A 72,089-nucleotide genomic window follows, 5' to 3' on the forward strand; every position below is an offset into this window, starting at 1 on the left:
CTCATTATGCTGCTACAGGCCTGATGACATAGATTTCATTGCTGAGTGATATTGCATTGTACGTAAGTACCACAAATTCTTTATTCATTTTTCGCTTTCTGTGATATTGAACTTGTACCATAAACGAGGTTCTTGTAAACACAGCCGTCCCAAACTTTCGGGTGGCTGTGTCTTTTTGATTTGAATTTCCCTAAGCTATAGGAGCATAAGTGGAAGTGCCCTAGGCTCTGTTGCTTTGTTTTTTAGATGTTTCAGGAAACACCATACATTTCTCCAGAGTGGCTGTTGGCAATTTACATCCCGCCCATCAGCATAACAAGGCTCCCCGTTTTCCATGGCCTGTCCTGCCTTTCTGGATTTTACACTTTTTTCAGATGGCCCTTTTGCCCGTGGGGCAGTGAGACTTCATTGTAGTGCAGATTTCCTTTGCAAGCTTGCTTGGTTGGCCAAAAAGGGCGTATGCGTTTTTTCCTGAATATATTCAGGAAAAAACGCATACGCCCTTTTTGGCCAAGTGCATCATTGTGGACGTTCTGCCTCTTTTCCTATGCTTTTCATGCAATTCCAGTCTACCTCCTGAAATAGGTTTCCGGCAATTCTGCCCCGCTTTCAAGTCCTCTTGGTACCCTTACTTCAATATATTTTTGGACGATAGCTGTCATTTATAACCCTGCATGTTTGTGAATGACAGTGCCCCTGAGCTCCTTTCTTCAACTCTCTTTATTGTGAGCTGGCCACAACACCGCAGGATTGCTTCAGGCCCTAGTGTGGTTTTGGCACGGCAAGCTGAGCCTTTGGTTAATTCCTCTTCCTGGTGGGAAATGAGAGTTAAATTTGCCCGTCCAGACACCTCCAGCTAGTCTCTCATTGGTTCTCCCTATTCCTGTTCATTTCCCGCAGAAATTGCAAACTGGGCCAAACAGGAGGTTAAAGGCACTGACTCTCCAAGTGGGGAGAGTGTTAGTAAAGCGTCTGGAATGTTGCACCCGAGTACCAGGGGACGAAAACTGAGACACATTTGAACACGTTTCCTGATCACACGGTGGATCATACTCTGGGTTCCGTATGGATGTTTTAGCTGAAGGAAGAATCCCTTAAACCTGGAGAGTTGAGACCCATGGAATGGGTACCATGCAATATGACTTCAAAGGGTCTGCATTTGCTCACCGAACCTCAACAATCCTATCACTGCTGCGTTTATGCTGCTGTACACACACTTGATTCTCTTTCGGAGACATGTAAATCCATAGGTTTTAAGATTCTTACTAGTCAGCTATATTCTTAGGCGTTTAATATGGGGTGTTGAGTCCACTTCGTTGAGCAAGGAGTAGCTCTTGTCTATTACATATTTGGCTTATGGAACGGTATCTGTGCTAATTTCAATCTCGGGTTTTATTCAGCACCCCAACTCACCTTTCCCCTTAAGCAAGCATAAGTTGGTTTTCTACATTTGAGACCCTGTTCTGTTTTGTAATTCAGTTCCTGGGTAGCCAAGTTTACATTCCGTGTATTAGTGATACCTTATGATATTTCTTTTTCTGTGTGACTTATTTCTCTTAGAATCATCGTACCTGAGGCCACTCATTATGCTGCTACAGGCCTGATGACATAGATTTCATTGCTGAGTGATATTGCATTGTACGTAAGTACCACAAATTCTTTATTCATTTTTCGCTTTCTGTGATATTGAACTTGTACCATAAACGAGGTTCTTGTAAACAGAGCCGTCCCAAACTTTGGGGTGGCTGTGTCTTTTTGATTTGAATTTCCCTAAGCTATAGGAGCATAAGTGGAAGTGCCCTAGGCTCTGTTGCTTTGTTTTTTAGATGTTTCAGGAAACACCATACACTTCTCCAGAGTGGCTGTTGGCAATTTACATCCCGCCCATCAGCATAACAAGGCTCCCAGTTCTCCATGGCCTGTCCTGCCTTTCTGGATTTTACACTTTTTTCAGATGACACTTTTGCCCGGGGGGCAGTGAGACTTCATTGTAGTGCAGATTTCCTTTGCAAGCTTGCTTGGTTGGCCAAAAAGGGCGTATGCGTTTTTTCCTGAATATATTCAGGAAAAAACGCATACGCCCTTTTTGGCCAAGTGCATCATTGTGGACTTTCTGCCTCTTTTCCTATGCTTTTCATGCAATTCCAGTCTACCTCCTGAAATCTGTGTCCTGCAATTCTGCCCCGCTTTCAAGTGCTCTTGGCAGCCTTACTTCAATATATTTTTGGACGATAGCTGTCATTTATAACTCTGCAGGTTTGTGAATGACAGTGCCCCTGAGCTCCTTTCTTCAACTCTCTTTATTGTGAGCTGGCCGCAACACCGCAGGATTGCTTCAGGCCCTAGTGTGGTTCCGGCACGGCAAGCTGAGCCTTTGGTTAATTCCTCTTCCTGGTGGGAAATGAGAGTTAAATTTGCCCGTCCAGATACCTCCAGCTAGTCTCTCATTGGTTCTCCCTATTCCTGTTCATTTCCCGCAGTAATTGCTAACTGGGCCAAACAGGAGGTTAAAGGCACTGACTCTCCAAGTAGGGAGAGTGTTAGTAAAGCGTCTGGAATGTTGCACCCGAGTACCAGGGGACTTAAACTGAGACATATTTGAACACGTTTCCCGATCACACGGTGGATCATACTCTGGGTTCCACATGCATGTTTTAGCTGAAGGAAGAATCCCTTAAACCTGGAGACTTGAGACCCATGGAATGGGTACCATGCAATATGACTTCAAAGGGTCTGCATTTGCTCACCGAACCTCAACAATCCTATCACTGCTGCGTATATGCTGCTGTACACACGCTTGATTCTCTTTCGGAGACATGTAAATCCATAGGTTTTAAGATTCTTACTAGTCAGGTATATTCTTAGGCGTTTAATATGGGGTGTTGAGTCCACTTCGTTGAGCAAGGAGTAGCTCTTGTCTATTACATATTTGGCTTATGGAACGGTATCTGTGCTAATTTCAATCTCTGGTTTTATGCAGCACCCCAACTCACCTTTCCCCTTAAGCAAGCATAAGTTGGTTTTCTACATTTGAGACCCTGTTCTGATTTGTAATTCAGTTCCTGGGTAGCCAAGTTTTCATTCCGTGTATTAGTGATACCTTATGATATTTCTTTTTCTGTGTGACTTATTTCTCTTAGAATCATCGTACCTGAGTCCACTCATTATGCTGCTACGGGCCTGATGACATAGATTTCATTGCTGAGTGATATTGCATTGTACGTAAGTACCACAAATTCTTTATTCATTTTTCGCTTTCTGTGATATTGAACTTGTACCATAAACGAGGTTCTTGTAAACAGAGCCGTCCCAAACTTTGGGGTGGCTGTGTCTTTTTGATTTGAATTTCCCTAAGCTATAGGAGCATAAGTGGAAGTGCCCTAGGCTCTGTTGCTTTGTTTTTTAGATGTTTCAGGAAACACCATACACTTCTCCAGAGTGGCTGTTGGCAATTTACATCCCACCCATCAGCATAACAAGGCTCCCAGTTCTCCATGGCCTTTCCTGCCTTTCTGGATTTTACACTTTTTTCAGATGGCCCTTTTGCCCGGGGGGCAGTGAGACTTCATTGTAGTGCAGATTTCCTTTGCAAGCTTGCTTGGTTGGCCAAAAAGGGCGTATGCGTTTTTTCCTGAATATATTCAGGAAAAAACGCATACGCCCTTTTTGGCCAAGTGCATCATTGTGGACGTTCTGCCTCTTTTCCTATGCTTTTCATGCAATTCCAGTCTACCTCCTGAAATCGGTTTCCTGCAATTCTGCCCCGCTTTCAAGTGCTCTTGGCAGCCTTACTTCAATATATTTTTGGACGATAGGTGTCATTTACAACTCTGCAGGTTTGTGAATGACAGTGCCCCTGAGATCCTTTCTTCAACTCTCTTTATTGTGAGCTGGCCGCAACACCGCAGGATTGCTTCAGGCCCTAGAGTGGTTCCGGCATGGCAAGCTGAGCCTTTGGTTAATTCCTCTTCCTGGTGGGAAATGAGAGTTAAATTTGCCCGTCCAGACACCTCCAGCTAGTCTCTCATTGGTTCTCCCTATTCCTGTTCATTTCCCGCAGAAATTGCAAACTGGGCCAAACAGGAGGTTAAAGGCACTGACTCTCCAAGTGGGGAGAGTGTTAGTAAAGCGTCTGGAATGTGGCACCCGTGTACCAGGGGACAAAAACTGAGATACATTTGAACACGTTTCCCGATCACACGGTGGATCATACTCTGGGTTCCACATGCATGTTTTAGCTGAAGGAGGAATCCCTTAAACCTGGAGAGTTGTGACCCATGGAATGGGTACCATGCAATATGACTTCAAAGGGTCTGCATTTGCTCACCGAACCTCACCAATCCTATCACTGCTGCGTTTATGCTGCTGTACACACGCTTGATTCTCTTTTGGAGACATGTAACTCCATAGGTTTTAAGATTCTTACTAGTCAGGTATATTCGTAGGCGTTTAATATGGGGTGTTGAGTCCACTTCGTTGAGGCAGGAGTAGCTCTAGTTTATTACATATTTGGCTTATGGAATGGTATCTGTGCTAATTTCAATCTCTTGTTTTATGCAGCACCCCAACTCACCTTTCCCCTTAAGCAAGCATAAGTTGGTTTTCTACATTTGAGACCCTGTTCTGTTTTGTAATTCAGTTCCTGGGTAGCCAAGTTTACATTCCGTGTATTAGTGATATCTTATGATGTTTCTTTTTCTGTGTGACTTATTTCACTTACAATCATCGTATCTGAATCCACTCATTATGGTGCTACGGGCCTGATGACATAGATTTCATTGCTGAGTGATATTGCATTGTACGTAAATACCACAAATTCTTTATTCATTTTTCGCTTTCTGTGATATTGAACTTGTACCATAAACGAGGATCTTGTAAACAGAGCCGTCCCAAACTTTGGGGTGGCTGTGTCTTTTTGATTTGAATTTCCCTAAGCTATAGGAGCATAAGTGGAAGTGCCCTAGGCTCCGTTGCTTTTTTTTTTTTAGATGTTTCAGGAAACACCATACACTTCTCCAGAGTGGCTGTTGGCAATTTACATCCCGCCCATCAGCATAACAAGGCTCCCAGTTCTCCATGGCCTGTCCTGCCTTTCTGGATTTTACACTTTTTTCAGATGGCCCTTTTGCCCGGGGGGCAGTGAGACTTCATTGTAGTGCAGATTTCCTTTGCAAGCTTGCTTGGTTGGCCAAAAAGGGCGTATGCGTTTTTTCCTGAATATATTCAGGAAAAAACGCATACGCCCTTTTTGGCCAAGTGCATCATTGTGGACGTTCTGCCTCGTTTCCTATGCTTTTCATGCAATTCCAGTCTACCTCCTGAAATCGGTTTCCTGCAATTCTGCCCCGCTTTCAAGTGCTCTTGGCAGCCTTACTTCAATATATTTTTGGACGATAGCTGTCATTTATAACTCTGCATGTTTGTGAATGACAGTGCCCCTGAGCTCCTTTCTTCAACTCTCTTTATTGTGAGCTGGCCGCAAAACCGCAGGATTGCTTCATGCCCTAGGGTGGTTCCGGCACAGCAAGCTGAGCCTTTGGTTAATTCCTCTTCCTGGTGGGAAATGAGAGTTAAATTTGCCCGTCCAGACACCTCCAGCTAGTCTCTCATTGGTTCTCCCTATTCCTGTTCATTTCCCGCAGAAATTGCAAACTGGGCCAAACAGGAGGTTAAAGGCACTGACTCTCCAAGTGGGGAGAGTGTTAGTAAAGCGTCTGGAATGTTGCACCCGAGTACCAGGGGACGAAAACTGAGACACATTTGAACACGTTTCCCGATCACACGGTGGATCATACTCTGGGTTCCACATGCATGTTTTAGCTGAAGGAAGAATCCCTTAAACCTGGAGAGTTGAGACCCATGGAATGGGTACCATGCAATATGACTTCAAAGGGTCTGCATTTGCTCACCGAACCTCAACAATCCTATCACTGCTGCATTTATGCTGCTGTACACACGCTTGATTCTCTTTTGGAGACATGTAAATCCATAGGTTTTAAGATTCTTACTAGTCAGCTATATTCTTAGGCGTTTAATATGGGGTGTTGAGTGCACTTCGTTGAGCAAGGAGTAGCTCTTGTCTATTACATATTTGGCTTATGGAACGGTATCTGTGCTAATTTCAATCTCTGGTTTTATGCAGCACCCCAACTCACCTTTCCCCTTAAGCAAGCATAAGTTGGTTTTCTACATTTGAGACCCTGTTCTGTTTTGTAATTCAGTTCCTGGGTAGCCAAGTTTACATTCCGTGTATTAGTGATACCTTATGAAATTTCTTTTTCTGTGTGACTTATTTCTCTTAGAATCATCGTACCTGAGTCCACTCATTATGCTGCTACAGGCCTGATGACATAGATTTCATTGCTGAATGATATTGCATTGTACGTAAGTACCACAAATTCTTTATTCATTTTTCGCTTTCTGTGATATTGAACTTGTACCATAAACGAGGTTCTTGTAAACAGAGCCGTCCCAAACTTTGGGGTGGCTGTGTCTTTTTGATTTGAATTTCCCTAAGCTATAGGAGCATAAGTGGAAGTGCCCTAGGCTCTGTTGCTTTGTTTTTTAGATGTTTCAGGAAACACCATACACTTCTCCAGAGTGGCTGTTGGCAATTTACATCCCGCCCATCAGCATAACAAGGCTCCCAGTTCTCCATGGCCTGTCCTGCCTTTCTGGATTTTACACTTTTTTCAGATGGCCCTTTTGCCCGGGGGGCAGTGAGACTTCATTGTAGTGCAGATATCCTTTGCAAGCTTGCTTGGTTGGCCAAAAAGTGCGTATGCGTTTTTTCCTGAATATATTCAGGAAAAAACGCATACGCACTTTTTGGCCAAGTGCATCATTGTGGACGTTCTGCCTCTTTTCCTATGCTTTTCATGCAATTCCAGTCTACCTCCTGAAATCGGTTTCCTGCAATTCTGCCCCACTTTCAAGTGCTCTTGGCAGCCTTACTTCAATATATTTTTGGACGATAGCTGTCATTTATAACTCTGCAGGTTTGTGAATGACAGTGCCCCTGAGGTCCTTTCTTCAACTCTCTTTATTGTGAGCTGGCCGCAACACCGCAGGATTGCTTCAGGCCCTAGAGTGGTTCCGGCATGGCAAGCTGAGCCTTTGGTTAATTCCTCTTCCTGGTGGGAAATGAGAGTTAAATTTGCCCGTCCAGACACCTCCAGCTAGTCTCTCATTGGTTCTCCCTATTCCTGTTCATTTCCCGCAGAAATTGCAAACTGGGCCAAACAGGAGGTTAAAGGCACTGACTCTCCAAGTGGGGAGAGGGTTACTAAAGCGTCTGGAATGTGGCACCCGAGTACCAGGGGACAAAAACTGAGATACATTTGAACACGTTTCCCGATCACACGGTGGATCATACTCTGGGTTCCACATGCATGTTTTAGCTGAAGGAGGAATCCCTTAAACCTGGAGAGTTGAGACCCATGGAATGGGTACCATGCAATATGACTTCAAAAGGTCTGCATTTGCTCACCGAACCTCACCAATCCTATCACTGCTGCGTTTATGCTGCTGTACACACGCTTGATTCTCTTTTGGAGACATGTAACTACATAGGTTTTAAGATTCTTACTAGACAGGTATATTCTTAGGCGTTTAATATGGGGTGTTGAGTCCACTTCGTTGAGGCAGGAGTAGCTCTTGTTTATTACATATTTGGCTTATGGAACGGTATCTGTGCTAATTTCAATCTCTGGTTTTATGCAGCACCCCAACTCACCTTTCCCCTTAAGCAAGCATAAGTTGGTTTTCTACATTTGAGACCCTGTTCTGTTTTGTAATTCAGTTCCTGGGTAGCCAAGTTTACATTCCGTGTATTAGTGATATCTTATGATGTTTCTTTTTCTGTGTGACTTATTTCACTTACAATCATCGTAACTGAATCCACTCATTATGGTGCTACGGGCCTGATGACATAGATTTCATTGCTGAGTGATATTGCATTGTACGTAAATACCACAAATTCTTTATTCATTTTTCGCTTTCTGTGATATTGAACTTGTACCATAAACGAGGATCTTGTAAACAGAGCCGTCCCAAACTTTGGGGTGGCTATGTATTTTTGATTTGAATTTCCCTAAGCTATAGGAGCATAAGTGGAAGTGCCCTAGGCTCTGTTGCTTTTTTTTTTTTAGATGTTTCAGGAAACACCATACACTTCTCCAGAGTGGCTGTTGGCAGTTTACATCCCGCCCATCAGCATAACAAGGCTCCCAGTTCTCCATGGCCTGTCCTGCCTTTCTGGATTTTACACTTTTTTCAGATGGCCCTTTTGCCCGTGGGGCAGTGAGACTTCAGTGTAGTGCAGATTTCCTTTGCAAGCTTGCTTGGTTGGCCAAAAAGGGCGTATGCGTTTTTTCCTGAATATATTCAGGAAAAAACGCATACGCCCTTTTTGGCCAAGTGCATCATTGTGGACGTTCTGCCTCTTTTCCTATGCTTTTCATGCAATTCCAGTCTACCTCCTGAAATCAGTTTCCTGCAATTCTGCCCCGCTTTCAAGTCCTCTTGGCAGCCTTACTTCAGTATATTTTTAGACGATAGCTGTCATTTATAACTCTGCATGTTTGTGAATGACAGTGCCCCTGAGCTCCTTTCTTCAACTCTCTTTATTGTGAGCTGGCCGCAACACCGCAGGATTGCTTCACGCCCTAGTGTGGTTTTGGCATGGCAAGCTGAGCCTTTGGTTAATTCCTCTTCCTGGTGGGAAATGAGAGTTAAATTTGCCCGTCCAGACACCTCCAGCTAGTCTCTCATTGGTTCTCCCTATTCCTGTTCATTTCCCGCAGAAATTGCAAACTGGGCCAAACAGGAGGTTAAAGGCACTGACTCTCCAAGTGGGGAGAGTGTTAGTAAAGCGTCTGGAATGTTGCACCCGAGTACCAGGGGACGAAAACTGAGACACATTTGAACACGTTTCCCGATCACACGGTGGATCATACTCTGGGTTCCACATGCATGTTTTAGCTGAAGGAAGAATCCCTTAAACCTGGAGAGTTGAGACCCATGGAATGGGTACCATGCAATATGACTTCAAAGGGTCTGCATTTGCTCACCGAACCTCACCAATCCTATCACTGCTGCGTTTATGCTGCTGTACACACGCTTGATTCTCTTTTGGAGACATGTAAATCCATAGGTTTTAAGATTCTTACTAGTCAGCTATATTCTTAGGCGTTTAATATGGGGTGTTGAGTCCACTTCGTTGAGCAAGGAGTAGCTCTTGTCTATTACATATTTGGCTTATGGAACGGTATCTGTGCTAATTTCAATCTCTGGTTTTATGCAGCACCCCAACTCACCTTTCCCCTTAAGCAAGCATAAGTTGGTTTTCTACATTTGAGACCCTGTTCTGTTTTGTAATTCAGTTCCTGGGTAGCCAAGTTTACATTCCGTGTATTAGTGATACCTTATGATATTTCTTTTTCTGTGTGACTTATTTCTCTTAGAATCATCGTACCTGAGTCCACTCATTATGCTGCTACAGGCCTGATGACATAGATTTCATTGCTGAGTGATATTGCATTGTACGTAAGTACCACAAATTCTTTATTCATTTTTCGCTTTCTGTGATATTGAACTTGTACCATAAACGAGGTTCTTGTAAACAGAGCCGTCCCAAACTTTGGGGTGGCTGTGTCTTTTTGATTTGAATTTCCCTAAGCTATAGGAGCATAAGTGGAAGTGCCCTAGGCTCTGTTGCTTTGTTTTTTAGATGTTTCAGGAAACACCATACACTTCTCCAGAGTGGCTGTTGGCAATTTACATCCCGCCCATCAGCATAACAAGGCTCCCAGTTCTCCATGGCCTGTCCTGCCTTTCTGGATTTTACACTTTTTTCAGATGGCCCTTTTGCCCGGGGGGCAGTGAGACTTCATTGTAGTGCAGATTTCCTTTGCAAGCTTGCTTGGTTGGCCAAAAAGGACGTATGCGTTTTTTCCTGAATATATTCAGGAAAAAAACGCATACGCCCTTTTTGGCCAAGTGCATCATTGTGGACGTTCTGCCTCTTTTCCTATGCTTTTCATGCAATTCCAGTCTACCTCCTGAAATCGGTTTCCTGCAATTCTGCCCCGCTTTCAAGTCCTCTTGGCAGCCTTACTTCAATATATTTTTAGACGATAGCTGTCATTTATAACTCTGCATGTTTGTGAATGACAGTGCCCCTGAGCTCCTTTCTTCAACTCTCTTTATTGTGAGCTGGCCGCAACAGCGCAGGATTGCTTCAGGCCCTAGTGTGGTTTTGGCATGGCAAGCTGAGCCTTTGGTTAATTCCTCTTCCTGGTGGGAAATGAGAGTTAAATTTGCCCGTCCAGACACCTCCAGCTAGTCTCTCATTGGTTCTCCCTATTCCTGTTCATTTCCCGCAGAAATTGCAAACTGGGCCAAACAGGAGGTTAAAGGCACTGACTCTCCAAGTGGGGAGAGTGTTAGTAAAGCGTCTGGAATGTTGCACCCGAGTACCAGGGGACGAAAACTGAGACACATTTGAAAACGTTTCCCGATCACACGGTGGATCATACTCTGGGTTCCACATGCATGTTTTAGCTGAAGGAAGAATCCCTTAAACCTGGAGAGTTGAGACCCATGGAATGGGTACCATGCAATATGACTTCAAAGGGTCTGCATTTGCTCACCGAACCTCACCAATCCTATCACTGCTGCGTTTATGCTGCTGTACACACGCTTGATTCTCTTTTGGAGACATGTAAATCCATAGGTTTTAAGATTCTTACTAGTCAGCTATATTCTTAGGCGTTTAATATGGGGTGTTGAGTCCACTTCGTTGAGCAAGGAGTAGCTCTTGTCTATTACATATTTGGCTTATGGAACGGTATCTGTGCTAATTTCAATCTCTGGTTTTATGCAGCACCCCAACTCACCTTTCCCCTTAAGCAAGCATAAGTTGGTTTTCTACATTTGAGACCCTGTTCTGTTTTGTAATTCAGTTCCTGGGTAGCCAAGTTTACATTCCGTGTATTAGTGATACCTTATGATATTTCTTTTTCTGTGTGACTTATTTCTCTTAGAATCATCGTACCTGAGTCCACTCATTATGCTGCTACAGGCCTGATGACATAGATTTCATTGCTGAGTGATATTGCATTGTACGTAAGTACCACAAATTCTTTATTCATTTATCGCTTTCTGTGATATTGAACTTGTACGATAAACGAGGTTCTTGTAAACAGAGCCGTCCCAAACTTTGGGGTGGCTGTGTCTTTTTGATTTGAATTTCCCTAAGCTATAGGAGCATAAGTGGAAGTGCCCTAGGCTCTGTTGCTTTGTTTTTTAGATGTTTCAGGAAACACCATACACTTCTCCAGAGTGGCTGTTGGCAATTTACATCCCGCCCATCAGCATAACAAGGCTCCCAGTTCTCCATGGCCTGTCCTGCCTTTCTGGATTTTACACTTTTTTCAGATGGCCCTTTTGCCCGGGGGGCAGTGAGACTTCATTGTAGTGCAGATTTCCTTTGAAGCTTGCTTGGTTGGCCAAAAAGGGCGTATGCGTTTTTTCCTGAATATATTCAGGAAAAAAACGCATACGCCCTTTTTGGCCAAGTGCATCATTGTGGACGTTCTGCCTCTTTTCCTATGCTTTTCATGCAATTCCAGTCTACCTCCTGAAATCGGTTTCCTGCAATTCTGCCCCGCTTTCAAGTCCTCTTGGCAGCCTTACTTCAATATATTTTTAGACGATAGCTGTCATTTATAACTCTGCATGTTTGTGAATGACAGTGCCCCTGAGCTCCTTTCTTCAACTCTCTTTATTGTGAGCTGGCCGCAACAGCGCAGGATTGCTTCAGGCCCTAGTGTGGTTTTGGCATGGCAAGCTGAGCCTTTGGTTAATTCCTCTTCCTGGTGGGAAATGAGAGTTAAATTTGCCCGTCCAGACACCTCCAGCTAGTCTCTCATTGGTTCTCCCTATTCCTGTTCATTTCCCGCAGAAATTGCAAACTGGGCCAAACAGGAGGTTAAAGGCACTGACTCTCCAAGTGGGGAGAGTGTTAGTAAAGCGTCTGGAATGTTGCACCCGAGTACCAGGGGACGAAAACTGAGACACATTTGAACACGTTTCCCGATCACACGGTGGATCATACTCTGGGTTCCACATGCATGTTTTAGCTGAAGGAAGAATCCCTTAAACCTGGAGAGTTGAGACCCATGGAATGGGTACCATGCAATATGACTTCAAAGGGTCTGCATTTGCTCACCGAACCTCAACAATCCTATCACTGCTGCATTTATGCTGCTGTACACACGCTTGATTCTCTTTTGGAGACATGTAAATCCATAGGTTTTAAGATTCTTACTAGTCAGCTATATTCTTAGGCGTTTAATATGGGGTGTTGAGTGCACTTCGTTGAGCAAGGAGTAGCTCTTGTCTATTACATATTTGGCTTATGGAACGGTATCTGTGCTAATTTCAATCTCTGGTTTTATGCAGCACCCCAACTCACCTTTCCCCTTAAGCAAGCATAAGTTGGTTTTCTACATTTGAGACCCTGTTCTGTTTTGTAATTCAGTTCCTGGGTAGCCAAGTTTACATTCCGTGTATTAGTGATACCTTATGAAATTTCTTTTTCTGTGTGACTTATTTCTCTTAGAATCATCGTACCTGAGTCCACTCATTATGCTGCTACAGGCCTGATGACATAGATTTCATTGCTGAGTGATATTGCATTGTACGTAAGTACCACAAATTCTTTATTCATTTTTCGCTTTCTGTGATATTGAACTTGTACCATAAACGAGGTTCTTGTAAACAGAGCCGTCCCAAACTTTGGGGTGGCTGTGTCTTTTTGATTTGAATTTCCCTAAGCTATAGGAGCATAAGTGGAAGTGCCCTAGGCTCTGTTGCTTTGTTTTTTAGATGTTTCAGGAAACACCATACACTTATCCAGAGTGGCTGTTGGCAATTTACATCCCGCCCATCAGCATAACAAGGCTCCCAGTTCTCCATGGCCTGTCCTGCCTTTCTGGATTTTACACTTTTTTCAGATGTCCCTTTTGCCCGGGGGGCAGTGAGACTTCATTGTAGTGCAGATATCCTTTGCAAGCTTGCTTGGTTGGCCAAAAAGGGCGTATGCGTTTTTTCCTGAATATATTCAGGAAAAAACGCATACGCCCTTTTTGGCCAAGTGCATCATTGTGGACGTTCTGCCTCTTTTCCTATGCTTTTCATGCAATTCCAGTCTACCTCCTGAAATCGGTTTCCTGCAATTCTGCCCCGCTTTCAAGTGCTCTTGGCAGCCTTACTTCAATATATTTTTGGACGATAGCTGTCATTTATAACTCTGCAGGTTTGTGAATGACAGTGCCCCTGAGGTCCTTTCTTCAACTCTCTTTATTGTGAGCTGGCCGCAACACTGCAGGATTGCTTCAGGCCCTAGAGTGGTTCCGGCATGGCAAGCTGAGCCTTTGGTTAATTCCTCTTCCTGGTGGGAAATGAGAGTTAAATTTGCCCGTCCAGACACCTCCAGCTAGTCTCTCATTGGTTCTCCCTATTCCTGTTCATTTCCCGCAGAAATTGCAAACTGGGCCAAACAGGAGGTTAAAGGCACTGACTCTCCAAGTGGGGAGAGTGTTACTAAAGCGTCTGGAATGTGGCACCCGAGTACCAGGGGACAAAAACTGAGATACATTTGAACACGTTTCCCGATCACACGGTGGATCATACTCTGGGTTCCACATGCATGTTTTAGCTGAAGGAGGAATCCCTTAAACCTGGAGAGTTGTGACCCATGGAATGGGTACCATGCAATATGACTTCAAAGGGTCTGCATTTGCTCACCGAACCTCACCAATCCTATCACTGCTGCGTTTATGCTGCTGTACACACGCTTGATTCTCTTTTGGAGACATGTAACTCCATAGGTTTTAAGATTCTTACTAGACAGGTATATTCTTAGGCGTTTAATATGGGGTGTTGAGTCCACTTCGTTGAGGCAGGAGTAGCTCTTGTTTATTACATATTTGGCTTATGGAACGGTATCTGTGCTAATTTCAATCTCTTGTTTTATGCAGCACCCCAACTCACCTTTCCCCTTAAGCAAGCATAAGTTGGTTTTCTACATTTGAGACCCTGTTCTGTTTTGTAATTCAGTTCCTGGGTAGCCAAGTTTACATTCCGTGTATTAGTGATATCTTATGATGTTTCTTTTTCTGTGTGACATATTTCACTTACAATCATCGTATCTGAATCCACTCATTATGGTGCTACGGGCCTGATGACATAGATTTCATTGCTGAGTGATATTGCATTGTACGTAAATACCACAAATTCTTTATTCATTTTTCGCTTTCTGTGATATTGAACTTGTACCATAAACGAGGATCTTGTAAACAGAGCCGTCCCAAACTTTGGGGTGGCTCTGTCTTTTTGATTTGACTTTCCCTAAGCTATAGGAGCATAAGTGGAAGTGCCCTAGGCTCTGTTGCTTTTTTTTTTTTAGATGTTTCAGGAAACACCATACACTTCTCCAGAGTGGCTGTTGGCAGTTTACATCCCGCCCATCAGCATAACAAGGCTGCCAGTTCTCCATGGGCTGTCCTGCCTTTCTGGATTTTACACTTTTTTCAGATGGCCCTTTTGCCCGGGGGGCAGTGAGACTTCATTGTAGTGCAGATTTCCTTTGCAAGCTTGCTTGGTTGGCCAAAAAGGGCGTATGCGTTTTTTCCTGAATATATTCAGGAAAAAACGCATACGCCCTTTTTGGCCAAGTGCATCATTGTGGACGTTCTGCCTCTTTTCCTATGCTTTTCATGCAATTCCAGTCTACCTCCTGAAATCGGTTTCCTGCAATTCTGCCCCGCTTTCAAGTCCTCTTGGCAGCCTTCCTTCAATATATTTTTGGACGATAGCTGTCATTTATAACTCTGCATGTTTGTGAATGACAGTGCCCCTGAGCTCCTTTCTTCAACTCTCTTTATTGTGAGCTGGCCGCAACAGCGCAGGATTGCTTCAGGCCCTAGTGTGGTTTTGGCATGGCAAGCTGAGCCTTTGGTTAATTCCTCTTCCTGGTGGGAAATGAGAGTTAAATTTGCCCGTCCAGACACCTCCAGCTAGTCTCTCATTGGTTCTCCCTATTCCTGTTCATTTCCCGCAGAAATTGCAAACTGGGCCAAACAGGAGGTTAAAGGCACTGACTCTCCAAGTGGGGAGAGTGTTAGTAAAGCGTCTGGAATGTTGCACCCGAGTACCAGGGGACGAAAACTGAGACACATTTGAAAACGTTTCCCGATCACACGGTGGATCATACTCTGGGTTCCACATGCATGTTTTAGCTGAAGGAAGAATCCCTTAAACCTGGAGAGTTGAGACCCATGGAATGGGTACCATGCAATATGACTTCAAAGGGTCTGCATTTGCTCACCGAACCTCACCAATCCTATCACTGCTGCGTTTATGCTGCTGTACACACGCTTGATTCTCTTTTGGAGACATGTAAATCCATAGGTTTTAAGATTCTTACTAGTCAGCTATATTCTTAGGCGTTTAATATGGGGTGTTGAGTCCACTTCGTTGAGCAAGGAGTAGCTCTTGTCTATTACATATTTGGCTTATGGAACGGTATCTGTGCTAATTTCAATCTCTGGTTTTATGCAGCACCCCAACTCACCTTTCCCCTTAAGCAAGCATAAGTTGGTTTTCTACATTTGAGACCCTGTTCTGTTTTGTAATTCAGTTCCTGGGTAGCCAAGTTTACATTCCGTGTATTAGTGATACCTTATGATATTTCTTTTTCTGTGTGACTTATTTCTCTTAGAATCATCGTACCTGAGTCCACTCATTATGCTGCTACAGGCCTGATGACATAGATTTCATTGCTGAGTGATATTGCATTGTACGTAAGTACCACAAATTCTTTATTCATTTTTCGCTTTCTGTGATATTGAACTTGTACCATAAACGAGGTTCTTGTAAACAGAGCCGTCCCAAACTTTGGGGTGGCTGTGTCTTTTTGATTTGAATTTCCCTAAGCTATAGGAGCATAAGTGGAAGTGCCCTAGGCTCTGTTGCTTTGTTTTTTAGATGTTTCAGGAAACACCATACACTTCTCCAGAGTGGCTGTTGGCAATTTACATCCCGCCCATCAGCATAACAAGGCTCCCAGTTCTCCATGGCCTGTCCTGCCTTTCTGGATTTTACACTTTTTTCAGATGGCCCTTTTGCCCGGGGGGCAGTGAGACTTCATTGTAGTGCAGATTTCCTTTGCAAGCTTGCTTGGTTGGCCAAAAAGGGCGTATGCGTTTTTTCCTGAATATATTCAGGAAAAAAACGCATACGCACTTTTTGGCCAAGTGCATCATTGTGGACGTTCTGCCTCTTTTCCTATGCTTTTCATGCAATTCCAGTCTACCTCCTGAAATCGGTGTCCTGAAATTCTGCCCCGCTTTCAAGTGCTCTTGGCAGCATTACTTCAATATATTTTTGGACGATAGCTGTCATTTATAACTCTGCATGTTTGTGAATGACAGTGCCCCTGAGCTCCTTTCTTCAACTCTCTTTATTGTGAGCTGGCCGCAACAGCGCAGGATTGCTTCAGGCCCTAGTGTGGTTTTGGCATGGCAAGCTGAGCCTTTGGTTAATTCCTCTTCCTGGTGGGAAATGAGAGTTAAATTTGCCCGTCCAGACACCTCCAGCTAGTCTCTCATTGGTTCTCCCTATTCCTGTTCATTTCCCGCAGAAATTGCAAACTGGGCCAAACAGGAGGTTAAAGGCACTGACTCTCCAAGTGGGGAGAGTGTTAGTAAAGCGTCTGGAATGTTGCACCCGAGTACCAGGGGACGAAAACTGAGACACATTTGAACACGTTTCCCGATCACACGGTGGATCATACTCTGGGTTCCACATGCATGTTTTAGCTGAAGGAAGAATCCCTTAAACCTGGAGAGTTGAGACCCATGGAATGGGTACCATGCAATATGACTTCAAAGGGTCTGCATTTGCTCACCGAACCTCAACAATCCTATCACTGCTGCGTTTATGCTGCTGTACACACGCTTGATTCTCTTTTGGAGACATGTAACTCCATAGGTTTTAAGATTCTTACTAGTCAGCTATATTCTTAGGCGTTTAATATGGGGTGTTGAGTCCACTTCGTTGAGCAAGGAGTAGCTCTTGTCTATTACATATTTGGCTTATGGAACGGTATCTGTGCTAATTTCAATCTCTGGTTTTATGCAGCACCCCAACTCACCTTTCCCCTTAAGCAAGCATAAGTTGGTTTTCTACATTTGAGACCCTGTTCTGTTTTGTAATTCAGTTCCTGGGTAGCCAAGTTTACATTCCGTGTATTAGTGATACCTTATGATATTTCTTTTTCTGTGTGACTTATTTCTCTTAGAATCATCGTACCTGAGTCCACTCATTATGCTGCTACAGGCCTGATGACATAGATTTCATTGCTGAGTGATATTGCATTGTACGTAAGTACCACAAATTCTTTATTCATTTATCGCTTTCTGTGATATTGAACTTGTACGATAAACGAGGTTCTTGTAAACAGAGCCGTCCCAAACTTTGGGGTGGCTGTGTCTTTTTGATTTGAATTTCCCTAAGCTATAGGAGCATAAGTGGAAGTGCCCTAGGCTCTGTTGCTTTGTTTTTTAGATGTTTCAGGAAACACCATACACTTCTCCAGAGTGGCTGTTGGCAATTTACATCCCGCCCATCAGCATAACAAGGCTCCCAGTTCTCCATGGCCTGTCCTGCCTTTCTGGATTTTACACTTTTTTCAGATGGCCCTTTTGCCCGGGGGGCAGTGAGACTTCATTGTAGTGCAGATTTCCTTTGAAGCTTGCTTGGTTGGCCAAAAAGGGCGTATGCGTTTTTTCCTGAATATATTCAGGAAAAAAACGCATACGCTCTTTTTGGCCAAGTGCATCATTGTGGACGTTCTGCCTCTTTTCCTATGCTTTTCATGCAATTCCAGTCTACCTCCTGAAATCGGTTTCCTGCAATTCTGCCCCGCTTTCAAGTGCTCTTGGCAGCCTTACTTCAATATATTTTTAGACGATAGCTGTCATTTATAACTCTGCATGTTTGTGAATGACAGTGCCCCTGAGCTCCTTTCTTCAACTCTCTTTATTGTGAGCTGGCCGCAACAGCGCAGGATTGCTTCAGGCCCTAGGGTGGTTTTGGCATGGCAAGCTGAGCCTTTGGTTAATTCCTCTTCCTGGTGGGAAATGAGAGTTAAATTTGCCCGTCCAGACACCTCCAGCTAGTCTCTCATTGGTTCTCCCTATTCCTGTTCATTTCCCGCAGAAATTGCAAACTGGGCCAAACAGGAGGTTAAAGGCACTGACTCTCCAAGTGGGGAGAGTGTTAGTAAAGCGTCTGGAATGTTGCACCCGAGTACCAGGGGACGAAAACTGAGACACATTTGAACACGTTTCCCGATCACACGGTGGATCATACTCTGGGTTCCACATGCATGTTTTAGCTGAAGGAAGAATCCCTTAAACCTGGAGAGTTGAGACCCATGGAATGGGTACCATGCAATATGACTTCAAAGGGTCTGCATTTGCTCACCGAACCTCAACAATCCTATCACTGCTGCGTTTATGCTGCTGTACACACGCTTGATTCCCTTTCGGAGACATGTAAATCCATAGGTTTTAAGATTCTTACTAGTCAGGTATATTCTTAGGCGTTTAATATGGGGTGCTGCGTCCACTTCGTTGAGCAAGGAGTAGCTCTTGTCTATTACTTATTTGGCTTATGGAACGGTATCTGTGCTAATTTCAATCTCTGGTTTCATGCAGCAACCCAACTCACCTTTCCCCTTAAGCAAGCATAAGTTGGTTTTCTACATTTGAGACCCTGTTCTGTTTTGTAATTCAGTTCCTGGGTAGCCAAGTTTACATTCCGTGTATTAGTGATACCTTATGATATTTCTTTTTCTGTGTGACTTATTTCTCTTAGAATCATCGTACCTGAGTCCACTCATTATGCTGCTACGGACCTGATGACATAGATTTCATTGCTGACTGATATTGCATTGTACGTAAGTACCACAAATTCTTTATTCATTTTTCGCTTTCTGTGATATTGAACTTGTACCATAAATGAGGTTCTTGTAAACAGAGCCGTCCCAAACTTTGGGGTGGCTGTGTCTTTTTGATTTGAATTTCCCTAAGCTATAGGAGCATAAGTGGAAGTGCCCTAGGCTCTGTTGCTTTGTTTTTTAGATGTTTCAGGAAACACCATACACTTCTCCAGAGTGGCTGTTGGCAATTTACATCCCGCCCATCAGCATAACAAGGCTCCCAGTTCTCCATGGCCTGTCCTGCCTTTCTGGATTTTACACTTTTTTCAGATGGCCCTTTTGCCCCGGGGGCAGTGAGACTTCATTGTAGTGCAGATTTCCTTTGCAAGCTTGCTTGGTTGGCCAAAAAGGGCGTATGCGTTTTTTCCTGAATATATTCAGGAAAAAACGCATACGCCCTTTTTGGCCAAGTGCATCATTGTGGACGTTCTGCCTCTTTTCCTATGCTTTTCATGCAATTCCAGTCTACCTCCTGAAATCGGTTTCCTGCAATTCTGCCCCACTTTCAAGTCCTCTTGGCAGCCTTACTTCAATATATTTTTGGACGATAGCTGTCATTTATAACTCTGCAGGTTTGTGAATGACAGTGCCCCTGAGCTCCTTTGTTCAACTCGCTTTCTTGTGAGCAGGCCGCAACACAGCAAGATTGCTTCAGGCCCTAGTGTGGTTCCGGCACGGCAAGCTGAGCCTTTGGTTAATTCCTCTTCCTGGTGGGAAATGAGAGTTAAATTTGCCCGTCCAGACACCTCCAGCTAGTCTCTCATTGGTTCTCCCTATTCCTGTTCATTTCCCGCAGAAATTGCAAACTGGGCCAAACAGGACGTTAAAGGCACTGACTCTCCAAGTGGGGAGAGTGTTAGTAAAGCGTCTGGAATGTTGCACCCGAGTACCAGGGGACAAAAACTGAGACACATTTGAACACGTTTCCCGATCACACGGTGGATCATACTCTGGGTTCCACATGCATGTTTTAGCTGAAGGAAGAATCCCTTAAACCTGGAGAGTTGAGACCCATGGAATGGGTACCATGCAATATGACTTCAAAGGGTCTGCATTTGCTCACCGAACCTCACTAATCCTATCACTGCTGCGTTTATGCTGCTGTACACACTCTTGATTCTCTTTCGGAGACATGTAAATCCATAGGTTTTAAGATTCTTACTAGTCAGGTATATTCTTACGCGTTTAATATGGGGTGTTGAGTCCACTTCGTTGAGGAAGGAGTAGCTCTTGTCTATTACATATTTGGCTTATGGAACGGTATCTGTGCTAATTTCAATCTCGGGTTTTATGCAGCACCCCAACTCACCTTTCCCCTTAAGCAAGCATAAGTTGGTTTTCTACATTTGAGACCCTGTTCTGTTTTGTAATTCAGTTCCTGGGTAGCCAAGTTTACATTCGGTGTATTAGTGATACCTTATGATATTTCTTTTTCTGTGTGACTTATTTCTCTTAGAATCATCGTACCTGAGTCCACTCATTATGCTGCTACGGGCCTGATGACATAGATTTCATTGCTGAGTGATATTGCATTGTACGTAAGTACCACAAATTCTTTATTCATTTTTCGCTTTCTGTGATATTGAACTTGTACCATAAACGAGGTTCTTGTAAACAAAGCCGTCCCAAACTTTGGGGTGGCTGTGTCTTTTTGATTTTAATTTCCCTAAGCTATAGGAGCATAAGTGGAAGTGCCCTAGGCTCTGTTGCTTTGTTTTTTAGATGTTTCAGGAAACACCATACACTTCTCCAGAGTGGCTGTTGGCAATTTACATCCCGCCCATCAGCATAACAAGGCTCCCAGTTCTCCATGGCCTGTCCTGCCTTTCTGGATTTTACACTTTTTTCAGATGGCCCTTTTGCCCAGGGGGCAGTGAGACTTCATTGTAGTGCAGATTTCCTTTGCAAGCTTGCTTGGTTGGCCAAAAAGGGCGTATGCGTTTTTCCTGAATATATTCAGGAAAAAACGCATACGCCCTTTTTGGCCAAGTGCATCATTGTGGACTTCTGCCTCTTTTCCTATGCTTTTCATGCAATTCCAGTCTACCTCCTGAAATCGGTTTCCTGCAATTCTGCCCCGCTTTCAAGTCCTCTTGGCAGCCTTACTTCAATATATTTTTGGACGATAGCTGTCATTTATAACTCTGCAGGTTTGTGAATGACAGTGCCCCTGAGCTCCTTTGTTCAACTCGCTTTCTTGTGAGCTGGCCGCAACACCGCAAGATTGCTTCAGGCCCTAGTGTGGTTCCGGCACGGCAAGCTGAGCCTTTGGTTAATTCCTCTTCCTGGTGGGAAATGAGAGTTAAATTTGCCCGTCCAGACACCTCCAGCTAGTCTCTCATTGGTTCTCCCTATTCCTGTTCATTTCCCGCAGAAATTGCAAACTGGGCCAAACAGGAGGTTAAAGGCACTGACTCTCCAAGTGGGGAGAGTGTTAGTAAAGCGTCTGGAATGTTGCACCCGAGTACCAGGGGACGAAAACTGAGACACATTTGTACACGTTTCCCGATCACACGGTGGATCATACTCTGGGTTCCACATGCATGTTTTAGCTGAAGGAGGAATCCCTTAAACCTGCAGATTTGTGACCCATGGAATGGGTACCATGCAATATGACTGCAAAGGGTCTGCATTTGCTCACCGAACCTCACCAATCCTATCACTGCTGCGTTTATGCTGCTGTACACATGCTTGATTCCCTTTCGGAGACATGTAAATCCATAGGTTTTAAGATTCTTACTAGTCAGGTATATTCTTACGCGTTTAATATGTGGTGTTGAGTCCACTTCGTTGAGGAAGGAGTAGCTCTTGTCTATTACATATTTGGCTTATGGAATGGTATCTGTGCTAATTTCAATCTCTTGTTTTATGCAGCACCCCAACTCACCTTTCCCCTTAAGCAAGCATAAGTTGGTTTTCTACATTTGAGACCCTGTTCTGTTTTGTAATTCAGTTCCTGGGTAGCCAAGTTTACATTCCGTGTATTAGTGATACCTTATGATATTTCTTTTTCTGTGTGACTTATTTCTCTTAGAATCATCGTACGTGAGGCCACTCATTATGCTGCTACGGGCCTGATGACATAGATTTCATTGCTGAGTGATATTGCCTTGTACGTAAGTACCACAAATTCTTTATTCATTTTTCGCTTTCTGTGATATTGAACTTGTACCATAAACGAGGTTCTTGTAAACAGAGCCGTCCCAAACTTTGGGGTGGCTGTTTCTTTTTGATTTGAATTTCCCTAAGCTATAGGAGCATAAGTGGAAGTGCCCTAGGCTCTGTTGCTTTGTTTTTTAGATGTTTCAGGAAACACCATACACTTCTCCAGAGTGGCTGTTGGCAATTTACATCCCGCCCATCAGCATAACAAGGCTCCCAGTTCTCCATGGCCTGTCCTGCCTTTCTGGATTTTACACTTTTTTCAGATGACACTTTTGCCCGGGGGGCAGTGAGACTTCATTGTAGTGCAGATTTCCTTTGCAAGCTTGCTTGGTTGGCCAAAAAGGGCGTATGCGTTTTTTCCTGAATATATTCAGGAAAAAACGCATACGCCCTTTTTGGCCAAGTGCATCATTGTGGACGTTCTGCCTCTTTTCCTATGCTTTTCATGCAATTCCAGTCTACCTCCTGAAATCTGTGTCCTGCAATTCTGCCCCGCTTTCAAGTGCTCTTGGCAGCCTTACTTCAATATATTTTTGGACGATAGCTGTCATTTATAACTCTGCAGGTTTGTGAATGACAGTGCCCCTGAGCTCCTTTCTTCAACTCTCTTTATTGTGAGCTGGCCGCAACACCGCAGGATTGCTTCAGGCCCTAGTGTGGTTCCGGCACGGCAAGCTGAGCCTTTGGTTAATTCCTCTTCCTGGTGGGAAATGAGAGTTAAATTTGCCCGTCCAGATACCTCCAGCTAGTCTCTCATTGGTTCTCCCTATTCCTGTTCATTTCCCGCAGTAATTGCTAACTGGGCCAAACAGGAGGTTAAAGGCACTGACTCTCCAAGTAGGGAGAGTGTTAGTAAAGCGTCTGGAATGTTGCACCCGAGTACCAGGGGACTTAAACTGAGACATATTTGAACACGATTCCCGATCACACGGTGGATCATACTCTGGGTTCCACATGCATGTTTTAGCTGAAGGAAGAATCCCTTAAACCTGGAGACTTGAGACCCATGGAATGGGTACCATGCAATATGACTTCAAAGGGTCTGCATTTGCTCACCGAACCTCAACAATCCTATCACTGCTGCGTTTATGCTGCTGTACACACGCTTGATTCTCTTTCGGAGACATGTAAATCCATAGGTTTTAAGATTCTTACTAGTCAGCTATATTCTTAGGCGTTTAATATGGGGTGTTGAGTCCACTTCGTTGAGCAAGGAGTAGCTCTTGTCTATTACATATTTGGCTTATGGAACGGTATCTGTGCTAATTTCAATCTCTGGTTTTATGCAGCACCCCAACTCACCTTTCCCCTTAAGCAAGCATAAGTTGGTTTTCTACATTTGAGACCCTGTTCTGATTTGTAATTCAGTTCCTGGGTAGCCAAGTTTTCATTCCGTGTATTAGTGATACCTTATGATATTTCTTTTTCTGTGTGACTTATTTCTCTTAGAATCATCATACCTGAGTCCACTCATTATGCTGCTACAGGCCTGATGACATAGATTTCATTGCTGAGTGATATTGCATTGTACGTAAGTACCACAAATTCTTTATTCATTTTTCGCTTTCTGTGATATTGAACTTGTACCATAAACGAGGTTCTTGTAAACAGAGCCGTCCCAAACTTTCGGGTGGCTGTGTCTTTTTGATTTGAATTTCCCTAAGCTATAGGAGCATAAGTGGAAGTGCCCTAGGCTCTGTTGCTTTGTTTTTTAGATGTTTCAGGAAACACCATACATTTCTCCAGAGTGGCTGTTGGCAATTTACATCCCGCCCATCAGCATAACAAGGCTCCCCGTTTTCCATGGCCTGTCCTGCCTTTCTGGATTTTACACTTTTTTCAGATGGCCCTTTTGCCCGTGGGGCAGTGAGACTTCATTGTAGTGCAGATTTCCTTTGCAAGCTTGCTTGGTTGGCCAAAAAGGGCGTATGCGTTTTTTCCTGAATATATTCAGGAAAAAACGCATACGCCCTTTTTGGCCAAGTGCATCATTGTGGACGTTCTGCCTCTTTTCCTATGCTTTTCATGCAATTCCAGTCTACCTCCTGAAATAGGTTTCCGGCAATTCTGCCCCGCTTTCAAGTCCTCTTGGTACCCTTACTTCAATATATTTTTGGACGATAGCTGTCATTTATAACTCTGCATGTTTGTGAATGACAGTGCCCCTGAGCTCCTTTCTTCAACTCTCTTTATTGTGAGCTGGCCACAACACCGCAGGATTGCTTCAGGCCCTAGTGTGGTTTTGGCACGGCAAGCTGAGCCTTTGGTTAATTCCTCTTCCTGGTGGGAAATGAGAGTTAAATTTGCCCGTCCAGACACCTCCAGCTAGTCTCTCATTGGTTCTCCCTATTCCTGTTCATTTCCCGCAGAAATTGCAAACTGGGCCAAACAGGAGGTTAAAGGCACTGACTCTCCAAGTGGGGAGAGTGTTAGTAAAGCGTCTGGAATGTTGCACCCGAGTACCAGGGGACGAAAACTGAGACACATTTGAACACGTTTCCTGATCACACGGTGGATCATACTCTGGGTTCCGTATGGATGTTTTAGCTGAAGGAAGAATCCCTTAAACCTGGAGAGTTGAGACCCATGGAATGGGTACCATGCAATATGACTTCAAAGGGTCTGCATTTGCTCACCGAACCTCAACAATCCTATCACTGCTGCGTTTATGCTGCTGTACACACACTTGATTCTCTTTCGGAGACATGTAAATCCATAGGTTTTAAGATTCTTACTAGTCAGCTATATTCTTAGGCGTTTAATATGGGGTGTTGAGTCCACTTCGTTGAGCAAGGAGTAGCTCTTGTCTATTACATATTTGGCTTATGGAACGGTATCTGTGCTAATTTCAATCTCGGGTTTTATTCAGCACCCCAACTCACCTTTCCCCTTAAGCAAGCATAAGTTGGTTTTCTACATTTGAGACCCTGTTCTGTTTTGTAATTCAGTTCCTGGGTAGCCAAGTTTACATTCCGTGTATTAGTGATACCTTATGATATTTCTTTTTCTGTGTGACTTATTTCTCTTAGAATCATCGTACCTGAGGCCACTCATTATGCTGCTACAGGCCTGATGACATAGATTTCATTGCTGAGTGATATTGCATTGTACGTAAGTACCACAAATTCTTTATTCATTTTTCGCTTTCTGTGATATTGAACTTGTACCATAAACGAGGTTCTTGTAAACAGAGCCGTCCCAAACTTTGGGGTGGCTGTGTCTTTTTGATTTGAATTTCCCTAAGCTATAGGAGCATAAGTGGAAGTGCCCTAGGCTCTGTTGCTTTGTTTTTTAGATGTTTCAGGAAACACCATACACTTCTCCAGAGTGGCTGTTGGCAATTTACATCCCGCCCATCAGCATAACAAGGCTCCCAGTTCTCCATGGCCTGTCCTGCCTTTCTGGATTTTACACTTTTTTCAGATGGCCCTTTTGCCCGGGGGGCAGTGAGACTTTATTGTAGTGCAGATTTCCTTTGCAAGCTTCCTTGGTTGGCCAAAAAGGGCGTATGCGGTTTTCCTGAATATATTCAGGAAAAAACACATACGCCCTTTTTGGCCAAGTGCATCATTGTGGACGTTCTGCCTCTTTTCCTATGCTTTTCATGCAATTCCAGTCTACCTCCTGAAATCGGTTTCCTGCAATTCTCATTGGTTCTCCCTATTCCTGTTCATTTCCCGCAGAAGTTGCAAACTGGGCCAAACAGGAGGTTAAATGCACTGACTCTCCAAGTGGGGAGAGTGTTAGTAAAGCGTCTGGAATGTTGCACCCGAGTACCAGGGGACGAAAACTGAGACACATTTGTACACGTTTCCCGATCACACGGTGGATCATACTCTGGGTTCCACATGCATGTTTTAGCTGAAGGAGGAATCCCTTAAACCTGCAGATTTGTGACCCATGGAATGGGTACCATGCAATATGACTGCAAAGGGTCTGCATTTGCTCACCGAACCTCACCAATCCTATCACTGCTGCGTTTATGCTGCTGTACACATGCTTGATTCCCTTTCGGAGACATGTAAATCCATAGGTTTTAAGATTCTTACTAGTCAGGTATATTCTTACGCGTTTAATATGTGGTGTTGAGTCCACTTCGTTGAGGAAGGAGTAGCTCTTGTCTATTACATATTTGGCTTATGGAATGGTATCTGTGCTAATTTTAATCTCTTGTTTTATGTAGCACCCCAACTCACCTTTCCCCTTAAGCAAGCATAAGTTGGTTTTCTACATTTGAGACCCTGTTCTGTTTTGTAATTCAGTTCCTGGGTAGCCAAGTTTACATTCCGTGTATTAGTGATACCTTATGATATTTCTTTTTCTGTGTGACTTATTTCTCTTAGAATCATCGTACGTGAGGCCACCCATTATGCTGCTACGGGCCTGATGACATAGATTTCATTGCTGAGTGATATTGCCTTGTACGTAAGTACCACAAATTCTTTATTCATTTTTCGCTTTCTGTGATATTGAACTTGTACCATAAACGAGGTTCTTGTAAACAGAGCCGTCCCAAACTTTGGGGTGGCTGTGTCTTTTTGATTTGAATTTCCCTAAGCTATAGGAGCATAAGTGGAAGTGCCCTAGGCTCTGTTGCTTTGTTTTTTAGATGTTTCAGGAAACACCATACACTTCTCCAGAGTGGCTGTTGGCAATTTACATCCCGCCCATCAGCATAACAAGGCTCCCAGTTCTCCATGGCCTGTCCTGCCTTTCTGGATTTTACACTTTTTTCAGATGACACTTTTGCCCGGGGGGCAGTGAGACTTCATTGTAGTGCAGATTTCCTTTGCAAGCTTGCTTGGTTGGCCAAAAAGGGCGTATGCGTTTTTTCCTGAATATATTCAGGAAAAAACGCATACGCCCTTTTTGGCCAAGTGCATCATTGTGGACTTTCTGCCTCTTTTCCTATGCTTTTCATGCAATTCCAGTCTACCTCCTGAAATCTGTGTCCTGCAATTCTGCCCCGCTTTCAAGTGCTCTTGGCAGCCTTACTTCAATATATTTTTGGACGATAGCTGTCATTTATAACTCTGCAGGTTTGTGAATGACAGTGCCCCTGAGCTCCTTTCTTCAACTCTCTTTATTGTGAGCTGGCCGCAACACCGCAGGATTGCTTCAGGCCCTAGTGTGGTTCCGGCACGGCAAGCTGAGCCTTTGGTTAATTCCTCTTCCTGGTGGGAAATGAGAGTTAAATTTGCCCGTCCAGATACCTCCAGCTAGTCTCTCATTGGTTCTCCCTATTCCTGTTCATTTCCCGCAGTAATTGCTAACTGGGCCAAACAGGAGGTTAAAGGCACTGACTCTCCAAGTAGGGAGAGTGTTAGTAAAGCGTCTGGAATGTTGCACCCGAGTACCAGGGGACTTAAACTGAGACATATTTGAACACGTTTCCCGATCACACGGTGGATCATACTCTGGGTTCCACATGCATGTTTTAGCTGAAGGAAGAATCCCTTAAACCTGGAGACTTGAGACCCATGGAATGGGTACCATGCAATATGACTTCAAAGGGTCTGCATTTGCTCACCGAACCTCAACAATCCTATCACTGCTGCGTATATGCTGCTGTACACACGCTTGATTCTCTTTCGGAGACATGTAAATCCATAGGTTTTAAGATTCTTACTAGTCAGGTATATTCTTAGGCGTTTAATATGGGGTGTTGAGTCCACTTCGTTGAGCAAGGAGTAGCTCTTGTCTATTACATATTTGGCTTATGGAACGGTATCTGTGCTAATTTCAATCTCTGGTTTTATGCAGCACCCCAACTCACCTTTCCCCTTAAGCAAGCATAAGTTGGTTTTCTACATTTGAGACCCTGTTCTGATTTGTAATTCAGTTCCTGGGTAGCCAAGTTTTCATTCCGTGTATTAGTGATACCTTATGATATTTCTTTTTCTGTGTGACTTATTTCTCTTAGAATCATCGTACCTGAGTCCACTCATTATGCTGCTACGGGCCTGATGACATAGATTTCATTGCTGAGTGATATTGCATTGTACGTAAGTACCACAAATTCTTTATTCATTTTTCGCTTTCTGTGATATTGAACTTGTACCATAAACGAGGTTCTTGTAAACAGAGCCGTCCCAAACTTTGGGGTGGCTGTGTCTTTTTGATTTGAATTTCCCTAAGCTATAGGAGCATAAGTGGAAGTGCCCTAGGCTCTGTTGCTTTGTTTTTTAGATGTTTCAGGAAACACCATACACTTCTCCAGAGTGGCTGTTGGCAATTTACATCCCACCCATCAGCATAACAAGGCTCCCAGTTCTCCATGGCCTTTCCTGCCTTTCTGGATTTTACACTTTTTTCAGATGGCCCTTTTGCCCGGGGGGCAGTGAGACTTCATTGTAGTGCAGATTTCCTTTGCAAGCTTGCTTGGTTGGCCAAAAAGGGCGTATGCGTTTTTTCCTGAATATATTCAGGAAAAAACGCATACGCCCTTTTTGGCCAAGTGCATCATTGTGGACGTTCTGCCTCTTTTCCTATGCTTTTCATGCAATTCCAGTCTACCTCCTGAAATCGGTTTCCTGCAATTCTGCCCCGCTTTCAAGTGCTCTTGGCAGCCTTACTTCAATATATTTTTGGACGATAGGTGTCATTTACAACTCTGCAGGTTTGTGAATGACAGTGCCCCTGAGATCCTTTCTTCAACTCTCTTTATTGTGAGCTGGCCGCAACACCGCAGGATTGCTTCAGGCCCTAGAGTGGTTCCGGCATGGCAAGCTGAGCCTTTGGTTAATTCCTCTTCCTGGTGGGAAATGAGAGTTAAATTTGCCCGTCCAGACACCTCCAGCTAGTCTCTCATTGGTTCTCCCTATTCCTGTTCATTTCCCGCAGAAATTGCAAACTGGGCCAAACAGGAGGTTAAAGGCACTGACTCTCCAAGTGGGGAGAGTGTTAGTAAAGCGTCTGGAATGTGGCACCCGTGTACCAGGGGACAAAAACTGAGATACATTTGAACACGTTTCCCGATCACACGGTGGATCATACTCTGGGTTCCACATGCATGTTTTAGCTGAAGGAGGAATCCCTTAAACCTGGAGAGTTGTGACCCATGGAATGGGTACCATGCAATATGACTTCAAAGGGTCTGCATTTGCTCACCGAACCTCACCAATCCTATCACTGCTGCGTTTATGCTGCTGTACACACGCTTGATTCTCTTTTGGAGACATGTAACTCCATAGGTTTTAAGATTCTTACTAGTCAGGTATATTCGTAGGCGTTTAATATGGGGTGTTGAGTCCACTTCGTTGAGGCAGGAGTAGCTCTAGTTTATTACATATTTGGCTTATGGAATGGTATCTGTGCTAATTTCAATCTCTTGTTTTATGCAGCACCCCAACTCACCTTTCCCCTTAAGCAAGCATAAGTTGGTTTTCTACATTTGAGACCCTGTTCTGTTTTGTAATTCAGTTCCTGGGTAGCCAAGTTTACATTCCGTGTATTAGTGATATCTTATGATGTTTCTTTTTCTGTGTGACTTATTTCACTTACAATCATCGTATCTGAATCCACTCATTATGGTGCTACGGGCCTGATGACATAGATTTCATTGCTGAGTGATATTGCATTGTACGTAAATACCACAAATTCTTTATTCATTTTTCGCTTTCTGTGATATTGAACTTGTACCATAAACGAGGATCTTGTAAACAGAGCCGTCCCAAACTTTGGGGTGGCTGTGTCTTTTTGATTTGAATTTCCCTAAGCTATAGGAGCATAAGTGGAAGTGCCCTAGGCTCCGTTGCTTTTTTTTTTTTAGATGTTTCAGGAAACACCATACACTTCTCCAGAGTGGCTGTTGGCAATTTACATCCCGCCCATCAGCATAACAAGGCTCCCAGTTCTCCATGGCCTGTCCTGCCTTTCTGGATTTTACACTTTTTTCAGATGGCCCTTTTGCCCGGGGGGCAGTGAGACTTCATTGTAGTGCAGATTTCCTTTGCAAGCTTGCTTGGTTGGCCAAAAAGGGCGTATGCGTTTTTTCCTGAATATATTCAGGAAAAAACGCATACGCCCTTTTTGGCCAAGTGCATCATTGTGGACGTTCTGCCTCGTTTCCTATGCTTTTCATGCAATTCCAGTCTACCTCCTGAAATCGGTTTCCTGCAATTCTGCCCCGCTTTCAAGTGCTCTTGGCAGCCTTACTTCAATATATTTTTGGACGATAGCTGTCATTTATAACTCTGCATGTTTGTGAATGACAGTGCCCCTGAGCTCCTTTCTTCAACTCTCTTTATTGTGAGCTGGCCGCAAAACCGCAGGATTGCTTCATGCCCTAGGGTGGTTCCGGCACAGCAAGCTGAGCCTTTGGTTAATTCCTCTTCCTGGTGGGAAATGAGAGTTAAATTTGCCCGTCCAGACAACTCCAGCTAGTCTCTCATTGGTTCTCCCTATTCCTGTTCATTTCCCGCAGAAATTGCAAACTGGGCCAAACAGGAGGTTAAAGGCACTGACTCTCCAAGTGGGGAGAGTGTTAGTAAAGCGTCTGGAATGTTGCACCCGAGTACCAGGGGACGAAAACTGAGACACATTTGAACACGTTTCCCGATCACACGGTGGATCATACTCTGGGTTCCACATGCATGTTTTAGCTGAAGGAAGAATCCCTTAAACCTGGAGAGTTGAGACCCATGGAATGGGTACCATGCAATATGACTTCAAAGGGTCTGCATTTGCTCACCGAACCTCACCAATCCTATCACTGCTGCGTTTATGCTGCTGTACACACGCTTGATTCTCTTTTGGAGACATGTAAATCCATAGGTTTTAAGATTCTTACTAGTCAGCTATATTCTTAGGCGTTTAATATGGGGTGTTGAGTCCACTTCGTTGAGCAAGGAGTAGCTCTTGTCTATTACATATTTGGCTTATGGAACGGTATCTGTGCTAATTTCAATCTCTGGTTTTATGCAGCACCCCAACTCACCTTTCCCCTTAAGCAAGCATAAGTTGGTTTTCTACATTTGAGACCCTGTTCTGTTTTGTAATTCAGTTCCTGGGTAGCCAAGTTTACATTCCGTGTATTAGTGATACCTTATGATATTTCTTTTTCTGTGTGACTTATTTCTCTTAGAATCATCGTACCTGAGTCCACTCATTATGCTGCTACAGGCCTGATGACATAGATTTCATTGCTGAGTGATATTGCATTGTACGTAAGTACCACAAATTCTTTATTCATTTTTCGCTTTCTGTGATATTGAACTTGTACCATAAACGAGGTTCTTGTAAACAGAGCCGTCCCAAACTTTGGGGTGGCTGTGTCTTTTTGATTTGAATTTCCCTAAGCTATAGGAGCATAAGTGGAAGTGCCCTAGGCTCTGTTGCTTTGTTTTTTAGATGTTTCAGGAAACACCATACACTTCTCCAGAGTGGCTGTTGGCAATTTACATCCCGCCCATCAGCATAACAAGGCTCCCAGTTCTCCATGGCCTGTCCTGCCTTTCTGGATTTTACACTTTTTTCAGATGGCCCTTTTGCCCGGGGGGCAGTGAGACTTCATTGTAGTGCAGATTTCCTTTGCAAGCTTGCTTGGTTGGCCAAAAAGGACGTATGCGTTTTTTCCTGAATATATTCAGGAAAAAAACGCATACGCCCTTTTTGGCCAAGTGCATCATTGTGGACGTTCTGCCTCTTTTCCTATGCTTTTCATGCAATTCCAGTCTACCTCCTGAAATCGGTTTCCTGCAATTCTGCCCCGCTTTCAAGTCCTCTTGGCAGCCTTACTTCAATATATTTTTAGACGATAGCTGTCATTTATAACTCTGCATGTTTGTGAATGACAGTGCCCCTGAGCTCCTTTCTTCAACTCTCTTTATTGTGAGCTGGCCGCAACAGCGCAGGATTGCTTCAGGCCCTAGTGTGGTTTTGGCATGGCAAGCTGAGCCTTTGGTTAATTCCTCTTCCTGGTGGGAAATGAGAGTTAAATTTGCCCGTCCAGACACCTCCAGCTAGTCTCTCATTGGTTCTCCCTATTCCTGTTCATTTCCCGCAGAAATTGCAAACTGGGCCAAACAGGAGGTTAAAGGCACTGACTCTCCAAGTGGGGAGAGTGTTAGTAAAGCGTCTGGAATGTTGCACCCGAGTACCAGGGGACGAAAACTGAGACACATTTGAAAACGTTTCCCGATCACACGGTGGATCATACTCTGGGTTCCACATGCATGTTTTAGCTGAAGGAAGAATCCCTTAAACCTGGAGAGTTGAGACCCATGGAATGGGTACCATGCAATATGACTTCAAAGGGTCTGCATTTGCTCACCGAACCTCACCAATCCTATCACTGCTGCGTTTATGCTGCTGTACACACGCTTGATTCTCTTTTGGAGACATGTAAATCCATAGGTTTTAAGATTCTTACTAGTCAGCTATATTCTTAGGCGTTTAATATGGGGTGTTGAGTCCACTTCGTTGAGCAAGGAGTAGCTCTTGTCTATTACATATTTGGCTTATGGAACGGTATCTGTGCTAATTTCAATCTCTGGTTTTATGCAGCACCCCAACTCACCTTTCCCCTTAAGCAAGCATAAGTTGGTTTTCTACATTTGAGACCCTGTTCTGTTTTGTAATTCAGTTCCTGGGTAGCCAAGTTTACATTCCGTGTATTAGTGATACCTTATGATATTTCTTTTTCTGTGTGACTTATTTCTCTTAGAATCATCGTACCTGAGTCCACTCATTATGCTGCTACAGGCCTGATGACATAGATTTCATTGCTGAGTGATATTGCATTGTACGTAAGTACCACAAATTCTTTATTCATTTTTCGCTTTCTGTGATATTGAACTTGTACCATAAACGAGGTTCTTGTAAACAGAGCCGTCCCAAACTTTGGGGTGGCTGTGTCTTTTTGATTTGAATTTCCCTAAGCTATAGGAGCATAAGTGGAAGTGCCCTAGGCTCTGTTGCTTTGTTTTTTAGATGTTTCAGGAAACACCATACACTTCTCCAGAGTGGCTGTTGGCAATTTACATCCCGCCCATCAGCATAACAAGGCTCCCAGTTCTCCATGGCCTGTCCTGCCTTTCTGGATTTTACACTTTTTTCAGATGGCCCTTTTGCCCGGGGGGCAGTGAGACTTCATTGTAGTGCAGATTTCCTTTGCAAGCTTGCTTGGTTGGCCAAAAAGGGCGTATGCGTTTTTTCCTGAATATATTCAGGAAAAAAACGCATACGCACGTTTTGGCCAAGTGCATCATTGTGGACGTTCTGCCTCTTTTCCTATGCTTTTCATGCAATTCCAGTCTACCTCCTGAAATCGGTGTCCTGAAATTCTGCCCCGCTTTCAAGTGCTCTTGGCAGCATTACTTCAATATATTTTTGGACGATAGCTGTCATTTATAACTCTGCATGTTTGTGAATGACAGTGCCCCTGAGCTCCTTTCTTCAACTCTCTTTATTGTGAGCTGGCCGCAACAGCGCAGGATTGCTTCAGGCCCTAGTGTGGTTTTGGCATGGCAAGCTGAGCCTTTGGTTAATTCCTCTTCCTGGTGGGAAATGAGAGTTAAATTTGCCCGTCCAGACACCTCCAGCTAGTCTCTCATTGGTTCTCCCTATTCCTGTTCATTTCCCGCAGAAATTGCAAACTGGGCCAAACAGGAGGTTAAAGGCACTGACTCTCCAAGTGGGGAGAGTGTTAGTAAAGCGTCTGGAATGTTGCACCCGAGTACCAGGGGACGAAAACTGAGACACATTTGAACACGTTTCCCGATCACACGGTGGATCATACTCTGGGTTCCACATGCATGTTTTAGCTGAAGGAAGAATCCCTTAAACCTGGAGAGTTGAGACCCATGGAATGGGTACCATGCAATATGACTTCAAAGGGTCTGCATTTGCTCACCGAACCTCAACAATCCTATCACTGCTGCGTTTATGCTGCTGTACACACGCTTGATTCTCTTTTGGAGACATGTAACTCCATAGGTTTTAAGATTCTTACTAGTCAGCTATATTCTTAGGCGTTTAATATGGGGTGTTGAGTCCACTTCGTTGAGCAAGGAGTAGCTCTTGTCTATTACATATTTGGCTTATGGAACGGTATCTGTGCTAATTTCAATCTCTGGTTTTATGCAGCACCCCAACTCACCTTTCCCCTTAAGCAAGCATAAGTTGGTTTTCTACATTTGAGACCCTGTTCTGTTTTGTAATTCAGTTCCTGGGTAGCCAAGTTTACATTCCGTGTATTAGTGATACCTTATGATATTTCTTTTTCTGTGTGACTTATTTCTCTTAGAATCATCGTACCTGAGTCCACTCATTATGCTGCTACAGGCCTGATGACATAGATTTCATTGCTGAGTGATATTGCATTGTACGTAAGTACCACAAATTCTTTATTCATTTATCGCTTTCTGTGATATTGAACTTGTACGATAAACGAGGTTCTTGTAAACAGAGCCGTCCCAAACTTTGGGGTGGCTGTGTCTTTTTGATTTGAATTTCCCTAAGCTATAGGAGCATAAGTGGAAGTGCCCTAGGCTCTGTTGCTTTGTTTTTTAGATGTTTCAGGAAACACCATACACTTCTCCAGAGTGGCTGTTGGCAATTTACATCCCGCCCATCAGCATAACAAGGCTCCCAGTTCTCCATGGCCTGTCCTGCCTTTCTGGATTTTACACTTTTTTCAGATGGCCCTTTTGCCCGGGGGGCAGTGAGACTTCATTGTAGTGCAGATTTCCTTTGAAGCTTGCTTGGTTGGCCAAAAAGGGCGTATGCGTTTTTTCCTGAATATATTCAGGAAAAAAACGCATACGCCCTTTTTGGCCAAGTGCATCATTGTGGACGTTCTGCCTCTTTTCCTATGCTTTTCATGCAATTCCAGTCTACCTCCTGAAATCGGTTTCCTGCAATTCTGCCCCGCTTTCAAGTCCTCTTGGCAGCCTTACTTCAATATATTTTTAGACGATAGCTGTCATTTATAACTCTGCATGTTTGTGAATGACAGTGCCCCTGAGCTCCTTTCTTCAACTCTCTTTATTGTGAGCTGGCCGCAACAGCGCAGGATTGCTTCAGGCCCTAGTGTGGTTTTGGCATGGCAAGCTGAGCCTTTGGTTAATTCCTCTTCCTGGTGGGAAATGAGAGTTAAATTTGCCCGTCCAGACACCTCCAGCTAGTCTCTCATTGGTTCTCCCTATTCCTGTTCATTTCCCGCAGAAATTGCAAACTGGGCCAAACAGGAGGTTAAAGGCACTGACTCTCCAAGTGGGGAGAGTGTTAGTAAAGCGTCTGGAATGTTGCACCCGAGTACCAGGGGACGAAAACTGAGACACATTTGAACACGTTTCCCGATCACACGGTGGATCATACTCTGGGTTCCACATGCATGTTTTAGCTGAAGGAAGAATCCCTTAAACCTGGAGAGTTGAGACCCATGGAATGGGTACCATGCAATATGACTTCAAAGGGTCTGCATTTGCTCACCGAACCTCAACAATCCTATCACTGCTGCATTTATGCTGCTGTACACACGCTTGATTCTCTTTTGGAGACATGTAAATCCATAGGTTTTAAGATTCTTACTAGTCAGCTATATTCTTAGGCGTTTAATATGGGGTGTTGAGTGCACTTCGTTGAGCAAGGAGTAGCTCTTGTCTATTACATATTTGGCTTATGGAACGGTATCTGTGCTAATTTCAATCTCTGGTTTTATGCAGCACCCCAACTCACCTTTCCCCTTAAGCAAGCATAAGTTGGTTTTCTACATTTGAGACCCTGTTCTGTTTTGTAATTCAGTTCCTGGGTAGCCAAGTTTACATTCCGTGTATTAGTGATACCTTATGAAATTTCTTTTTCTGTGTGACTTATTTCTCTTAGAATCATCGTACCTGAGTCCACTCATTATGCTGCTACAGGCCTGATGACATAGATTTCATTGCTGAGTGATATTGCATTGTACGTAAGTACCACAAATTCTTTATTCATTTTTCGCTTTCTGTGATATTGAACTTGTACCATAAACGAGGTTCTTGTAAACAGAGCCGTCCCAAACTTTGGGGTGGCTGTGTCTTTTTGATTTGAATTTCCCTAAGCTATAGGAGCATAAGTGGAAGTGCCCTAGGCTCTGTTGCTTTGTTTTTTAGATGTTTCAGGAAACACCATACACTTCTCCAGAGTGGCTGTTGGCAATTTACATCCCGCCCATCAGCATAACAAGGCTCCCAGTTCTCCATGGCCTGTCCTGCCTTTCTGGATTTTACACTTTTTTCAGATGTCCCTTTTGCCCGGGGGGCAGTGAGACTTCATTGTAGTGCAGATATCCTTTGCAAGCTTGCTTGGTTGGCCAAAAAGGGCGTATGCGTTTTTTCCTGAATATATTCAGGAAAAAACGCATACGCCCTTTTTGGCCAAGTGCATCATTGTGGACGTTCTGCCTCTTTTCCTATGCTTTTCATGCAATTCCAGTCTACCTCCTGAAATCGGTTTCCTGCAATTCTGCCCCGCTTTCAAGTGCTCTTGGCAGCCTTACTTCAATATATTTTTGGACGATAGCTGTCATTTATAACTCTGCAGGTTTGTGAATGACAGTGCCCCTGAGGTCCTTTCTTCAACTCTCTTTATTGTGAGCTGGCCGCAACACTGCAGGATTGCTTCAGGCCCTAGAGTGGTTCCGGCATGGCAAGCTGAGCCTTTGGTTAATTCCTCTTCCTGGTGGGAAATGAGAGTTAAATTTGCCCGTCCAGACACCTCCAGCTAGTCTCTCATTGGTTCTCCCTATTCCTGTTCATTTCCCGCAGAAATTGCAAACTGGGCCAAACAGGAGGTTAAAGGCACTGACTCTCCAAGTGGGGAGAGTGTTACTAAAGCGTCTGGAATGTGGCACCCGAGTACCAGGGGACAAAAACTGAGATACATTTGAACACGTTTCCCGATCACACGGTGGATCATACTCTGGGTTCCACATGCATGTTTTAGCTGAAGGAGGAATCCCTTAAACCTGGAGAGTTGTGACCCATGGAATGGGTACCATGCAATATGACTTCAAAGGGTCTGCATTTGCTCACCGAACCTCACCAATCCTATCACTGCTGCGTTTATGCTGCTGTACACACGCTTGATTCTCTTTTGGAGACATGTAACTCCATAGGTTTTAAGATTCTTACTAGACAGGTATATTCTTAGGCGTTTAATATGGGGTGTTGAGTCCACTTCGTTGAGGCAGGAGTAGCTCTTGTTTATTACATATTTGGCTTATGGAACGGTATCTGTGCTAATTTCAATCTCTTGTTTTATGCAGCACCCCAACTCACCTTTCCCCTTAAGCAAGCATAAGTTGGTTTTCTACATTTGAGACCCTGTTCTGTTTTGTAATTCAGTTCCTGGGTAGCCAAGTTTACATTCCGTGTATTAGTGATATCTTATGATGTTTCTTTTTCTGTGTGACATATTTCACTTACAATCATCGTATCTGAATCCACTCATTATGGTGCTACGGGCCTGATGACATAGATTTCATTGCTGAGTGATATTGCATTGTACGTAAATACCACAAATTCTTTATTCATTTTTCGCTTTCTGTGATATTGAACTTGTACCATAAACGAGGATCTTGTAAACAGAGCCGTCCCAAACTTTGGGGTGGCTCTGTCTTTTTGATTTGACTTTCCCTAAGCTATAGGAGCATAAGTGGAAGTGCCCTAGGCTCTGTTGCTTTTTTTTTTTTAGATGTTTCAGGAAACACCATACACTTCTCCAGAGTGGCTGTTGGCAGTTTACATCCCGCCCATCAGCATAACAAGGCTGCCAGTTCTCCATGGCCTGTCCTGCCTTTCTGGATTTTACACTTTTTTCAGATGGCCCTTTTGCCCGGGGGGCAGTGAGACTTCATTGTAGTGCAGATTTCCTTTGCAAGCTTGCTTGGTTGGCCAAAAAGGGCGTATGCGTTTTTTCCTGAATATATTCAGGAAAAAACGCATACGCCCTTTTTGGCCAAGTGCATCATTGTGGACGTTCTGCCTCTTTTCCTATGCTTTTCATGCAATTCCAGTCTACCTCCTGAAATCGGTTTCCTGCAATTCTGCCCCGCTTTCAAGTCCTCTTGGCAGCCTTCCTTCAATATATTTTTGGACGATAGCTGTCATTTATAACTCTGCATGTTTGTGAATGACAGTGCCCCTGAGCTCCTTTCTTCAACTCTCTTTATTGTGAGCTGGCCGCAACAGCGCAGGATTGCTTCAGGCCCTAGTGTGGTTTTGGCATGGCAAGCTGAGCCTTTGGTTAATTCCTCTTCCTGGTGGGAAATGAGAGTTAAATTTGCCCGTCCAGACACCTCCAGCTAGTCTCTCATTGGTTCTCCCTATTCCTGTTCATTTCCCGCAGAAATTGCAAACTGGGCCAAACAGGAGGTTAAAGGCACTGACTCTCCAAGTGGGGAGAGTGTTAGTAAAGCGTCTGGAATGTTGCACCCGAGTACCAGGGGACGAAAACTGAGACACATTTGAAAACGTTTCCCGATCACACGGTGGATCATACTCTGGGTTCCACATGCATGTTTTAGCTGAAGGAAGAATCCCTTAAACCTGGAGAGTTGAGACCCATGGAATGGGTACCATGCAATATGACTTCAAAGGGTCTGCATTTGCTCACCGAACCTCACCAATCCTATCACTGCTGCGTTTATGCTGCTGTACACACGCTTGATTCTCTTTTGGAGACATGTAAATCCATAGGTTTTAAGATTCTTACTAGTCAGCTATATTCTTAGGCGTTTAATATGGGGTGTTGAGTCCACTTCGTTGAGCAAGGAGTAGCTCTTGTCTATTACATATTTGGCTTATGGAACGGTATCTGTGCTAATTTCAATCTCTGGTTTTATGCAGCACCCCAACTCACCTTTCCCCTTAAGCAAGCATAAGTTGGTTTTCTACATTTGAGACCCTGTTCTGTTTTGTAATTCAGTTCCTGGGTAGCCAAGTTTACATTCCGTGTATTAGTGATACCTTATGATATTTCTTTTTCTGTGTGACTTATTTCTCTTAGAATCATCGTACCTGAGTCCACTCATTATGCTGCTACAGGCCTGATGACATAGATTTCATTGCTGAGTGATATTGCATTGTACGTAAGTACCACAAATTCTTTATTCATTTTTCGCTTTCTGTGATATTGAACTTGTACCATAAACGAGGTTCTTGTAAACAGAGCCGTCCCAAACTTTGGGGTGGCTGTGTCTTTTTGATTTGAATTTCCCTAAGCTATAGGAGCATAAGTGGAAGTGCCCTAGGCTCTGTTGCTTTGTTTTTTAGATGTTTCAGGAAACACCATACACTTCTCCAGAGTGGCTGTTGGCAATTTACATCCCGCCCATCAGCATAACAAGGCTCCCAGTTCTCCATGGCCTGTCCTGCCTTTCTGGATTTTACACTTTTTTCAGATGGCCCTTTTGCCCGGGGGGCAGTGAGACTTCATTGTAGTGCAGATTTCCTTTGCAAGCTTGCTTGGTTGGCCAAAAAGGGCGTATGCGTTTTTTCCTGAATATATTCAGGAAAAAAACGCATACGCACTTTTTGGCCAAGTGCATCATTGTGGACGTTCTGCCTCTTTTCCTATGCTTTTCATGCAATTCCAGTCTACCTCCTGAAATCGGTGTCCTGAAATTCTGCCCCGCTTTCAAGTGCTCTTGGCAGCATTACTTCAATATATTTTTGGACGATAGCTGTCATTTATAACTCTGCATGTTTGTGAATGACAGTGCCCCTGAGCTCCTTTCTTCAACTCTCTTTATTGTGAGCTGGCCGCAACAGCGCAGGATTGCTTCAGGCCCTAGTGTGGTTTTGGCATGGCAAGCTGAGCCTTTGGTTAATTCCTCTTCCTGGTGGGAAATGAGAGTTAAATTTGCCCGTCCAGACACCTCCAGCTAGTCTCTCATTGGTTCTCCCTATTCCTGTTCATTTCCCGCAGAAATTGCAAACTGGGCCAAACAGGAGGTTAAAGGCACTGACTCTCCAAGTGGGGAGAGTGTTAGTAAAGCGTCTGGAATGTTGCACCCGAGTACCAGGGGACGAAAACTGAGACACATTTGAACACGTTTCCCGATCACACGGTGGATCATACTCTGGGTTCCACATGCATGTTTTAGCTGAAGGAAGAATCCCTTAAACCTGGAGAGTTGAGACCCATGGAATGGGTACCATGCAATATGACTTCAAAGGGTCTGCATTTGCTCACCGAACCTCAACAATCCTATCACTGCTGCGTTTATGCTGCTGTACACACGCTTGATTCTCTTTTGGAGACATGTAACTCCATAGGTTTTAAGATTCTTACTAGTCAGCTATATTCTTAGGCGTTTAATATGGGGTGTTGAGTCCACTTCGTTGAGCAAGGAGTAGCTCTTGTCTATTACATATTTGGCTTATGGAACGGTATCTGTGCTAATTTCAATCTCTGGTTTTATGCAGCACCCCAACTCACCTTTCCCCTTAAGCAAGCATAAGTTGGTTTTCTACATTTGAGACCCTGTTCTGTTTTGTAATTCAGTTCCTGGGTAGCCAAGTTTACATTCCGTGTATTAGTGATACCTTATGATATTTCTTTTTCTGTGTGACTTATTTCTCTTAGAATCATCGTACCTGAGTCCACTCATTATGCTGCTACAGGCCTGATGACATAGATTTCATTGCTGAGTGATATTGCATTGTACGTAAGTACCACAAATTCTTTATTCATTTATCGCTTTCTGTGATATTGAACTTGTACGATAAACGAGGTTCTTGTAAACAGAGCCGTCCCAAACTTTGGGGTGGCTGTGTCTTTTTGATTTGAATTTCCCTAAGCTATAGGAGCATAAGTGGAAGTGCCCTAGGCTCTGTTGCTTTGTTTTTTAGATGTTTCAGGAAACACCATACACTTCTCCAGAGTGGCTGTTGGCAATTTACATCCCGCCCATCAGCATAACAAGGCTCCCAGTTCTCCATGGCCTGTCCTGCCTTTCTGGATTTTACACTTTTTTCAGATGGCCCTTTTGCCCGGGGGGCAGTGAGACTTCATTGTAGTGCAGATTTCCTTTGAAGCTTGCTTGGTTGGCCAAAAAGGGCGTATGCGTTTTTTCCTGAATATATTCAGGAAAAAAACGCATACGCTCTTTTTGGCCAAGTGCATCATTGTGGACGTTCTGCCTCTTTTCCTATGCTTTTCATGCAATTCCAGTCTACCTCCTGAAATCGGTTTCCTGCAATTCTGCCCCGCTTTCAAGTGCTCTTGGCAGCCTTACTTCAATATATTTTTAGACGATAGCTGTCATTTATAACTCTGCATGTTTGTGAATGACAGTGCCCCTGAGCTCCTTTCTTCAACTCTCTTTATTGTGAGCTGGCCGCAACAGCGCAGGATTGCTTCAGGCCCTAGTGTGGTTTTGGCATGGCAAGCTGAGCCTTTGGTTAATTCCTCTTCCTGGTGGGAAATGAGAGTTAAATTTGCCCGTCCAGACACCTCCAGCTAGTCTCTCATTGGTTCTCCCTATTCCTGTTCATTTCCCGCAGAAATTGCAAACTGGGCCAAACAGGAGGTTAAAGGCACTGACTCTCCAAGTGGGGAGAGTGTTAGTAAAGCGTCTGGAATGTTGCACCCGAGTACCAGGGGACGAAAACTGAGACACATTTGAACACGTTTCCCGATCACACGGTGGATCATACTCTGGGTTCCACATGCATGTTTTAGCTGAAGGAAGAATCCCTTAAACCTGGAGAGTTGAGACCCATGGAATGGGTACCATGCAATATGACTTCAAAGGGTCTGCATTTGCTCACCGAACCTCAACAATCCTATCACTGCTGCGTTTATGCTGCTGTACACACGCTTGATTCTCTTTTGGAGACATGTAAATCCATAGGTTTTAAGATTCTTACTAGTCAGCTATATTCTTAGGCGTTTAATATGGGGTGTTGAGTCCACTTCGTTGAGCAAGGAGTAGCTCTTGTCTATTACATATTTGGCTTATGGAACGGTATCTGTGCTAATTTCAATCTCTGGTTTTATGCAGCACCCCAACTCACCTTTCCCCTTAAGCAAGCATAAGTTGGTTTTCTACATTTGAGACCCTGTTCTGTTTTGTAATTCAGTTCCTGGGTAGCCAAGTTTACATTCCGTGTATTAGTGATACCTTATGATATTTCTTTTTCTGTGTGACTTATTTCTCTTAGAATCATCGTACCTGAGTCCACTCATTATGCTGCTACAGGCCTGATGACATAGATTTCATTGCTGAGTGATATTGCATTGTACGTAAGTACCACAAATTCTTTATTCATTTTTCGCTTTCTGTGATATTGAACTTGTACGATAAACGAGGTTCTTGTAAACAGAGCCGTCCCAAACTTTGGGGTGGCTGTGTCTTTTTGATTTGAATTTCCCTAAGCTATAGGAGCATAAGTGGAAGTGCCCTAGGCTCTGTTGCTTTGTTTTTTAGATGTTTCAGGAAACACCATACACTTCTCCAGAGTGGCTGTTGGCAATTTACATCCCGCCCATCAGCATAACAAGGCTCCCAGTTCTCCATGGCCTGTCCTGCCTTTCTGGATTTTACACTTTTTTCAGATGGCCCTTTTGCCCGGGGGGCAGTGAGACTTCATTGTAGTGCAGATATCCTTTGCAAGCTTGCTTGGTTGGCCAAAAAGGGCGTATGCGTTTTTTCCTGAATATATTCAGGAAAAAACGCATACGCCCTTTTTGGCCAAGTGCATCATTGTGGACGTTCTGCCTCTTTTCCTATGCTTTTCATGCAATTCCAGTCTACCTCCTGAAATCGGTTTCCTGCAATTCTGCCCCGCTTTCAAGTGCTCTTGGCAGCCTTACTTCAATATATTTTTGGACGATAGCTGTCATTTATAACTCTGCAGGTTTGTGAATGACAGTGCCCCTGAGGTCCTTTCTTCAACTCTCTTTATTGTGAGCTGGCCGCAACACCGCAGGATTGCTTCAGGCCCTAGAGTGGTTCCGGCATGGCAAGCTGAGCCTTTGGTTAATTCCTCTTCCTGGTGGGAAATGAGAGTTAAATTTGCCCGTCCAGACACCTCCAGCTAGTCTCTCATTGGTTCTCCCTATTCCTGTTCATTTCCCGCAGAAATTGCAAACTGGGCCAAACAGGAGGTTAAAGGCACTGACTCTCCAAGTGGGGAGAGTGTTAGTAAAGCGTCTGGAATGTGGCACCCGAGTACCAGGGGACAAAAACTGAGATACATTTGAACACGTTTCCCGATCACACGGTGGATCATACTCTGGGTTCCACATGCATGTTTTAGCTGAAGGAGGAATCCCTTAAACCTGGAGAGTTGTGACCCATGGAATGGGTACCATGCAATATGACTTCAAAGGGTCTGCATTTGCTCACCGAACCTCACCAATCCTATCACTGCTGCGTTTATGCTGCTGTACACACGCTTGATTCTCTTTTGGAGACATGTAACTCCATAGGTTTTAAGATTCTTACTAGTCAGCTATATTCTTAGGCGTTTAATATGGGGTGTTGAGTCCACTTCGTTGAGGCAGGAGTAGCTCTTGTTTATTACATATTTGGCTTATGGAACGGTATCTGTGCTAATTTCAATCTCTTGTTTTATGCAGCACCCCAACTCACCTTTCCCCTTAAGCAAGCATAAGTTGGTTTTCTACATTTGAGACCCTGTTCTGTTTTGTAATTCAGTTCCTGGGTAGCCAAGTTTACATTCCGTGTATTAGTGATATCTTATGATGTTTCTTTTTCTGTGTGACTTATTTCACTTACAATCATCGTATCTGAATCCACTCATTATGGTGCTACGGGCCTGATGACATAGATTTCTTTGCTGAGTGATATTGCATTGTACGTAAATACCACAAATTCTTTATTCATTTTTCGCTTTCTGTGATATTGAACTTGTACCATAAACGAGGATCTTGTAAACAGAGCCGTCCCAAACTTTGGGGTGGCTCTGTCTTTTTGATTTGACTTTCCCTAAGCTATAGGAGCATAAGTGGAAGTGCCCTAGGCTCTGTTGCTTTTTTTTTTTTAGATGTTTCAGGAAACACCATACACTTCTCCAGAGTGGCTGTTGGCAGTTTACATCCCGCCCATCAGCATAACAAGGCTGCCAGTTCTCCATGGCCTGTCCTGCCTTTCTGGATTTTACACTTTTTTCAGATGGCCCTTTTGCCCGTGGGGCAGTGAGACTTCATTGTAGTGCAGATTTCCTTTGCAAGCTTGCTTGGTTGGCCAAAAAGGGCGTATGCGTTTTTTCCTGAATATATTCAGGAAAAAACGCATACGCCCTTTTTGGCCAAGTGCATCATTGTGGACGTTCTGCCTCTTTTCCTATGCTTTTCATGCAATTCCAGTCTACCTCCTGAAATCGGTTTCCTGCAATTCTGCCCCGCTTTCAAGTCCTCTTGGCAGCCTTACTTCAATATATTTTTAGACGATAGCTGTCATTTATAACTCTGCATGTTTGTGAATGACAGTGCCCCTGAGCTCCTTTCTTCAACTCTCTTTATTGTGAGCTGGCCGCAACAGCGCAGGATTGCTTCAGGCCCTAGTGTGGTTTTGGCATGGCAAGCTGAGCCTTTGGTTAATTCCTCTTCCTGGTGGGAAATGAGAGTTAAATTTGCCCGTCCAGACACCTCCAGCTAGTCTCTCATTGGTTCTCCCTATTCCTGTTCATTTCCCGCAGAAATTGCAAACTGGGCCAAACAGGAGGTTAAAGGCACTGACTCTCCAAGTGGGGAGAGTGTTAGTAAAGCGTCTGGAATGTTGCACCCAAGTACCAGGGGACGAAAACTGAGACACATTTGAACACGTTTCCCGATCACACGGTGGATCATACTCTGGGTTCCACATGCATGTTTTAGCTGAAGGAAGAATCCCTTAAACCTGGAGAGTTGAGACCCATGGAATGGGTACCATGCAATATGACTTCAAAGGGTCTGCATTTGCTCACCGAACCTCAACAATCCTATCACTGCTGCGTTTATGCTGCTGTACACACGCTTGATTCTCTTTTGGAGACATGTAAATCCATAGGTTTTAAGATTCTTACTAGTCAGCTATATTCTTAGGCGTTTAATATGGGGTGTTGAGTCCACTTCGTTGAGCAAGGAGTAGCTCTTGTCTATTACATATTTGGCTTATGGAACGGTATCTGTGCTAATTTCAATCTCTGGTTTTATGCAGCACCCCAACTCACCTTTCCCCTTAAGCAAGCATAAGTTGGTTTTCTACATTTGAGACCCTGTTCTGTTTTGTAATTCAGTTCCTGGGTAGCCAAGTTTACATTCCGTGTATTAGTGATACCTTATGATATTTCTTTTTCTGTGTGACTTATTTCTCTTAGAATCATCGTACCTGAGGCCACTCATTATGCTGCTACAGGCCTGATGACATAGATTTCATTGCTGAGTGATATTGCATTGTACGTAAGTACCACAAATTCTTTATTCATTTTTCGCTTTCTGTGATATTGAACTTGTACCATAAACGAGGTTCTTGTAAACAGAGCCGTCCCAAACTTTGGGGTGGCTGTGTCTTTTTGATTTGAATTTCCCTAAGCTATAGGAGCATAAGTGGAAGTGCCCTAGGCTCTGTTGCTTTGTTTTTTAGATGTTTCAGGAAACACCATACACTTCTCCAGAGTGGCTGTTGGCAATTTACATCCCGCCCATCAGCATAACAAGGCTCCCAGTTCTCCATGGCCTGTCCTGCCTTTCTGGATTTTACACTTTTTTCAGATGGCCCTTTTGCCCGGGGGGCAGTGAGACTTCATTGTAGTGCAGATTTCCTTTGCAAGCTTGCTTGGTTGGCCAAAAAGGGCGTATGCGTTTTTTCCTGAATATATTCAGGAAAAAAACGCATACGCACGTTTTGGCCAAGTGCATCATTGTGGACGTTCTGCCTCTTTTCCTATGCTTTTCATGCAATTCCAGTCTACCTCCTGAAATCGGTGTCCTGAAATTCTGCCCCGCTTTCAAGTCCTCTTGGCAGCATTACTTCAATATATTTTTGGACGATAGCTGTCATTTATAACTCTGCATGTTTGTGAATGACAGTGCCCCTGAGCTCCTTTCTTCAACTCTCTTTATTGTGAGCTGGCCGCAACAGCGCAGGATTGCTTCAGGCCCTAGTGTGGTTTTGGCATGGCAAGCTGAGCCTTTGGTTAATTCCTCTTCCTGGTGGGAAATGAGAGTTAAATTTGCCCGTCCAGACACCTCCAGCTAGTCTCTCATTGGTTCTCCCTATTCCTGTTCATTTCCCGCAGAAATTGCAAACTGGGCCAAACAGGAGGTTAAAGGCACTGACTCTCCAAGTGGGGAGAGTGTTAGTAAAGCGTCTGGAATGTTGCACCCGAGTACCAGGGGACGAAAACTGAGACACATTTGAAAACGTTTCCCGATCACATGGTGGATCATACTCTGGGTTCCACATGCATGTTTTAGCTGAAGGAAGAATCCCTTAAACCTGGAGAGTTGAGACCCATGGAATGGGTACCATGCAATATGACTTCAAAGGGTCTGCATTTGCTCACCGAACCTCAACAATCCTATCACTGCTGCGTTTATGCTGCTGTACACACGCTTGATTCTCTTTTGGAGACATGTAAATCCATAGGTTTTAAGATTCTTACTAGTCAGCTATATTCTTAGGCGTTTAATATGGGGTGTTGAGTCCACTTCGTTGAGCAAGGAGTAGCTCTTGTTTATTACATATTTGGCTTATGGAACGGTATCTGTGCTAATTTCAATCTCTTGTTTTATGCAGCACCCCAACTCACCTTTCCCCTTAAGCAAGCATAAGTTGGTTTTCTACATTTGAGACCCTGTTCTGTTTTGTAATTCAGTTCCTGGGTAGCCAAGTTTACATTCCGTGTATTAGTGATATCTTATGATGTTTCTTTTTCTGTGTGACTTATTTCACTTACAATCATCGTATCTGAATCCACTCATTATGGTGCTACGGGCCTGATGACATAGATTTCATTGCTGAGTGATATTGCATTGTACGTAAATACCACAAATTCTTTATTCATTTTTCGCTTTCTGTGATATTGAACTTGTACCATAAACGAGGATCTTGTAAACAGAGCCGTCCCAAACTTTGGGGTGGCTATGTCTTTTTGATTTGACTTTCCCTAAGCTATAGGAGCATAAGTGGAAGTGCCCTAGGCTCTGTTGCTTTTTTTTTTTTAGATGTTTCAGGAAACACCATACACTTCTCCAGAGTGGCTGTTGGCAGTTTACATCCCGCCCATCAGCATAACAAGGCTGCCAGTTCTCCATGGCCTGTCCTGCCTTTCTGGATTTTACACTTTTTTCAGATGGCCCTTTTGCCCGTGGGGCAGTGAGACTTCAGTGTAGTGCAGATTTCCTTTGCAAGCTTGCTTGGTTGGCCAAAAAGGGCGTATGCGTTTTTTCCTGAATATATTCAGGAAAAAACGCATACGCCCTTTTTGGCCAAGTGCATCATTGTGGACGTTCTGCCTCTTTTCCTATGCTTTTCATGCAATTCCAGTCTACCTCCTGAAATCGGTTTCCTGCAATTCTGCCCCGCTTTCAAGTCCTCTTGGCAGCCTTACTTCAATATATTTTTAGACGATAGCTGTCATTTATAACTCTGCATGTTTGTGAATGACAGTGCCCCTGAGCTCCTTTCTTCAACTCTCTTTATTGTGAGCTGGCCGCAACAGCGCAGGATTGCTTCAGGCCCTAGTGTGGTTTTGGCATGGCAAGCTGAGCCTTTGGTTAATTCCTCTTCCTGGTGGGAAATGAGAGTTAAATTTGCCCGTCCAGACACCTCCAGCTAGTCTCTCATTGGTTCTCCCTATTCCTGTTCATTTCCCGCAGAAATTGCAAACTGGGCCAAACAGGAGGTTAAAGGCACTGACTCTCCAAGTGGGGAGAGTGTTAGTAAAGCGTCTGGAATGTTGCACCCGAGTACCAGGGGACGAAAACTGAGACACATTTGAACACGTTTCCCGATCACACGGTGGATCATACTCTGGGTTCCACATGCATGTTTTAGCTGAAGGAAGAATCCCTTAAACCTGGAGAGTTGAGACCCATGGAATGGGTACCATGCAATATGACTTCAAAGGGTCTGCATTTGCTCACCGAACCTCAACAATCCTATCACTGCTGCGTTTATGCTGCTGTACACACGCTTGATTCTCTTTTGGAGACATGTAAATCCATAGGTTTTAAGATTCTTACTAGTCAGCTATATTCTTAGGCGTTTAATATGGGGTGTTGAGTCCACTTCGTTGAGCAAGGAGTAGCTCTTGTCTATTACATATTTGGCTTATGGAACGGTATCTGTGCTAATTTCAATCTCTGGTTTTATGCAGCACCCCAACTCACCTTTCCCCTTAAGCAAGCATAAGTTGGTTTTCTACATTTGAGACCCTGTTCTGTTTTGTAATTCAGTTCCTGGGTAGCCAAGTTTACATTCCGTGTATTAGTGATACCTTATGATATTTCTTTTTCTGTGTGACTTATTTCTCTTAGAATCATCGTACCTGAGTCCACTCATTATGCTGCTACAGGCCTGATGACATAGATTTCATTGCTGAGTGATATTGCATTGTACGTAAGTACCACAAATTCTTTATTCATTTTTCGCTTTCTGTGATATTGAACTTGTACCATAAACGAGGTTCTTGTAAACAGAGCCGTCCCAAACTTTGGGGTGGCTGTGTCTTTTTGATTTGAATTTCCCTAAGCTATAGGAGCATAAGTGGAAGTGCCCTAGGCTCTGTTGCTTTGTTTTTTAGATGTTTCAGGAAACACCATACACTTCTCCAGAGTGGCTGTTGGCAATTTACATCCCGCCCATCAGCATAACAAGGCTCCCAGTTCTCCATGGCCTGTCCTGCCTTTCTGGATTTTACACTTTTTTCAGATGGCCCTTTTGCCCGGGGGGCAGTGAGACTTCATTGTAGTGCAGATTTCCTTTGCAAGCTTGCTTGGTTGGCCAAAAAGGGCGTATGCGTTTTTTCCTGAATATATTCAGGAAAAAAACGCATGCGCCCTTTTTGGCCAAGTGCATCATTGTGGACGTTCTGCCTCTTTTCCTATGCTTTTCATGCAATTCCAGTCTACCTCCTGAAATCGGTTTCCTGCAATTCTGCCCCGCTTTCAAGTCCTCTTGGCAGCCTTACTTCAATATATTTTTAGACGATAGCTGTCATTTATAACTCTGCATGTTTGTGAATGACAGTGCCCCTGAGCTCCTTTCTTCAACTCTCTTTATTGTGAGCTGGCCGCAACAGCGCAGGATTGCTTCAGGCCCTAGTGTGGTTTTGGCATGTCAAGCTGAGCCTTTGGTTAATTCCTCTTCCTGGTGGGAAATGAGAGTTAAATTTGCCCGTCCAGACACCTCCAGCTAGTCTCTCATTGGTTCTCCCTATTCCTGTTCATTTCCCGCAGAAATTGCAAACTGGGCCAAACAGGAGGTTAAAGGCACTGACTCTCCAAGTGGGGAGAGTGTTAGTAAAGCGTCTGGAATGTTGCACCCGAGTACCAGGGGACGAAAACTGAGACACATTTGAAAACGTTTCCCGATCACACGGTGGATCATACTCTGGGTTCCACATGCATGTTTTAGCTGAAGGAAGAATCCCTTAAACCTGGAGAGTTGAGACCCATGGAATGGGTACCATGCAATATGACTTCAAAGGGTCTGCATTTGCTCACCGAACCTCAACAATCCTATCACTGCTGCGTTTATGCTGCTGTACACACGCTTGATTCTCTTTTGGAGACATGTAAATCCATAGGTTTTAAGATTCTTACTAGTCAGCTATATTCTTAGGCGTTTAATATGGGGTGTTGAGTCCACTTCGTTGAGCAAGGAGTAGCTCTTGTCTATTACATATTTGGCTTATGGAACGGTATCTGTGCTAATTTCAATCTCTGGTTTTATGCAGCACCCCAACTCACCTTTCCCCTTAAGCAAGCATAAGTTGGTTTTCTACATTTGAGACCCTGTTCTGTTTTGTAATTCAGTTCCTGGGTAGCCAAGTTTACATTCCGTGTATTAGTGATACCTTATGATATTTCTTTTTCTGTGTGACTTATTTCTCTTAGAATCATCGTACCTGAGTCCACTCATTATGCTGCTACAGGCCTGATGACATAGATTTCATTGCTGAGTGATATTGCATTGTACGTAAGTACCACAAATTCTTTATTCATTTTTCGCTTTCTGTGATATTGAACTTGTACCATAAACGAGGTTCTTGTAAACAGAGCCGTCCCAAACTTTGGGGTGGCTGTGTCTTTTTGATTTGAATTTCCCTAAGCTATAGGAGCATAAGTGGAAGTGCCCTAGGCTCTGTTGCTTTGTTTTTTAGATGTTTCAGGAAACACCATACACTTCTCCAGAGTGGCTGTTGGCAATTTACATCCCGCCCATCAGCATAACAAGGCTCCCAGTTCTCCATGGCCTGTCCTGCCTTTCTGGATTTTACACTTTTTTCAGATGGCCCTTTTGCCCGGGGGGCAGTGAGACTTCATTGTAGTGCAGATTTCCTTTGCAAGCTTGCTTGGTTGGCCAAAAAGGGCGTATGCGTTTTTTCCTGAATATATTCAGGAAAAAAACGCATACGCACTTTTTGGCCAAGTGCATCATTGTGGACGTTCTGCCTCTTTTCCTATGCTTTTCATGCAATTCCAGTCTACCTCCTGAAATCGGTGTCCTGAAATTCTGCCCCGCTTTCAAGTCCTCTTGGCAGCATTACTTCAATATATTTTTGGACGATAGCTGTCATTTATAACTCTGCATGTTTGTGAATGACAGTGCCCCTGAGCTCCTTTCTTCAACTCTCTTTATTGTGAGCTGGCCGCAACAGCGCAGGATTGCTTCAGGCCCTAGTGTGGTTTTGGCATGGCAAGCTGAGCCTTTGGTTAATTCCTCTTCCTGGTGGGAAATGAGAGTTAAATTTGCCCGTCCAGACACCTCCAGCTAGTCTCTCATTGGTTCTCCCTATTCCTGTTCATTTCCCGCAGAAATTGCAAACTGGGCCAAACAGGAGGTTAAAGGCACTGACTCTCCAAGTGGGGAGAGTGTTAGTAAAGCGTCTGGAATGTTGCACCCGAGTACCAGGGGACGAAAACTGAGACACATTTGAACACGTTTCCCGATCACACGGTGGATCATACTCTGGGTTCCACATGCATGTTTTAGCTGAAGGAAGAATCCCTTAAACCTGGAGAGTTGAGACCCATGGAATGGGTACCATGCAATATGACTTCAAAGGGTCTGCATTTGCTCACCGAACCTCAACAATCCTATCACTGCTGCGTTTATGCTGCTGTACACACGCTTGATTCTCTTTTGGAGACATGTAAATCCATAGGTTTTAAGATTCTTACTAGTCAGCTATATTCTTAGGCGTTTAATATGGGGTGTTGAGTCCACTTCGTTGAGCAAGGAGTAGCTCTTGTCTATTACATATTTGGCTTATGGAACGGTATCTGTGCTAATTTCAATCTCTGGTTTTATGCAGCACCCCAACTCACCTTTCCCCTTAAGCAAGCATAAGTTGGTTTTCTACATTTGAGACCCTGTTCTGTTTTGTAATTCAGTTCCTGGGTAGCCAAGTTTACATTCCGTGTATTAGTGATACCTTATGATATTTCTTTTTCTGTGTGACTTATTTCTCTTAGAATCATCGTACCTGAGTCCACTCATTATGCTGCTACAGGCCTGATGACATAGATTTCATTGCTGAGTGATATTGCATTGTACGTAAGTACCACAAATTCTTTATTCATTTTTCGCTTTCTGTGATATTGAACTTGTACGATAAACGAGGTTCTTGTAAACAGAGCCGTCCCAAACTTTGGGGTGGCTGTGTCTTTTTGATTTGAATTTCCCTAAGCTATAGGAGCATAAGTGGAAGTGCCCTAGGCTCTGTTGCTTTGTTTTTTAGATGTTTCAGGAAACACCATACACTTCTCCAGAGTGGCTGTTGGCAATTTACATCCCGCCCATCAGCATAACAAGGCTCCCAGTTCTCCATGGCCTGTCCTGCCTTTCTGGATTTTACACTTTTTTCAGATGGCCCTTTTGCCCGGGGGGCAGTGAGACTTCATTGTAGTGCAGATATCCTTTGCAAGCTTGCTTGGTTGGCCAAAAAGGGCGTATGCGTTTTTTCCTGAATATATTCAGGAAAAAACGCATACGCCCTTTTTGGCCAAGTGCATCATTGTGGACGTTCTGCCTCTTTTCCTATGCTTTTCATGCAATTCCAGTCTACCTCCTGAAATCGGTTTCCTGCAATTCTGCCCCGCTTTCAAGTGCTCTTGGCAGCCTTACTTCAATATATTTTTGGACGATAGCTGTCATTTATAACTCTGCAGGTTTGTGAATGACAGTGCCCCTGAGGTCCTTTCTTCAACTCTCTTTATTGTGAGCTGGCCGCAACACCGCAGGATTGCTTCAGGCCCTAGAGTGGTTCCGGCATGGCAAGCTGAGCCTTTGGTTAATTCCTCTTCCTGGTGGGAAATGAGAGTTAAATTTGCCCGTCCAGACACCTCCAGCTAGTCTCTCATTGGTTCTCCCTATTCCTGTTCATTTCCCGCAGAAATTGCAAACTGGGCCAAACAGGAGGTTAAAGGCACTGACTCTCCAAGTGGGGAGAGTGTTAGTAAAGCGTCTGGAATGTGGCACCCGAGTACCAGGGGACAAAAACTGAGATACATTTGAACACGTTTCCCGATCACACGGTGGATCATACTCTGGGTTCCACATGCATGTTTTAGCTGAAGGAGGAATCCCTTAAACCTGGAGAGTTGTGACCCATGGAATGGGTACCATGCAATATGACTTCAAAGGGTCTGCATTTGCTCACCGAACCTCACCAATCCTATCACTGCTGCGTTTATGCTGCTGTACACACGCTTGATTCTCTTTTGGAGACATGTAACTCCATAGGTTTTAAGATTCTTACTAGTCAGCTATATTCTTAGGCGTTTAATATGGGGTGTTGAGTCCACTTCGTTGAGGCAGGAGTAGCTCTTGTTTATTACATATTTGGCTTATGGAACGGTATCTGTGCTAATTTCAATCTCTTGTTTTATGCAGCACCCCAACTCACCTTTCCCCTTAAGCAAGCATAAGTTGGTTTTCTACATTTGAGACCCTGTTCTGTTTTGTAATTCAGTTCCTGGGTAGCCAAGTTTACATTCCGTGTATTAGTGATATCTTATGATGTTTCTTTTTCTGTGTGACTTATTTCACTTACAATCATCGTATCTGAATCCACTCATTATGGTGCTACGGGCCTGATGACATAGATTTCATTGCTGAGTGATATTGCATTGTACGTAAATACCACAAATTCTTTATTCATTTTTCGCTTTCTGTGATATTGAACTTGTACCATAAACGAGGATCTTGTAAACAGAGCCGTCCCAAACTTTGGGGTGGCTCTGTCTTTTTGATTTGACTTTCCCTAAGCTATAGGAGCATAAGTGGAAGTGCCCTAGGCTCTGTTGCTTTTTTTTTTTTAGATGTTTCAGGAAACACCATACACTTCTCCAGAGTGGCTGTTGGCAGTTTACATCCCTCCCATCAGCATAACAAGGCTGCCAGTTCTCCATGGCCTGTCCTGCCTTTCTGGATTTTACACTTTTTTCAGATGGCCCTTTTGCCCGTGGGGCAGTGAGACTTCAGTGTAGTGCAGATTTCCTTTGCAAGCTTGCTTGGTTGGCCAAAAAGGGCGTATGCGTTTTTTCCTGAATATATTCAGGAAAAAACGCATACGCCCTTTTTGGCCAAGTGCATCATTGTGGACGTTCTGCCTCTTTTCCTATGCTTTTCATGCAATTCCAGTCTACCTCCTGAAATCGGTTTCCTGCAATTCTGCCCCGCTTTCAAGTCCTCTTGGCAGCCTTACTTCAATATATTTTTAGACGATAGCTGTCATTTATAACTCTGCATGTTTGTGAATGACAGTGCCCCTGAGCTCCTTTCTTCAACTCTCTTTATTGTGAGCTGGCCGCAACAGCGCAGGATTGCTTCAGGCCCTAGTGTGGTTTTGGCATGGCAAGCTGAGCCTTTGGTTAATTCCTCTTCCTGGTGGGAAATGAGAGTTAAATTTGCCCGTCCAGACACCTCCAGCTAGTCTCTCATTGGTTCTCCCTATTCCTGTTCATTTCCCGCAGAAATTGCAAACTGGGCCAAACAGGAGGTTAAAGGCACTGACTCTCCAAGTGGGGAGAGTGTTAGTAAAGCGTCTGGAATGTTGCACCCGAGTACCAGGGGACGAAAACTGAGACACATTTGAACACGTTTCCCGATCACACGGTGGATCATACTCTGGGTTCCACATGCATGTTTTAGCTGAAGGAAGAATCCCTTAAACCTGGAGAGTTGAGACCCATGGAATGGGTACCATGCAATATGACTTCAAAGGGTCTGCATTTGCTCACCGAACCTCACCAATCCTATCACTGCTGCGTTTATGCTGCTGTACACACGCTTGATTCTCTTTTGGAGACATGTAAATCCATAGGTTTTAAGATTCTTACTAGTCAGGTATATTCTTAGGCGTTTAATATGGGGTGTTGAGTCCACTTCGTTGAGCAAGGAGTAGCTCTTGTCTATTACATATTTGGCTTATGGAACGGTATCTGTGCTAATTTCAATCTCTGGTTTTATGCAGCACCCCAACTCACCTTTCCCCTTAAGCAAGCATAAGTTGGTTTTCTACATTTGAGACCCTGTTCTGTTTTGTAATTCAGTTCCTGGGTAGCCAAGTTTACATTCCGTGTATTAGTGATACCTTATGATATTTCTTTTTCTGTGTGACTTATTTCTCTTAGAATCATCGTACCTGAGTCCACTCATTATGCTGCTACAGGCCTGATGACATAGATTTCATTGCTGAGTGATATTGCATTGTACGTAAGTACCACAAATTCTTTATTCATTTTTCGCTTTCTGTGATATTGAACTTGTACCATAAACGAGGTTCTTGTAAACAGAGCCGTCCCAAACTTTGGGGTGGCTGTGTCTTTTTGATTTGAATTTCCCTAAGCTATAGGAGCATAAGTGGAAGTGCCCTAGGCTCTGTTGCTTTGTTTTTTAGATGTTTCAGGAAACACCATACACTTCTCCAGAGTGGCTGTTGGCAATTTACATCCCGCCCATCAGCATAACAAGGCTCCCAGTTCTCCATGGCCTGTCCTGCCTTTCTGGATTTTACACTTTTTTCAGATGGCCCTTTTGCCCGGGGGGCAGTGAGACTTCATTGTAGTGCAGATATCCTTTGCAAGCTTGCTTGGTTGGCCAAAAAGTGCGTATGCGTTTTTTCCTGAATATATTCAGGAAAAAACGCATACGCCCTTTTTGGCCAAGTGCATCATTGTGGACGTTCTGCCTCTTTTCCTATGCTTTTCATGCAATTCCAGTCTACCTCCTGAAATCGGTTTCCTGCAATTCTGCCCCGCTTTCAAGTGCTCTTGGCAGCCTTACTTCAATATATTTTTGGACGATAGCTGTCATTTATAACTCTGCAGGTTTGTGAATGACAGTGCCCCTGAGGTCCTTTCTTCAACTCTCTTTATTGTGAGCTGGCCGCAACACCGCAGGATTGCTTCAGGCCCTAGAGTGGTTCCGGCATGGCAAGCTGAGCCTTTGGTTAATTCCTCTTCCTGGTGGGAAATGAGAGTTAAATTTGCCCGTCCAGACACCTCCAGCTAGTCTCTCATTGGTTCTCCCTATTCCTGTTCATTTCCCGCAGAAATTGCAAACTGGGCCAAACAGGAGGTTAAAGGCACTGACTCTCCAAGTGGGGAGAGTGTTAGTAAAGCGTCTGGAATGTGGCACCCGAGTACCAGGGGACAAAAACTGAGATACATTTGAACACGTTTCCCGATCACACGGTGGATCATACTCTGGGTTCCACATGCATGTTTTAGCTGAAGGAGGAATCCCTTAAACCTGGAGAGTTGTGACCCATGGAATGGGTACCATGCAATATGACTTCAAAGGGTCTGCATTTGCTCACCGAACCTCACCAATCCTATCACTGCTGCGTTTATGCTGCTGTACACACGCTTGATTCTCTTTTGGAGACATGTAACTCCATAGGTTTTAAGATTCTTACTAGTCAGCTATATTCTTAGGCGTTTAATATGGGGTGTTGAGTCCACTTCGTTGAGGCAGGAGTAGCTCTTGTTTATTACATATTTGGCTTATGGAACGGTATCTGTGCTAATTTCAATCTCTTGTTTTATGCAGCACCCCAACTCACCTTTCCCCTTAAGCAAGCATAAGTTGGTTTTCTACATTTGAGACCCTGTTCTGTTTTGTAATTCAGTTCCTGGGTAGCCAAGTTTACATTCCGTGTATTAGTGATATCTTATGATGTTTCTTTTTCTGTGTGACTTATTTCACTTACAATCATCGTATCTGAATCCACTCATTATGGTGCTACGGGCCTGATGACATAGATTTCATTGCTGAGTGATATTGCATTGTACGTAAATACCACAAATTCTTTATTCATTTTTCGCTTTCTGTGATATTGAACTTGTACCATAAACGAGGATCTTGTAAACAGAGCCGTCCCAAACTTTGGGGTGGCTCTGTCTTTTTGATTTGACTTTCCCTAAGCTATAGGAGCATAAGTGGAAGTGCCCTAGGCTCTGTTGCTTTTTTTTTTTTAGATGTTTCAGGAAACACCATACACTTCTCCAGAGTGGCTGTTGGCAGTTTACATCCCTCCCATCAGCATAACAAGGCTGCCAGTTCTCCATGGCCTGTCCTGCCTTTCTGGATTTTACACTTTTTTCAGATGGCCCTTTTGCCCGTGGGGCAGTGAGACTTCAGTGTAGTGCAGATTTCCTTTGCAAGCTTGCTTGGTTGGCCAAAAAGGGCGTATGCGTTTTTTCCTGAATATATTCAGGAAAAAACGCATACGCCCTTTTTGGCCAAGTGCATCATTGTGGACGTTCTGCCTCTTTTCCTATGCTTTTCATGCAATTCCAGTCTACCTCCTGAAATCGGTTTCCTGCAATTCTGCCCCGCTTTCAAGTCCTCTTGGCAGCCTTACTTCAATATATTTTTAGACGATAGCTGTCATTTATAACTCTGCATGTTTGTGAATGACAGTGCCCCTGAGCTCCTTTCTTCAACTCTCTTTATTGTGAGCTGGCCGCAACAGCGCAGGATTGCTTCAGGCCCTAGTGTGGTTTTGGCATGGCAAGCTGAGCCTTTGGTTAATTCCTCTTCCTGGTGGGAAATGAGAGTTAAATTTGCCCGTCCAGACACCTCCAGCTAGTCTCTCATTGGTTCTCCCTATTCCTGTTCATTTCCCGCAGAAATTGCAAACTGGGCCAAACAGGAGGTTAAAGGCACTGACTCTCCAAGTGGGGAGAGTGTTAGTAAAGCGTCTGGAATGTTGCACCCGAGTACCAGGGGACGAAAACTGAGACACATTTGAACACGTTTCCCGATCACACGGTGGATCATACTCTGGGTTCCACATGCATGTTTTAGCTGAAGGAAGAATCCCTTAAACCTGGAGAGTTGAGACCCATGGAATGGGTACCATGCAATATGACTTCAAAGGGTCTGCATTTGCTCACCGAACCTCACCAATCCTATCACTGCTGCGTTTATGCTGCTGTACACACGCTTGATTCTCTTTTGGAGACATGTAAATCCATAGGTTTTAAGATTCTTACTAGTCAGGTATATTCTTAGGCGTTTAATATGGGGTGTTGAGTCCACTTCGTTGAGCAAGGAGTAGCTCTTGTCTATTACATATTTGGCTTATGGAACGGTATCTGTGCTAATTTCAATCTCTGGTTTTATGCAGCACCCCAACTCACCTTTCCCCTTAAGCAAGCATAAGTTGGTTTTCTACATTTGAGACCCTGTTCTGTTTTGTAATTCAGTTCCTGGGTAGCCAAGTTTACATTCCGTGTATTAGTGATACCTTATGATATTTCTTTTTCTGTGTGACTTATTTCTCTTAGAATCATCGTACCTGAGTCCACTCATTATGCTGCTACAGGCCTGATGACATAGATTTCATTGCTGAGTGATATTGCATTGTACGTAAGTACCACAAATTCTTTATTCATTTTTCGCTTTCTGTGATATTGAACTTGTACCATAAACGAGGTTCTTGTAAACAGAGCCGTCCCAAACTTTGGGGTGGCTGTGTCTTTTTGATTTGAATTTCCCTAAGCTATAGGAGCATAAGTGGAAGTGCCCTAGGCTCTGTTGCTTTGTTTTTTAGATGTTTCAGGAAACACCATACACTTCTCCAGAGTGGCTGTTGGCAATTTACATCCCGCCCATCAGCATAACAAGGCTCCCAGTTCTCCATGGCCTGTCCTGCCTTTCTGGATTTTACACTTTTTTCAGATGGCCCTTTTGCCCGGGGGGCAGTGAGACTTCATTGTAGTGCAGATTTCCTTTGCAAGCTTGCTTGGTTGGCCAAAAAGGGCGTATGCGTTTTTTCCTGAATATATTCAGGAAAAAAACGCATACGCCCTTTTTGGCCAAGTGCATCATTGTGGACGTTCTGCCTCTTTTCCTATGCTTTTCATGCAATTCCAGTCTACCTCCTGAAATCGGTTTCCTGCAATTCTGCCCCGCTTTCAAGTCCTCTTGGCAGCCTTACTTCAATATATTTTTAGACGATAGCTGTCATTTATAACTCTGCATGTTTGTGAATGACAGTGCCCCTGAGCTCCTTTCTTCAACTCTCTTTATTGTGAGCTGGCCGCAACAGCGCAGGATTGCTTCACGCCCTAGTGTGGTTTTGGCATGGCAAGCTGAGCCTTTGGTTAATTCCTCTTCCTGGTGGGAAATGAGAGTTAAATTTGCCCGTCCAGACACCTCCAGCTAGTCTCTCATTGGTTCTCCCTATTCCTGTTCATTTCCCGCAGAAATTGCAAACTGGGCCAAACAGGAGGTTAAAGGCACTGACTCTCCAAGTGGGGAGAGTGTTAGTAAAGCGTCTGGAATGTTGCACCCGAGTACCAGGGGACGAAAACTGAGACACATTTGAAAACGTTTCCCGATCACACGGTGGATCATACTCTGGGTTCCACATGCATGTTTTAGCTGAAGGAAGAATCCCTTAAACCTGGAGAGTTGAGACCCATGGAATGGGTACCATGCAATATGACTTCAAAGGGTCTGCATTTGCTCACCGAACCTCAACAATCCTATCACTGCTGCGTTTATGCTGCTGTACACACGCTTGATTCTCTTTTGGAGACATGTAAATCCATAGGTTTTAAGATTCTTACTAGTCAGCTATATTCTTAGGCGTTTAATATGGGGTGTTGAGTCCACTTCGTTGAGCAAGGAGTAGCTCTTGTGTATTACATATTTGGCTTATGGAACGGTATCTGTGCTAATTTCAATCTCTGGTTTTATGCAGCACCCCAACTCACCTTTCCCCTTAAGCAAGCATAAGTTGGTTTTCTACATTTGAGACCCTGTTCTGTTTTGTAATTCAGTTCCTGGGTAGCCAAGTTTACATTCCGTGTATTAGTGATACCTTATGATATTTCTTTTTCTGTGTGACTTATTTCTCTTAGAATCATCGTACCTGAGTCCACTCATTATGCTGCTACAGGCCTGATGACATAGATTTCATTGCTGAGTGATATTGCATTGTACGTAAGTACCACAAATTCTTTATTCATTTTTCGCTTTCTGTGATATTGAACTTGTACGATAAACGAGGTTCTTGTAAACAGAGCCGTCCCAAACTTTGGGGTGGCTGTGTCTTTTTGATTTGAATTTCCCTAAGCTATAGGAGCATAAGTGGAAGTGCCCTAGGCTCTGTTGCTTTGTTTTTTAGATGTTTCAGGAAACACCATACACTTCTCCAGAGTGGCTGTTGGCAATTTACATCCCGCCCATCAGCATAACAAGGCTCCCAGTTCTCCATGGCCTGTCCTGCCTTTCTGGATTTTACACTTTTTTCAGATGGCCCTTTTGCCCGGGGGGCAGTGAGACTTCATTGTAGTGCAGATTTCCTTTGCAAGCTTGCTTGGTTGGCCAAAAAGGGCGTATGCGTTTTTTCCTGAATATATTCAGGAAAAAAACGCATACGCACGTTTTGGCCAAGTGCATCATTGTGGACGTTCTGCCTCTTTTCCTATGCTTTTCATGCAATTCCAGTCTACCTCCTGAAATCGGTGTCCTGAAATTCTGCCCCGCTTTCAAGTCCTCTTGGCAGCATTACTTCAATATATTTTTGGACGATAGCTGTCATTTATAACTCTGCATGTTTGTGAATGACAGTGCCCCTGAGCTCCTTTCTTCAACTCTCTTTATTGTGAGCTGGCCGCAACAGCGCAGGATTGCTTCAGGCCCTAGTGTGGTTTTGGCATGGCAAGCTGAGCCTTTGGTTAATTCCTCTTCCTGGTGGGAAATGAGAGTTAAATTTGCCCGTCCAGACACCTCCAGCTAGTCTCTCATTGGTTCTCCCTATTCCTGTTCATTTCCCGCAGAAATTGCAAACTGGGCCAAACAGGAGGTTAAAGGCACTGACTCTCCAAGTGGGGAGAGTGTTAGTAAAGCGTCTGGAATGTTGCACCCGAGTACCAGGGGACGAAAACTGAGACACATTTGAAAACGTTTCCCGATCACATGGTGGATCATACTCTGGGTTCCACATGCATGTTTTAGCTGAAGGAAGAATCCCTTAAACCTGGAGAGTTGAGACCCATGGAATGGGTACCATGCAATATGACTTCAAAGGGTCTGCATTTGCTCACCGAACCTCAACAATCCTATCACTGCTGCGTTTATGCTGCTGTACACACGCTTGATTCTCTTTTGGAGACATGTAAATCCATAGGTTTTAAGATTCTTACTAGTCAGCTATATTCTTAGGCGTTTAATATGGGGTGTTGAGTCCACTTCGTTGAGCAAGGAGTAGCTCTTGTTTATTACATATTTGGCTTATGGAACGGTATCTGTGCTAATTTCAATCTCTTGTTTTATGCAGCACCCCAACTCACCTTTCCCCTTAAGCAAGCATAAGTTGGTTTTCTACATTTGAGACCCTGTTCTGTTTTGTAATTCAGTTCCTGGGTAGCCAAGTTTACATTCCGTGTATTAGTGATATCTTATGATGTTTCTTTTTCTGTGTGACTTATTTCACTTACAATCATCGTATCTGAATCCACTCATTATGGTGCTACGGGCCTGATGACATAGATTTCATTGCTGAGTGATATTGCATTGTACGTAAATACCACAAATTCTTTATTCATTTTTCGCTTTCTGTGATATTGAACTTGTACCATAAACGAGGATCTTGTAAACAGAGCCGTCCCAAACTTTGGGGTGGCTATGTCTTTTTGATTTGACTTTCCCTAAGCTATAGGAGCATAAGTGGAAGTGCCCTAGGCTCTGTTGCTTTTTTTTTTTTAGATGTTTCAGGAAACACCATACACTTCTCCAGAGTGGCTGTTGGCAGTTTACATCCCGCCCATCAGCATAACAAGGCTGCCAGTTCTCCATGGCCTGTCCTGCCTTTCTGGATTTTACACTTTTTTCAGATGGCCCTTTTGCCCGTGGGGCAGTGAGACTTCAGTGTAGTGCAGATTTCCTTTGCAAGCTTGCTTGGTTGGCCAAAAAGGGCGTATGCGTTTTTTCCTGAATATATTCAGGAAAAAACGCATACGCCCTTTTTGGCCAAGTGCATCATTGTGGACGTTCTGCCTCTTTTCCTATGCTTTTCATGCAATTCCAGTCTACCTCCTGAAATCGGTTTCCTGCAATTCTGCCCCGCTTTCAAGTCCTCTTGGCAGCCTTACTTCAATATATTTTTAGACGATAGCTGTCATTTATAACTCTGCATGTTTGTGAATGACAGTGCCCCTGAGCTCCTTTCTTCAACTCTCTTTATTGTGAGCTGGCCGCAACAGCGCAGGATTGCTTCAGGCCCTAGTGTGGTTTTGGCATGGCAAGCTGAGCCTTTGGTTAATTCCTCTTCCTGGTGGGAAATGAGAGTTAAATTTGCCCGTCCAGACACCTCCAGCTAGTCTCTCATTGGTTCTCCCTATTCCTGTTCATTTCCCGCAGAAATTGCAAACTGGGCCAAACAGGAGGTTAAAGGCACTGACTCTCCAAGTGGGGAGAGTGTTAGTAAAGCGTCTGGAATGTTGCACCCGAGTACCAGGGGACGAAAACTGAGACACATTTGAACACGTTTCCCGATCACACGGTGGATCATACTCTGGGTTCCACATGCATGTTTTAGCTGAAGGAAGAATCCCTTAAACCTGGAGAGTTGAGACCCATGGAATGGGTACCATGCAATATGACTTCAAAGGGTCTGCATTTGCTCACCGAACCTCAACAATCCTATCACTGCTGCGTTTATGCTGCTGTACACACGCTTGATTCTCTTTTGGAGACATGTAAATCCATAGGTTTTAAGATTCTTACTAGTCAGCTATATTCTTAGGCGTTTAATATGGGGTGTTGAGTCCACTTCGTTGAGCAAGGAGTAGCTCTTGTCTATTACATATTTGGCTTATGGAACGGTATCTGTGCTAATTTCAATCTCTGGTTTTATGCAGCACCCCAACTCACCTTTCCCCTTAAGCAAGCATAAGTTGGTTTTCTACATTTGAGACCCTGTTCTGTTTTGTAATTCAGTTCCTGGGTAGCCAAGTTTACATTCCGTGTATTAGTGATAACTTATGATATTTCTTTTTCTGTGTGACTTATTTCTCTTAGAATCATCGTACCTGAGTCCACTCATTATGCTGCTACAGGCCTGATGACATAGATTTCATTGCTGAGTGATATTGCATTGTACGTAAGTACCACAAATTCTTTATTCATTTTTCGCTTTCTGTGATATTGAACTTGTACCATAAACGAGGTTCTTGTAAACAGAGCCGTCCCAAACTTTGGGGTGGCTGTGTCTTTTTGATTTGAATTTCCCTAAGCTATAGGAGCATAAGTGGAAGTGCCCTAGGCTCTGTTGCTTTGTTTTTTAGATGTTTCAGGAAACACCATACACTTCTCCAGAGTGGCTGTTGGCAATTTACATCCCGCCCATCAGCATAACAAGGCTCCCAGTTCTCCATGGCCTGTCCTGCCTTTCTGGATTTTACACTTTTTTCAGATGGCCCTTTTGCCCGGGGGGCAGTGAGACTTCATTGTAGTGCAGATTTCCTTTGCAAGCTTGCTTGGTTGGCCAAAAAGGGCGTATGCGTTTTTTCCTGAATATATTCAGGAAAAAAACGCATACGCCCTTTTTGGCCAAGTGCATCATTGTGGACGTTCTGCCTCTTTTCCTATGCTTTTCATGCAATTCCAGTCTACCTCCTGAAATCGGTTTCCTGCAATTCTGCCCCGCTTTCAAGTCCTCTTGGCAGCCTTACTTCAATATATTTTTAGACGATAGCTGTCATTTATAACTCTGCATGTTTGTGAATGACAGTGCCCCTGAGCTCCTTTCTTCAACTCTCTTTATTGTGAGCTGGCCGCAACAGCGCAGGATTGCTTCAGGCCCTAGTGTGGTTTTGGCATGTCAAGCTGAGCCTTTGGTTAATTCCTCTTCCTGGTGGGAAATGAGAGTTAAATTTGCCCGTCCAGACACCTCCAGCTAGTCTCTCATTGGTTCTCCCTATTCCTGTTCATTTCCCGCAGAAATTGCAAACTGGGCCAAACAGGAGGTTAAAGGCACTGACTCTCCAAGTGGGGAGAGTGTTAGTAAAGCGTCTGGAATGTTGCACCCGAGTACCAGGGGACGAAAACTGAGACACATTTGAAAACGTTTCCCGATCACACGGTGGATCATACTCTGGGTTCCACATGCATGTTTTAGCTGAAGGAAGAATCCCTTAAACCTGGAGAGTTGAGACCCATGGAATGGGTACCATGCAATATGACTTCAAAGGGTCTGCATTTGCTCACCGAACCTCAACAATCCTATCACTGCTGCGTTTATGCTGCTGTACACACGCTTGATTCTCTTTTGGAGACATGTAAATCCATAGGTTTTAAGATTCTTACTAGTCAGCTATATTCTTAGGCGTTTAATATGGGGTGTTGAGTCCACTTCGTTGAGCAAGGAGTAGCTCTTGTCTATTACATATTTGGCTTATGGAACGGTATCTGTGCTAATTTCAATCTCTGGTTTTATGCAGCACCCCAACTCACCTTTCCCCTTAAGCAAGCATAAGTTGGTTTTCTACATTTGAGACCCTGTTCTGTTTTGTAATTCAGTTCCTGGGTAGCCAAGTTTACATTCCGTGTATTAGTGATACCTTATGATATTTCTTTTTCTGTGTGACTTATTTCTCTTAGAATCATCGTACCTGAGTCCACTCATTATGCTGCTACAGGCCTGATGACATAGATTTCATTGCTGAGTGATATTGCATTGTACGTAAGTACCACAAATTCTTTATTCATTTTTCGCTTTCTGTGATATTGAACTTGTACCATAAACGAGGTTCTTGTAAACAGAGCCGTCCCAAACTTTGGGGTGGCTGTGTCTTTTTGATTTGAATTTCCCTAAGCTATAGGAGCATAAGTGGAAGTGCCCTAGGCTCTGTTGCTTTGTTTTTTAGATGTTTCAGGAAACACCATACACTTCTCCAGAGTGGCTGTTGGCAATTTACATCCCGCCCATCAGCATAACAAGGCTCCCAGTTCTCCATGGCCTGTCCTGCCTTTCTGGATTTTACACTTTTTTCAGATGGCCCTTTTGCCCGGGGGGCAGTGAGACTTCATTGTAGTGCAGATTTCCTTTGCAAGCTTGCTTGGTTGGCCAAAAAGGGCGTATGCGTTTTTTCCTGAATATATTCAGGAAAAAAACGCATACGCACTTTTTGGCCAAGTGCATCATTGTGGACGTTCTGCCTCTTTTCCTATGCTTTTCATGCAATTCCAGTCTACCTCCTGAAATCGGTGTCCTGAAATTCTGCCCCGCTTTCAAGTCCTCTTGGCAGCATTACTTCAATATATTTTTGGACGATAGCTGTCATTTATAACTCTGCATGTTTGTGAATGACAGTGCCCCTGAGCTCCTTTCTTCAACTCTCTTTATTGTGAGCTGGCCGCAACAGCGCAGGATTGCTTCAGGCCCTAGTGTGGTTTTGGCATGGCAAGCTGAGCCTTTGGTTAATTCCTCTTCCTGGTGGGAAATGAGAGTTAAATTTGCCCGTCCAGACACCTCCAGCTAGTCTCTCATTGGTTCTCCCTATTCCTGTTCATTTCCCGCAGAAATTGCAAACTGGGCCAAACAGGAGGTTAAAGGCACTGACTCTCCAAGTGGGGAGAGTGTTAGTAAAGCGTCTGGAATGTTGCACCCGAGTACCAGGGGACGAAAACTGAGACACATTTGAACACGTTTCCCGATCACACGGTGGATCATACTCTGGGTTCCACATGCATGTTTTAGCTGAAGGAAGAATCCCTTAAACCTGGAGAGTTGAGACCCATGGAATGGGTACCATGCAATATGACTTCAAAGGGTCTGCATTTGCTCACCGAACCTCAACAATCCTATCACTGCTGCGTTTATGCTGCTGTACACACGCTTGATTCTCTTTTGGAGACATGTAACTCCATAGGTTTTAAGATTCTTACTAGTCAGCTATATTCTTAGGCGTTTAATATGGGGTGTTGAGTCCACTTCGTTGAGCAAGGAGTAGCTCTTGTCTATTACATATTTGGCTTATGGAACGGTATCTGTGCTAATTTCAATCTCTGGTTTTATGCAGCACCCCAACTCACCTTTCCCCTTAAGCAAGCATAAGTTGGTTTTCTACATTTGAGACCCTGTTCTGTTTTGTAATTCAGTTCCTGGGTAGCCAAGTTTACATTCCGTGTATTAGTGATACCTTATGATATTTCTTTTTCTGTGTGACTTATTTCTCTTAGAATCATCGTACCTGAGTCCACTCATTATGCTGCTACAGGCCTGATGACATAGATTTCATTGCTGAGTGATATTGCATTGTACGTAAGTACCACAAATTCTTTATTCATTTATCGCTTTCTGTGATATTGAACTTGTACGATAAACGAGGTTCTTGTAAACAGAGCCGTCCCAAACTTTGGGGTGGCTGTGTCTTTTTGATTTGAATTTCCCTAAGCTATAGGAGCATAAGTGGAAGTGCCCTAGGCTCTGTTGCTTTGTTTTTTAGATGTTTCAGGAAACACCATACACTTCTCCAGAGTGGCTGTTGGCAATTTACATCCCGCCCATCAGCATAACAAGGCTCCCAGTTCTCCATGGCCTGTCCTGCCTTTCTGGATTTTACACTTTTTTCAGATGGCCCTTTTGCCCGGGGGGCAGTGAGACTTCATTGTAGTGCAGATTTCCTTTGAAGCTTGCTTGGTTGGCCAAAAAGGGCGTATGCGTTTTTTCCTGAATATATTCAGGAAAAAAACGCATACGCCCTTTTTGGCCAAGTGCATCATTGTGGACGTTCTGCCTCTTTTCCTATGCTTTTCATGCAATTCCAGTCTACCTCCTGAAATCGGTTTCCTGCAATTCTGCCCCGCTTTCAAGTCCTCTTGGCAGCCTTACTTCAATATATTTTTAGACGATAGCTGTCATTTATAACTCTGCATGTTTGTGAATGACAGTGCCCCTGAGCTCCTTTCTTCAACTCTCTTTATTGTGAGCTGGCCGCAACAGCGCAGGATTGCTTCAGGCCCTAGTGTGGTTTTGGCATGGCAAGCTGAGCCTTTGGTTAATTCCTCTTCCTGGTGGGAAATGAGAGTTAAATTTGCCCGTCCAGACACCTCCAGCTAGTCTCTCATTGGTTCTCCCTATTCCTGTTCATTTCCCGCAGAAATTGCAAACTGGGCCAAACAGGAGGTTAAAGGCACTGACTCTCCAAGTGGGGAGAGTGTTAGTAAAGCGTCTGGAATGTTGCACCCGAGTACCAGGGGACGAAAACTGAGACACATTTGAACACGTTTCCCGATCACACGGTGGATCATACTCTGGGTTCCACATGCATGTTTTAGCTGAAGGAAGAATCCCTTAAACCTGGAGAGTTGAGACCCATGGAATGGGTACCATGCAATATGACTTCAAAGGGTCTGCATTTGCTCACCGAACCTCAACAATCCTATCACTGCTGCGTTTATGCTGCTGTACACACGCTTGATTCTCTTTTGGAGACATGTAAATCCATAGGTTTTAAGATTCTTACTAGTCAGCTATATTCTTAGGCGTTTAATATGGGGTGTTGAGTCCACTTCGTTGAGCAAGGAGTAGCTCTTGTCTATTACATATTTGGCTTATGGAACGGTATCTGTGCTAATTTCAATCTCTGGTTTTATGCAGCACCCCAACTCACCTTTCCCCTTAAGCAAGCATAAGTTGGTTTTCTACATTTGAGACCCTGTTCTGTTTTGTAATTCAGTTCCTGGGTAGCCAAGTTTACATTCCGTGTATTAGTGATACCTTATGATATTTCTTTTTCTGTGTGACTTATTTCTCTTAGAATCATCGTACCTGAGTCCACTCATTATGCTGCTACAGGCCTGATGACATAGATTTCATTGCTGAGTGATATTGCATTGTACGTAAGTACCACAAATTCTTTATTCATTTTTCGCTTTCTGTGATATTGAACTTGTACGATAAACGAGGTTCTTGTAAACAGAGCCGTCCCAAACTTTGGGGTGGCTGTGTCTTTTTGATTTGAATTTCCCTAAGCTATAGGAGCATAAGTGGAAGTGCCCTAGGCTCTGTTGCTTTGTTTTTTAGATGTTTCAGGAAACACCATACACTTCTCCAGAGTGGCTGTTGGCAATTTACATCCCGCCCATCAGCATAACAAGGCTCCCAGTTCTCCATGGCCTGTCCTGCCTTTCTGGATTTTACACTTTTTTCAGATGGCCCTTTTGCCCGGGGGGCAGTGAGACTTCATTGTAGTGCAGATATCCTTTGCAAGCTTGCTTGGTTGGCCAAAAAGGGCGTATGCGTTTTTTCCTGAATATATTCAGGAAAAAACGCATACGCCCTTTTTGGCCAAGTGCATCATTGTGGACGTTCTGCCTCTTTTCCTATGCTTTTCATGCAATTCCAGTCTACCTCCTGAAATCGGTTTCCTGCAATTCTGCCCCGCTTTCAAGTGCTCTTGGCAGCCTTACTTCAATATATTTTTGGACGATAGCTGTCATTTATAACTCTGCAGGTTTGTGAATGACAGTGCCCCTGAGGTCCTTTCTTCAACTCTCTTTATTGTGAGCTGGCCGCAACACCGCAGGATTGCTTCAGGCCCTAGAGTGGTTCCGGCATGGCAAGCTGAGCCTTTGGTTAATTCCTCTTCCTGGTGGGAAATGAGAGTTAAATTTGCCCGTCCAGACACCTCCAGCTAGTCTCTCATTGGTTCTCCCTATTCCTGTTCATTTCCCGCAGAAATTGCAAACTGGGCCAAACAGGAGGTTAAAGGCACTGACTCTCCAAGTGGGGAGAGTGTTAGTAAAGCGTCTGGAATGTGGCACCCGAGTACCAGGGGACAAAAACTGAGATACATTTGAACACGTTTCCCGATCACACGGTGGATCATACTCTGGGTTCCACATGCATGTTTTAGCTGAAGGAGGAATCCCTTAAACCTGGAGAGTTGTGACCCATGGAATGGGTACCATGCAATATGACTTCAAAGGGTCTGCATTTGCTCACCGAACCTCACCAATCCTATCACTGCTGCGTTTATGCTGCTGTACACACGCTTGATTCTCTTTTGGAGACATGTAACTCCATAGGTTTTAAGATTCTTACTAGTCAGCTATATTCTTAGGCGTTTAATATGGGGTGTTGAGTCCACTTCGTTGAGGCAGGAGTAGCTCTTGTTTATTACATATTTGGCTTATGGAACGGTATCTGTGCTAATTTCAATCTCTTGTTTTATGCAGCACCCCAACTCACCTTTCCCCTTAAGCAAGCATAAGTTGGTTTTCTACATTTGAGACCCTGTTCTGTTTTGTAATTCAGTTCCTGGGTAGCCAAGTTTACATTCCGTGTATTAGTGATATCTTATGATGTTTCTTTTTCTGTGTGACTTATTTCACTTACAATCATCGTATCTGAATCCACTCATTATGGTGCTACGGGCCTGATGACATAGATTTCATTGCTGAGTGATATTGCATTGTACGTAAATACCACAAATTCTTTATTCATTTTTCGCTTTCTGTGATATTGAACTTGTACCATAAACGAGGATCTTGTAAACAGAGCCGTCCCAAACTTTGGGGTGGCTCTGTCTTTTTGATTTGACTTTCCCTAAGCTATAGGAGCATAAGTGGAAGTGCCCTAGGCTCTGTTGCTTTTTTTTTTTTAGATGTTTCAGGAAACACCATACACTTCTCCAGAGTGGCTGTTGGCAGTTTACATCCCTCCCATCAGCATAACAAGGCTGCCAGTTCTCCATGGCCTGTCCTGCCTTTCTGGATTTTACACTTTTTTCAGATGGCCCTTTTGCCCGTGGGGCAGTGAGACTTCAGTGTAGTGCAGATTTCCTTTGCAAGCTTGCTTGGTTGGCCAAAAAGGGCGTATGCGTTTTTTCCTGAATATATTCAGGAAAAAACGCATACGCCCTTTTTGGCCAAGTGCATCATTGTGGACGTTCTGCCTCTTTTCCTATGCTTTTCATGCAATTCCAGTCTACCTCCTGAAATCGGTTTCCTGCAATTCTGCCCCGCTTTCAAGTCCTCTTGGCAGCCTTACTTCAATATATTTTTAGACGATAGCTGTCATTTATAACTCTGCATGTTTGTGAATGACAGTGCCCCTGAGCTCCTTTCTTCAACTCTCTTTATTGTGAGCTGGCCGCAACAGCGCAGGATTGCTTCAGGCCCTAGTGTGGTTTTGGCATGGCAAGCTGAGCCTTTGGTTAATTCCTCTTCCTGGTGGGAAATGAGAGTTAAATTTGCCCGTCCAGACACCTCCAGCTAGTCTCTCATTGGTTCTCCCTATTCCTGTTCATTTCCCGCAGAAATTGCAAACTGGGCCAAACAGGAGGTTAAAGGCACTGACTCTCCAAGTGGGGAGAGTGTTAGTAAAGCGTCTGGAATGTTGCACCCGAGTACCAGGGGACGAAAACTGAGACACATTTGAACACGTTTCCCGATCACACGGTGGATCATACTCTGGGTTCCACATGCATGTTTTAGCTGAAGGAAGAATCCCTTAAACCTGGAGAGTTGAGACCCATGGAATGGGTACCATGCAATATGACTTCAAAGGGTCTGCATTTGCTCACCGAACCTCACCAATCCTATCACTGCTGCGTTTATGCTGCTGTACACACGCTTGATTCTCTTTTGGAGACATGTAAATCCATAGGTTTTAAGATTCTTACTAGTCAGGTATATTCTTAGGCGTTTAATATGGGGTGTTGAGTCCACTTCGTTGAGCAAGGAGTAGCTCTTGTCTATTACATATTTGGCTTATGGAACGGTATCTGTGCTAATTTCAATCTCTGGTTTTATGCAGCACCCCAACTCACCTTTCCCCTTAAGCAAGCATAAGTTGGTTTTCTACATTTGAGACCCTGTTCTGTTTTGTAATTCAGTTCCTGGGTAGCCAAGTTTACATTCCGTGTATTAGTGATACCTTATGATATTTCTTTTTCTGTGTGACTTATTTCTCTTAGAATCATCGTACCTGAGTCCACTCATTATGCTGCTACAGGCCTGATGACATAGATTTCATTGCTGAGTGATATTGCATTGTACGTAAGTACCACAAATTCTTTATTCATTTTTCGCTTTCTGTGATATTGAACTTGTACCATAAACGAGGTTCTTGTAAACAGAGCCGTCCCAAACTTTGGGGTGGCTGTGTCTTTTTGATTTGAATTTCCCTAAGCTATAGGAGCATAAGTGGAAGTGCCCTAGGCTCTGTTGCTTTGTTTTTTAGATGTTTCAGGAAACACCATACACTTCTCCAGAGTGGCTGTTGGCAATTTACATCCCGCCCATCAGCATAACAAGGCTCCCAGTTCTCCATGGCCTGTCCTGCCTTTCTGGATTTTACACTTTTTTCAGATGGCCCTTTTGCCCGGGGGGCAGTGAGACTTCATTGTAGTGCAGATATCCTTTGCAAGCTTGCTTGGTTGGCCAAAAAGTGCGTATGCGTTTTTTCCTGAATATATTCAGGAAAAAACGCATACGCCCTTTTTGGCCAAGTGCATCATTGTGGACGTTCTGCCTCTTTTCCTATGCTTTTCATGCAATTCCAGTCTACCTCCTGAAATCGGTTTCCTGCAATTCTGCCCCGCTTTCAAGTGCTCTTGGCAGCCTTACTTCAATATATTTTTGGACGATAGCTGTCATTTATAACTCTGCAGGTTTGTGAATGACAGTGCCCCTGAGGTCCTTTCTTCAACTCTCTTTATTGTGAGCTGGCCGCAACACCGCAGGATTGCTTCAGGCCCTAGAGTGGTTCCGGCATGGCAAGCTGAGCCTTTGGTTAATTCCTCTTCCTGGTGGGAAATGAGAGTTAAATTTGCCCGTCCAGACACCTCCAGCTAGTCTCTCATTGGTTCTCCCTATTCCTGTTCATTTCCCGCAGAAATTGCAAACTGGGCCAAACAGGAGGTTAAAGGCACTGACTCTCCAAGTGGGGAGAGTGTTAGTAAAGCGTCTGGAATGTGGCACCCGAGTACCAGGGGACAAAAACTGAGATACATTTGAACACGTTTCCCGATCACACGGTGGATCATACTCTGGGTTCCACATGCATGTTTTAGCTGAAGGAGGAATCCCTTAAACCTGGAGAGTTGTGACCCATGGAATGGGTACCATGCAATATGACTTCAAAGGGTCTGCATTTGCTCACCGAACCTCACCAATCCTATCACTGCTGCGTTTATGCTGCTGTACACACGCTTGATT

This window comes from Lagenorhynchus albirostris, chromosome 1 (assembly GCF_949774975.1).
Source record: "Lagenorhynchus albirostris chromosome 1, mLagAlb1.1, whole genome shotgun sequence".
NCBI lineage: Eukaryota > Metazoa > Chordata > Mammalia > Artiodactyla > Delphinidae > Lagenorhynchus > Lagenorhynchus albirostris.